The sequence below is a fragment of the Coenobita brevimanus genome, chromosome 64, assembly GCF_032717465.1.
Source record: "Coenobita brevimanus isolate Jiangsu-jjx chromosome 64, ASM3271746v2, whole genome shotgun sequence".
In the NCBI taxonomy this organism is placed as follows: Eukaryota; Metazoa; Arthropoda; class Malacostraca; order Decapoda; family Coenobitidae; genus Coenobita; species Coenobita brevimanus.
Genome location: NC_137017.1, coordinates 482,995 through 555,083, shown reverse-complemented (window position 1 = coordinate 555,083; position 72,089 = coordinate 482,995). Strand labels below are relative to the sequence as shown.

Genomic DNA, 72,089 nt, shown 5'->3' with positions numbered 1-72,089 from the left:
CCAATACACTCCAGTCCCATCCTACCTCTCAACTCTTCCATTGTAAACCCAGCCCCTCCAGGCCTTGGACGCAGGGACGCATTGCACATCCACCTAATCATTGTCATTTCTGTACGTCTGAGCTGGCGAATATCTTCCTCCTTCACTGCCCAGGTCTCACTGCCATACAGCATTACACTCCTAACACATGATGCATACAAAGACCCCTTAGCACATAGGGAGAGCCCTCTCAATGTCAGGAGAGGCAAGAGCTCCCTGAACTTCTTCCAACTACTTCTCACCCTAGCCACAGAGCTAGCTCCAGTCCCACCTCCAGCACACATGTCTCCCAAATAACAAAACTTCCACACACTCAAGAGATTCACCAGCAAGTTCAATCCTTTCATGTCTGACAATCTCCACCTGCTCACCCCGGCACACCGTACACATAAAATCAGCATTATCTCGCAGTCTACCTCTGATACCACTACATCTCTTATGCACCCATTTACCACACACACCGCACAAGATGGAATTACTTCCCACGCCCTTGTGGCAAACTGCACATGGCCACTCTCCCTCGTCTTTGACAGTGCCGCCACCAACCCTAGATATCATCACTTTTGTTTTATCTGCATTTACCCTTAAACCCTTTTGCCCCATACCATCTCTCCACTTCCTAAACCTTTCCTCCACCTCCCTTTCATTCTCTGCAATCAACACCAAATCATCAGCATACAACAACTCCCACGGGAGTCCGTTTCTAAAGTCACGTGAAAGGGCTTCAAGTACCATGATAAACAACATGGGACTCAAGACTGACCCCTGATGCACACCAACATTCATGGAAAACTCATCATATCTCCATTCACTCTCACCTGGGTGTGAGCACCCACATACATGGCCATAACCACCCTAACCAGCCACTCCTCCAACCCAAGCTTTCTCATTGCCCACTTCACCACCTCTCTAGGGACTCTGTCAAAGGCCTTTTCACTGCACAATTCTTCAGAAATGGAACTCAGACCATCAGTATCAGCGGTTGGAAATGGCAGAGGCTGAATTACAGACCTTACAATTTATTATCTCCATTGTAAAAAGAATACATCCCATGAAAAGACTAATTCTACTAAAAACACTGCATATTCCACAAATTACCTGGAACATGTACTTCAGTTTTTAAATATCCATAAAATCATTGACAATACAAAAACTACATTACACTGCCATCACTGTCAAATCCATGGACTGTTGCTCTTGGATAAACACTGAAAACAACACAGCACTATATTTTCCTGAATCTTTAGTTGCTTTTAACCCCTCCAATTTGATGATATACTTTCACAACTTGATGTCTCTTCCTAATTTGAAGAAAATTATTTGACGGTTGCAAGAATAGACTTTAAAATATGTCATCAAATGGAAAAAGTTAACAAATCTTTTAGGGTATCATTCATCATTGATCATGGCACCTACTCAGAATCTACAGCATACTTAATATTTCCAGCATTCTAACACCAATATTACACCCTACAAACATCATTCCAATGGAAGCAAGAACATCATCTGTATTTGTAGATTGTTTTTTTACAGTGCCAAGATTATCAAATGGATGATTTCTAATGATACTCTGAACCACATTTTCTGCATCTGCGTATCTATACATCAATCTATACTTATTTTTAAAACAGATATGCAATTCTGTCCAGAGCATCCATCAAGTTAATTTTCATGATGCATCCCTTAACATAACTTTCCAGTGCAAGAGAAATTGATGCCATTCTTGCATACATATAGACACATTAAACAACTTTCAGATAGTCAGCCACTCACAGTCTTGTTGGTGTTATCCCTTAATTTACTTTATACAGAGCACAACTAGATGGAACCATAACACTAGCATAAAATATATATAATAAATTATACAGGCATTTATTAACATTTTTGTTGTTGGTTATACAGCATATAATAAAAACAAAAATAATTAAGGCACTGTCTTAACTCAAAGGTAATTCATCATGTCATATGAAACTGAGCAAGTTCCAAAAAGTGCTACCTTACTGGTGTCTTTTAGGAAATGTATTTTTCCTTTGCTCAATGAATTACCTCAACAAAAGTATCTCTGGCATTTTTTAAAATCCAATTACTGGTACATTAGCAAATATCTGAGTGGTATCATTTGTAAAGGCTCCAACAAGCTTGCATGCATCAGTCCTGGTCACCTACTGGCGGTTCTCCATGTTGCTCGATCTCTGGCAGCCTCCATGCTCAGTTCTCTATCCCCGAGGTCACACTCGATGACCTCATCCCAGGTCTTTTTCAGCCTGGCCCTCACAACCCAGCCCCTGACATTCACACTTCTTCTCACCTTCCACACCCACCTGCCATCCTCCATCCTCTCGACATGCTCAAATCATCTTAATTTATCCCTCCTCACCACAACACCAATACATTTTTACTGCTGGTTATACAGCATATAAGAAGAAACTTCTACTGAGATAATTCAATGAGTAAAGGAAAAATACAAAATATTCTGAAAGACGTTACTTTCTGAAACTTGCTCAGTTTCATCTGACATGGTAAACTACCTCTGAGTTAAGACTGTATCTTAATTATTTATATTTGGGTCCGGTTAAAATAGTTTTACAACTTGCCAAAAAATAAAATTTAAAATCTGCATGAGTATACTTTACCAGTGTTTTCTCATTTTCACAATGACAAATGGCATATATGCAAGAATGTCACGAATAGTTATGTGACCCCTACATTAAAAGACAAAATACAAGTGGCAGTGATGTACTCGCTCGATAAATATCAACATATAAGAATGATTAAAGCAGGTATGATGGCAGGCCAATTTCCATTACTGAGAGTACATTAAGCCATGATGAAATATTTTAAAATAGTCACCTTTATAATCAAAAGTACAGTATTTCAATATACAGAGCAATACTAAAAATACTGTACAAAATATGCTGATATTTATGAATATCTATCTGCAAAAGTCACTTATGAAGAGAGAAAATGACTTGAAGATTTGTACGTTGGCAGTTATGAACCACGTGTTACAAAAACGTTGTCTAGTAACTACTGTAAAGCTATATGGAACGATGTTGATGACAAGTGCATAATTATTACTGTATATGAAGTAAATAAAAAAAAATTGAAAAAAAATGAAGACAAGTACTACATAATTTAGTTAATCTAAATGATGTCATATCTTGGTTTTATCTGAAGTCATTATTAGATAACATGGGAAACTTGGATGATATAACTGATTGGTACACTAGACAAAAGGAATAAGAATAAACAGCATGCCTCCATTTATGTGATTTTTGAGAAATGAAAGATGCGAAAAAAAGAAATATGCAAAGCAACAAAATATGGAGAATATTAATCCATTTTCCTTAATCTAGTGATGTATTTTCTAGCTTATTCTTTCAACTTTCAGATTACTTATTCAGCTTAGAATAATCTTTCTGAACTGGAGAGGATAGCTATATCCTTCATGAACCTCTTCACTACATGCTATCTTCCATATACTGCATCAAATCATCTGTTCAATACCTTGAATAAAATGTAAATGTAACAGGGTTAAGTAGAGACACACTCCAAAGTTTGACTCTCATGCTCCCTTGACTTCCCATTGCCATAACTCTCTTTTTTTTCAGACATGAGTTAAACCAATGGACTCTTCACTCATTAAACAGTATGTGTATGTATATACAGTAATCCCTTGATTATTCGGACATCCATTATCTAAGAAATTCATTATCCAGACGCTGTGTTCTGGCTGTTCAAAACCTTTATTCATAAATTTTTCCATTTTATTCAGACAAAGTGCTTACGTCCGGGTGTAAATTATGGCCGAGCAAACATTTTCGCTCGGCAAGGCCATTTTTTTCATGTTTTATTCATGTCACTGCAGGGTATGGCCCTGCAGTGGTGACTGCTTGTCTGTAGTTGATGGGTCTGCTTGGCCATGGTAATTGCTTGGCTGTGACTTATAGGTCTGCTTGACCAGACAGAGTAGTATAAAACACCAGGAATAAGTGTTGTACGATGTAATATAGTGGCCTTTTACAATGGCTTTCAAAATTAGGGTATGTACAAAGGGGGGCCAGGGGAGAAGTCCATTATCCAGACGAATCCATTATCCAGAGACGTCTTTGGTTGTATTGCATCAGATAAGCAATGGATTACTGAGTGTGTGTGTGTGTGTGTATATATATATCCAATCCTACATTGCCCCAAGAGGAGCGTAGGAGCCTGGGGCTAGGCAGTTGGTCTCGACATTTAAGATGGGAGTGACCAGCCTCACTCATCCCTGAGTTGCATTACATGAGCAATCAACCCCAACCACCCCTTGGATATAAAACCTCACCGGCTCAATCCGACTGGAGTGCAATAATTACCCACTAAACCACCAGGTGCCAAAATTTGGTTACATAGTTACCACCCAGCGTAGTAAATGGTTTCCTGGTGTACAGGAAACCATTTGGCTTGTCACTCAGTGCAGATTGTATATGTATATATATATATATATATATATATATATATATATATATACAGTATATATATATATATATATATATATATATATATATATATATATATATATATATATATATATATATATATATATATATATATATATATATAGTATATATATATATATATATATATATATATATATATATATATATATATACACCCACTGCAATTGACTTAGGACCTACACACAGAATTGCTATGGGAGAGGTGTCTGTCTTTGCTTTGTTTCCACCTCTACCAAGTGAGTTTTGGGGCAAGAAGTAACTGGCAACTCCTCTGGTGTAGGTGGGAGATGTTGAAACACTCAGCATGTCAGTGCTTTCCCACAAGCGAGAGGGGGAATATATGTTCCCATCGTTCCGAGCTTGCACCTCCCTCTTGTTTTGTATGAATTACTGTTTGCCCTGTTATTTTCCAAGAATCGAGTTGTCATGCCTGGAAAGTACTGCTCAAGAGATGAGAGGGTCCATATCATTTCATGGAGGCAGGATAATGTCCCTATCTACATGATTTGTGAATGTACTGGACGCGCAAAGTCGACCATCATGAAGATTCTTGCTGCAGCATGCCGCCTGCCACCTGATGTCGTGCCAGAGCACAAGCTTGGCGGTGGAAAGAAGAGGATGACATCCAGAGGTACAGATACGCTTCTCACGAGGGAAGTAATTAAGAATTCTCAACTGACAGCAACAGAATTGAAGAGAATGCATCCCCAGCTGTTACAAGAGTTCTCAATTCGAACTATCCAACACTGCTTGCAGATGGTGCTGGGTTTACCAAGCCGCACCGCAGCCAAGAAACCGCTTCTCACTGACAGCATGAAGAAGCAGCGCATTCAGTTTGCCAAGATGTATGCACACTGGACACTGGATGAGTGGAGAAAAGTTATGTTTTCCAATGAAAGCACATTTCAAGTGCTCCAAGTGCGTTCTGCCAAGGTTCGTCACCCACAATCAGTAATAGTATGGGGGTGTTTCTTGGTGAAGTGGAAAGGGGAGGTCTCTACTTTCTTCCTAAGAACCTGATGATGAATGGTGGCCAGTACATTCAAGTTCTGAAAGATCATGCTATTCATGGGTGCGACTTATTAATGCACGATTCAGCTCCATGTCACAAGTCACGAAAGGTGACAAAATGGATTCAGGATAATCGGACTGAGGTTCTCGACTGGCCTGGCAACAGTCCAGATCTAAATCTGATAGAAAACTGCTGGGCAAAGATGAAGAAAATCATGGCACAGAAGAAGACACCCAATCTGGACAACCTCAAGACAAATGCTTGGTGTAAAGAAATGACCTTAGATTACTTTAGAGATCTAAGTGATTCCATACCAAAATGCATCCAACTGGTCCTGAAAAATAAGGGAAATATGATTTCATATTAATGAATGGCATTTCATGAACAAACATTGTGATATACTATGATTTCTGTGTTTTTTAATACCTTGCGGGGGGAGGTCCTAAGGGATTGCTGTATGTATGTATGTAGATATATATATATATATATATATATATATATATATATATATATATATATATATACAGTATATATATTATATATATATACAGTATATATATTATATATATATACAGTATATATATTATATATATATACAGTATATATATTATATATATATACAGTATATATATTATATATATATACAGTATATATATTATATATATATACAGTATATATATTATATATATATACAGTATATATATTATATATATATACAGTATATATATTATATATATATACAGTATATATATTATATATATATACAGTATATATATTTTATATATATATATATATATATATATATATATATATATATACACATAATATGTATCGTAGGGCCCTGCAACTAAAGTTTTTTTTTAGTAGTGATAGGATAGAAACTGTCTTCAGCTTCATAACTAGCGATAAAAACCTTGAAACTAGCAACTCCGTGGAAACGTCGTCTAGTGAGTGAGCCGCGAGGCACATTTTGATTTGTTTTCCTAGCAAGCGACTCTCAGCTGCACCTAGTGGGATAGTCATGTGGCGTGTTTCGATTCACTGTTGTCCTGCCCATCACTAAGCTAGTGCGACCTTGCCCCTTTTTATACCTGGTTACCCCCATTGTTCACTGTTTTTGTTAGCCTCATGGCATCTGTGGCTGGTGGTGGAAACGGTGTGCCACCTGCAAGGCCAGGAACTTCAAATAGTGGTGGTGGAAAGATGGCTGTGAAGAAGGAGCGCAACTACAGAAAAGGCATAGCTCAGAAAAAGTACAGTTTTGAAGACAAGAAGAAAATAATTAAACTCATAGAAGATGGCTTGAAAACATGTGAAATTGTGAGGCAGCTGAATGTTCCAGAATCGAGTGTGAGTAACATAAGAAGAAACAAAGACAAGGTAATGGAAAGTTTGAAAGTGGCAGACAAATACTCCACACGTGCTAGTGGTAGTGGTCATGATAGTTTTCACAGGGCCTTGATAGACATTTGAGCATTAAATGGTGACTTTTTGTTGCTTTGTCCTATTATAATAAATATATAAAAATGTGACTATTTAGTGGATAAAAGTAGAAGACAAAAATGGAAAAATAGTCGAACTTTCTGAATGTTCCAGTCTATTTTTATTTTTTGCTATATAAAGTTTGCCTCAAAACTAGTGGTTTCACAACTAGCAAAGCTTCATCAGTCTCTTAAGATCGCTAGTTGTGAGGCCCTACTGTGTGTATATATATATATATATATATATATATATATTACAATACAATAATTCTATGAACCCTCTCATAATCAGAATAACTAAAGTATCCTATTCCAGTTAATGAAAGACAATTTTATTTGGTTAAGAGTGAGTCAAAGGAGCCTGGGAGCAGTAATACTGTACTCCCAGTAATCCTTTCATCATTGGAACAATTCTTTGTATTATATTCCAACTCATCAACTTTGCCAATAAGGACTTGGAGGGACCTCTGGTCCCTCTGGGGGGGAGGGGGGGAAACTAGTATTCCAATTCTGTTCTTACACACTGATAGGGAATGTAATAAAGTATATGTTTCTAAATTTTCAGGTTATTATGTGCAATCATTTTAGGCACTACAGATATCTAGTTTTGGTGCCATGGCACTAATTTAAAAAAAAATTTACACTGTCATTTTACTCGAAACCGATTTCAGGGTTATGAGATGAAAGGGGACATATTACTGTATGATAAGGTAAATCAGATGCCTCCATTTGACCTACAAATGAACAGCTGACCACAATTCACACCAAAACAAAGCACTGAAACTATGGTTTATGAATCAACTTCCATGATGTGAGAAGCAGTCGAAAACACTGGGCATTCTGGAATGTAACTCACAGTTCTTGAGTTATGCTGAGAATGAATCACAGGAGTATGAGTAAGAAAAAAAAAAAAAAAAAAAAAATCCAGGGAGTAATGCAGGAAAACATGATTTGTAACTGAATATCTAACTAGCCAAATGATGTACAGTACTCACACAATTACCTGCCTTAAAGGCAAGTGAGATGAGTGGTGATATGCTGATGCAGTGACAAAACAGTACCATGTAACAGCCAATCCCATGTTACCCCCTTTGAGGTCTGGAATCCTGAGGCTACGCTACCACAGTCCAGAACATTTAACGGTAGATGACATGCCTACTTCCCTTGATGCCATATATGACTAAAAAAACCTTAGTCACCTCTTAAGAATCAAACCTATCCAAGGCCATCACTCCAACTGGGACATTCCAATCACTAGATCGTCAGTGGTACTGCCATTTAATCAGGAGAATAGTAAATTGTAAGTACCTGTATTAAGCCTAACTGCTGACAGTGTCATTTTTATTAAATTAGGAATGGCTATGCAGGAAAGGGTACAGTCTTCTCTGTTTTTTTCCTCATTTTTGCCAGAGAATCACGTTCTTTCAAATGTATGTCATGAAAAATGGATAGTACAGGAGTTGATGGGCAATCGCTTTCTTAGGTGACACACACAAGCAAATTCATGTGAAAGTGAGTGGCTTAATGTACTTGTATTTACAGCTGTACACACAAATATTAATTCATGTCATTACAGTAAGCAATAAAATAGTGTGCCACGATGTCTGAAACCCAGTAATTTAATCTTCAAAACCCACTAAACTTCCATGAATATTAAGTAACAACTGTCTGCCTAAAAACTGAAGCAATATCACAGTCTGCAACTGTAAATTTAATTTAACAAAAATATTGGAAACTGTTCCAACAATGACATGTACAGTACACTCATAATATGCCATAACAAAGTAAAAAGAGGGCATAAAAACTAGAAGAAATTACAAGATGTGAAATAAGTAAAATAGATGAAATCATCACATATTCATCCTTTCACCGGGAACTGAAAATCACCTGGAGTTGTGGCTTGGCCTTACATAAAGAAAAATTACTTTTAATACATTCACTCAGAAGACATATTTTCTTAGTTTTTCTTAGTTTATTTTTCCTATCTGCGGACAGTTTTATTAAACTACGGAAGGATCTGTACTTGTGATGAAACAAATTAAAGTTATAGCTAACCCTTACAAATAGCAAGAATGAAATGAAATACTATATTTTTGGACTGAAGAAGTTAATGTCTGTAACACTAAAATTACTTCAATATTAAATTAGTTTAAGTGAAATCTACAACTCTCCCTACAGTGACTTTTAAAATTTTCTCAGAGACTTGGGCTATGATGGACAGAAATCTATAAAAAGACAGTGCAATACTGGGGGCATGGCTAGCAAGACATTACCAGGTGAATTCTTAAACCTGAATTTGTACTGTCCATGCAGATCCATCACTAAAGCTAATGAGCTAATATAGTACAGTATACTGCTTCAGACATACACAATGTCATCACTTATCATTAGAGCTACATTCATAAACAGTGCAGCCATGAACCAAACTATGATAAGGAAAAAAGATCTCTCTGACCCCTTCAATCCAGTGATGCCTATTTGTAGTTTATTTTTACTACAATCACATGATTTTATTCAGTTTAAGATGGACCTTTAGTACTAAAAGGGTTAAAGTGGGATAAACTTAACTTCTCTGGTTTGAAACGTCTCTCCTGTGCATTATAAAATCCTCTAAAGACAGCAAGAATAAACTACAAAAGGTGTCACTGAAATGATGGGGTTAAGTGTCCTCTTATAAATTCTTGTGTATTGTGGGAATGATTCAGTCAACATTACCAGTGTTTAGTGTGAAACATTTTCTACTTCCTGTAACCATTTCCAAGATTTATAGTGTCTACTTTTTCACAACCACTGTATCTACTTTTTTACAACCACTAATTTCATGGTTAACCCTACAGCCATGGTGGCTAAGTGGTCAGAGTTGCTGACTGCAAGACTGTTGGCCATTTGAGCCAGGGTTTGAATCATGGTGCAGGAAGCTGGTGTCACCCAATTCAGGAGACCAGCCACCTTTTGTGGGTTGGTAGGTAAGACGAGTACCAGAGTTGCAATGTAATGAAGTAAACTTACTTGAATACTGTACTTAAGTAACTTTGGTGCATATCTATCTATCTATAGCCAGATGCCTTAATCTCGTAAGAGGTGGCCACAAACATATCACCTCCATGTCCCCCTGTCCCCCATCATTTCATTGCCCTCCCCCCTCCAGCTCACACACCTATCTCTCATATATATACTTCTCTACTCCATCCCTCCACCTCATCCTCAGTCTCCCCTCCTCCATCTCACTCACATACACTTTTCTCGACAGTCTCTCGCTCTCCATCCTCTCCACATGGCCAACCCACTTCAATGTATTTCTCTTAACGCTTTCCATCACATCCACACCCAAACCACAATGCTCCTTCACTTCCTCATTTGTCAAGCTGTCTCTTCATGTAACTCCACATGTTCCTCTCAAAATAACTCATTTCCACTGCTCTCACTCTTGACTTGCGTCCTTCCAATATGAGCCAAGTTTCGAGTCCAAATGTTACAGTTGGTATCACAATAATATCATGCAGCGATTTTTTTACTTCCATAGTCACTTCCCTATTTCTTATCACTGCTTTCAAGGAACCAGCAACGTTACTTCTCTGATGGACCCTTTCAAGCACTTCATCCTTTAAATTTGCATCGTTACTCATTACACTATCCAAGTACTTAAATGCACCCACATTTTCCATTTCCTGATCATCCAACCTCACTGTGCACTCAGTGGCTTCATTTCTCTCGAAGTCCACATCTTTACTTCCTACATTCACCTTTAGATTCTGTTTCTTAGTCTCCCAGACTTATTCACCAGGCCTTGCAGTTCCTTTTTGTCTTCATTGAACAATATAGTATCATCTGCAAACAAAAGAACAGGAAGTTTACAAACACTGCCCTCTCTCATTAGGGACATGCCAAAATCCAATGCCCCATCTTGTATCTCTTTTTATAACCCCATCCATATACAGACTGAACAATCATGGAGACATGACACATACCTGTTTCAGTCCAACATTCTGATAGAAAAATTCACTCAATTCACCAACCACATACACTGCAGTCTTAGCGCCCTCATTCATACTCTCACGGCATTCAACAGATTCCCATTTACTCCATATATTCTTAATATTTTCCACACTCCTTGTCTATCCACTCTGTCATATGCTTTCTCCAAATCCATGAAGGCCACATACAACTTCTTTTTCTTCTCTAAAAACTTTTCCACTAAAGACCTTTGGATGAATATCTGATTTACATGACTTTTTCCCTTCCTAAAACCTCCCTGAACATCAACTAATTCCTTGTATTTCTCTAACTCTGTCAATAAATACCCTGCTATATACTTTTCCTATTAAACTAAGAAGACAAATGCCCCTATGACTACCACACACTTCTTTCTCCCCTATTCCTATGTACAGGGAGATAATTATACCTGACTTGCAATCCTCTGGGACTCTACCTTCCTTCAGGCCAATCTGCACATCTTCCATATCCATTCTACTACTATCTCTCCCCCCCCTGCATCAACATTTCATCACACGCTCCATCAATTCCCAGGGCTTTCCTTATACTGACTTAATTGCTTCCACTACTTCCATCCTACTGATCTCTTCCTTCCTTCTCATCTCCTTCCTTCTCCCAGCCACTGATACTATCATCACTTTCATTCTTTATGCTTAAAAAAAACTCAGTGTTCTCTCCACCTGCTCACTTTTTATCCCTTCTCCACACTCAATCTACCATTTTTATCTTTTATTTCCCTACTACTTCCATTATCACCCAGTCTAACTCTTTTTATTACTTTCCACAACATTTTCTTACATTCCGTCCACTTCACACTCGAATTCCTCCCAAATTCCTCATCCACTCTCTTCTCACTCACTCTTACCAATCTTTTCACCTCTCTTTTTCTCTCTACATATACTTGCAACTCTATTTCGTCTCAAAACTTCCTCCATGCCTCTGCTTCCCATCCGTTCACTATAAGCTTGCTTCACTTGCACCACAGCTTGTCTTGCCTTTACCTTCCACAATGCTGTTCCTTGTACCCCTTTTCATCTTCTCTTCACCCCACATGCACAGTATATATACGGTAGTTCCTCCAATATCTGATATAATACAGCCAAAGGCATGTCCGGGAAGTGGGATCGTCAGGATACTGGGACACTGCCTCCTGGACTGGTACTTATAGACCCTAAACCAGCCTAACTCAAAAAACCACCACATAACTCCCTACTGGACATGCATAGCACCTATTTAAGACCCTATTCACACAAATAAGGGACAGAAAGCATGAAATAAATGAAAATAAATCAGATAATGAGATTTAGAGGTGAGTTTGGACAATATTTAGCAGTACCCTGGGTACTTACAACATGTCCGTGGCCATCGCAATGAATAACCTGCCTCCTGTCAGACTCTGACAGCAATAAGGTGCACCTGAAGCACCTGCAGTAATCCAGTGTTGCACTGCACTTAATCCTTTGCACCTTGAATTCTAATTTCTTAACACTGTGCATTCTTTTCTCACTTGTGCTGCACTTGAAACTCATCACTGTTGCACTCTGCACTTAAGCCTTTGTACTCTGAATTCTAATTTCTTAACACTGCACATTCTTTTCTTACTTGCTTTTGCACTTAAAACTCTGTACTGTACAGTAGCACTCTGCACCTAATCCTCTGCACTCTGAATTCTAATTTCTTAACACTGCACCTTACGTTCTTTACACAGCATAACACTGTAAATTCCCGTGTGGTCTAGTGGGGAGTGTTTGCCGTTTATTCACTGTCAGAGTCTGAGAGTTGGTGTTGCAGGTGGCCGAGGGGCGTGTCGTTGGGACATGGTGATGGACTACCCACTGCAGACGACTCTGATGATAGGTACAAACTTATGTCCAGTGGCGACTCCACCATGGTCGAAGTGCTGGGCTGTGGCTCGGAGGTGGAAGGCCTGTCTTGAGGAGACAATGGTGTGGAGCCAGAGCTGGGCACGGCGGGAGTCACAGGCCTGAAGAAACTGTCAATAGCTGATTGACGTAAGGAACGACGATTCTGCCGACTGACGATGCGCTGCCTGAAAGCGCGCACTTCCTCTGCAAGTCCCAGGGGCCTCATCTCCCTGTCGCAGTCTGGGTGTTCTAGGTAGCCAAGAATGAACTCGACACGCTCCCGGAGTGCGCTCAACTTGGGGATGGCTGGAGTAGTGGTGCAGTGAGAGGAGTCCGCATCATAGTTGCTGTCCTCGTCGATATCATCAAGCTGGGTACTTGTACAGGCAACTAAAGATGCGATCTCAATATCAGACATGATCTGATACCCTGGATCACCCTCGTCGTCATCCAACCACTCATGCACTTCGTCCACATCAATGTCGTCGCCAGCAGCCATTCTCAGCCACCAACTCCTTGTCGGACGGATGCGCAGGTGCATTGTCCAGAAGAAGGAGGGCCCTTACCTGGTCGCATGGGATTCCCAGTGTGTTTGTCTGGCAATGGATGACCTCCTTGACAAAGTGCTGGTGAAACCAGTCTTTAAAGATCTTGGCTGTGAACCAAGCCTTTACAGACTGGTACCACACGACAGGAAGGACATCCATCACCCCAGGAAGGCACCGAGGCTGCTCTGCACGGCCAACAATAATGGGCTTGAGCCAGTGCATGCCGTTAGCATTGGCACAACACAAAGCAGATACCCGTTGCTTCGAGGGCTTGCAGCCAGGTACACACTTCTCCGTCTCCTGTGTTAGAGTGTTCGCTGGCAGCGAGTGATAGAGTAGACCAGTTTCGTCAGTGTTGTAGACTTGACCGAGAGTGAGGCCCTCCCTGTCGATCAAGCCCCTCACCTTCTGCTGAAACTCCTCTATTCCCTCCTCGTTGACGTCAAGAGCTTCGCCATGGGCCTTATGTTTGGTAAGTCCACGGCATAACTTGAAACATTGGGGTGTCCGGATACTAAAGAGGTAACGACGTGATTAAGCAGACTATTGATGCAGTCAGCTTCTACAATCGTATGCACACCGACCGAGTAAACCGCCGTAAACAGTTTCTGATCACTCGTTACTTTGACAGACAAGCTGCAGCTGGTCTACAGCAAGAGGATATCTAGTGACAGCAGGATGAAGAAGCTATGGAGGGCCTAGAAAGTGATGTTTGGAGTGCTGCTAGTGAAACAGACTTTGATGGATTTTAGTGTGTGTTCTCCCCCTCCACCTCATCTCTGGTGACGTGTGTCTGTTCTCACATAAGGTACAGTACAATAAATAAAAAAGTCCTACTGCCCTACTGTATTTTTTATAAACATATTGATGCTTTTAGGAGGTTTAAATTAGGGGGTGTAAAAAAAATCTGCACCACAAGGGAGGAAAAGGTGGAATCTGCACCACAAGGGAGGAAAAGGTGGACTTTGGGCAGGGGTGCGGAAGGAAATACGGGTTTTCAAGAGTCCCTGTAATGCGATATTTGTCTAACGGGAGGTCGGTGAGGAAGGAAATACCTGTGTTAGGCGAGGACAGACTGTGTGTGTGTGTGTGTGTGTGTGTGTGTGTGTGTGTGTGTGTGTGTATATATACAGTATATATATACACTCAACCCTCGGTTATCACGGGTTCTGCTATATTGTATCTCGCTATCATGCCTGTATAAAAAACTACCCAAATACCTTTATCATGCACTAAATGCCTGTTATCGTGCACCGCAAATGTTCGAAAATTTTAAAAAGGCCAGGCTCCAGTGCTCCGCCTAGCCAACAAAAGCTTCACTCCGTGATTGGTCGTGTGACGTCAGCGCCAGCCGAGTGCTGATTGGCCGCCCGACCAAGTCTCTTGCCTGCCAAACCATTCAAGTGCGCGCCCTCAGACCGTGAACAGTGATAGTGAGAACAATAACCTTTTTTATGATAGGACCATGGCCAACGTACCCCCTCCCCGTCCCCCTTCCATCACCCAACATAATGCTGTGGCACCTGGCAGGGAAATAAAGAAGAGGAAGAACCTAAGTTATGCAGATATACTGGAAATGTGAAACTTATAGAGAATGGTGAGACCAAGCGAAGTGTGGGGAAGAAACACAACATCAATGAATCAACTGTGAGGGGTATTTATAAGAATCGTGATCATATCATAAAACATGCTCATTTTTATGCTATTATATATAAATATGTGGTACAAAAAAGGTATCTTAGGGGTAAATATTGAGGTCATGGTACCATTTAGAATTATTACCATAAGTTCTTCAATTCAGCTATCACGGTTTCGGCTATAGCGCAGCTATAGCAGGACCAATTGGGAGTGATAGCCGAGGGTTGAGAGTAAATATATATTATAGAAAGAGAGAGAGAGAGAGAGAGATAAGAGCCAAGTCAGACATTAGGTGTGATACTGCCTCTCCCCTTGTTTGTTGAAGCAACTGCTGAGATGAACACTATGAGAAACGAATGGAAAGGCAAAGGGTGGAGTCATCAGTGTATGAGTGGACAGATTTAGATGTACATATCAAAAGGCCACTAATGAATAGATGGATGAGTGTTGGTAACAGGACAGAGACCTGAGGAACACCACTACTGATAGCTCTAAGAGAAGAATGATGGCCGTCTAGAACAGCAGTTACAGAACAACCAAAACGGAAGCTAGAGATGAAGGCGTAGGTAGAAGGACAGAAACTTTAAAATGGCAGTTTGGAAGTTACAGATTTATCCCAGACTCAATCAAAAGCCTTTGAGATGTCAAGTGCAATGGCAAAGCTTTCACCAAAGTCCTGAAAAGAGGATGACAAGGAGTCTGGAAGGTAGGTGAGAAGATTGTCAGTGATGCGTTCCTGGCTGAACCCAAACTGACGATTGGAAAGAATAATGTGATGGGAAAAATGCTTTAAAATTTTTTTGTTATGAAGAGATTCAAAAACTTTTGAAATACAGGATGTTAAGGAAATTGGGCAATAGTCAGAGGGCTAGTAATGGTCATCCTTCTTTGGGACTGGCTGAATGAAAGCAAATTTCCAGCAAGAAGGAAAGGTACAAGTTGACAGGAAGAGGTGAAAGAGTTTACCTAGGCAGGGCATAAGCAAAGAAGTACAGGTCTTGAGGACAACAAGACAGACCATATCAGACACATATGCTTTATTAGTATTGAGGCCAGTGATGGGAGAAAATACATTAATCGAAGAAATTTTAATGTCAGCCATGAGGATGTCAGAGGGGGGAAGTGAAGGAGAAACAGCATTGGAATTGTCTAAGACGGAACTGGAGGAGAGTGTCTGAGTGAAAAGCTCTGTTTTATCAGTAGAAGAAACAGTTACAGAGCCATCACAGTGGAAAAGAGGCGGGAAGGATGTTGAGGTAAAGTTGTTCGAAAGGTTTTTGGCAAGGAGCCATAAGAAGTGGGAATAATTTGAGTTGGAGAGTTCAGATATTTAGAATTAATTAAATTATTTTCAGCAGTGAAGAAAACTTAGCATGATTCCAGGCAGAAACATACGAGATGAGATTCACAGGTGGGTTGGCTCAGGTACCTTTTGTAGGCCTTCTCCTTGTTGTGGACAGCATTAAAACAAGCGTGATTAAACCAAGTGTTTTTGCATTAGTCACAGGATAAGAAAAAGGAATGTAGGCTTCCATGCCTGAGAGAATAACCTCCATAATGCACAAGGTGTACTAAAATACCTCTCAGCCTTGGAAGAAATAATCATTCCGGGCAAAATAAAAGTACTGCCTGAGGGCTTTTCAATCAGCAGCTCCCAAGTGCCAAAGCCACCACTTCTTGGGAGGGTCCACATGCATAACTGGAGCGATAGGACATATTAAGGTGATAAGGTTGTCACTGGAGGAACCCAGCAGAGAGAAAACATTAACTGCATAACCAGTAGGATTAGTTGTAAGGAATAGGTCAATTATGTTGGAACTCTCTCCAAGTTAGTCAGGAATATGGATACAGTGCTGTACATGCTGTTCTAAGTCATTAGGGATGGAAATGATGTAGGCTTGTTCACCAGGTGGATCAGTGAAAAGAAAGAAGAGCCAAGGTGGTGGTGAACACAGATCACCTAGAATGGAGATTTCAGAAAGAGGAGAAATTGATAGGATGTGTTGCATCTTAGAAATAAGATACTCAAAGGATTTTTCATAGTCAGCAGAATTACAGAATAAGTAAATTGCACATATATATTTAGTCAGAGAATGACATGATAGCCAAAGCCAGCTAGTAGAGAATTCAGAAGATTCAAGTTCAGGAACAGAAGAGCAGGATATGTTGTTGTATTCATATACACAACAGCCACTTTTGACTTTAAAAGGAGTATAGGGAAAGTAGGAGAATAGAAAGGAGTATAGAGAAAGTAGGAGGATACAGAGAGTCTCCATTCAGTTGCCCCATACAGATGAGTCTCAATAAGAAAGAAAATGTGAGGTTCAGATGAAGAGAGTTGGTGTTCAACAGGGAGAAAATTTGAGGAAAGGCTGCAAATGTTACAGAAATGAAGAAGAAGTGAGCCATCTCTCCCTGCCGTCACTGGGTGAGGGGTGCATGGTGGGGGCTTTTAATCCCCCCCCCCCAGGGATTTTGAGGCTGGGCATTGAGATACCATTTTCTTGTTTTTAATTCAGAAAAGGAAGTGTGGTGTGTAATATGCATACAGTTTGGTGTTGACAGCTGGAGCAAATTGTGTAGGAGAGTATGCTGGCCTACTCTGTGTCTTATTGAAGCACTGAAAAAGTTCAGCAAAGGGGGATGGTCAGAAGCTAGTCCTGAGGGCTGATGAAATGGCAACTCCAGCTTTCCTTGTCATCAGCTTTCTATCCAACTTGGATAAATGATACTTTAACCTGAGTATCAAAATTAAGAACTTTTAACAACTCTGATTAGTACCTATGTTAACACCCAGGGGTGGCAATTGTGGTAACCTGAATGATGCAGTAGCCCAGGATATTGAGTGGAAAGCCTGCCATTGACTCAAAGACCAAGTTTAGGAGATGAGCACTGAAGCTAAGTGCCTTGTGGCATTTACCCTTATCTTTACCTTTACTAATTTAATGAAGCAAAAAAAATTTCCGCGATCCTCACACCAAACAGACTGAGTCACTCCTGCAACATACAAGAGAGGGACAGGTGAGTTGCAAAAGAGGTGCTATATATGGATCACCCTGTATACTGCAGGGTTGTTTTGTGCAAGAAAATACAGTTTTCAGACATGATAATCACAAACACATCTCCATATGGCATGGATTTGGGGTGTGTGTTGCATAGCAATTTAGGTAACACACTGCAAACTGTAAAAGGAAACCAAATATAACAGTAACTAAGGAGGACACTGTAAGTAATATAAGGTACCCAAGTCTGTACTGTACTTTCTTATATGTCTGCATACCGTACTGCAAGAAGGAAATATGCAATCCCGTACTCTGTTAATAAGTCAGAGCTTACACACTTCACCTCAATAAACAACAAAAGAACAGCATACTGTACTAAGTATGGCATTATGATAATCAGAAGTGACAGTTAGGTATTCAGAATGAAGAAAAGTTTATTAAATTACGACTGAATAAGTTACATTTAAATTTGGTAACAATAATCTTGATATGCAATGCTTTCCTACATTAATCTGCTTAGTAATACTACATTTATATTCAAATGCTTTACTTGCAAGTACTACTTCTTATATTGCACGTTAAATTTAGTGAAGGATTACAAAAAATATTTTCTTCCTTTGTGGGTAAAAAAAAAAACAGCCAATACTATGGATATAATAGGATCATAAAGCCACATTACATAATCACACTGCAGAAACATACCACTACCACATTATATCCATATGTTTACCATCTACTGTATGCTTTTCCAATTACATATCTTGGATGAGTACCTACTGTAAATGCAAAACATAGCTTCTTACCACAGTCACGAGGAAGATGAGGAACACCTGAGTTCTGGCCTCTTTTCCAAATGCAAATGACCTGCAACTTCATAAAGAGAGTAAAGTGGAAGATCAATGACATATTCAAATACAGGTATAAATGTATATGCTTTCCTGTTGTTAATAAATCTCCACACTGAACTCAGCATCAGAATATCTAAATATAATTTCCTGATCATTCCGCACGACTTGTTCTCAGGTTCCAAAATGACAACAGTTATACTGCAAGTGAAGTATCAAGCATTATCTAAAATAATAATTTATGGACAAAAATATATAATCTAAAATATATAAACAAGCTGAATGTATATTACTATGTCACATATTTCTCTTTTACAGCTCCATTTTACACACACTACTTTATATATCTAAAATCAAGGACTAACGTAGTAACATACGAGCACATGGTACCAATACTGAATTATCTTCCTTCTTTGAGTTTGAAAGGCAGTGTGTTTAATGAGCAACTTAATGCAAAATGTAGCTACAGGAAGATAACATTGTTGAGGGTAATTAAAGGGATGGAAATGTAACCTAAAACTAACACTTGGTCAAATCATCTGGTTCATGTACTGTATACAACAAAGTAATCAAGTTACATTCATACTCTCCCAAACCTAAGACATAAATTATCAAGGGGCTGGAGTTTCAACACACAGTCTCTTCTGAGAGGATGATTCAAATTCCAACTTGCGTTTCTCGGTATCAGAGCTCTCATAAGGTTGGTGTTGGAAGGGAGCACTGGCTTTAAGTGGTGTTTGGCTTAATATATCACCATCATCTAAACAAACAATGTCATCATCACTCTTCTCTCCTTCATCACTCAGCAAGTCCTGACAACCAACAATTGGAACATCTGTAAAATAAAGAGGTACCCTAATTAAAATGGGTAAATGCACTAAGTATTCAAGTCACATCATCAAAATAATTATCATCACCAAATTCTTAACTCCTATTTATAAATATGGTTGACTGGATAAAAACAAATGACACCTATGACAATCACATCCACTCCTTCACTATTTACAGGAGAAAGAAATAACTACTGCATTTACCTCCTAAGCACTTTAATGACACCATCCTGGCTCACAAGCTGTTCTAGTACAGTTAACTGCCCAGTGCTCTGCCCTGTCGCCCCCTGTTATATTTATAAACCTTTCAGCATGACAGAAGTATGCAGTTGACTAGATATGCATCACATGGACTTCAGACACACCCCAGCCATGCCACAGATACACATTCCAGGGCACTACTCTGCTCCTGTCATATTTACAGCTATTCTGGCATAATACAGACTCACTAGATGCACACCACATGCACCTCAGACACACCCCAAACAGACACACCACCAATACTGTACTGTACCCCCATCCCTCAACATATGTTCCATAAGGCCTGTATCCCATCATTCAAAATGGTAAAGTGATCAAGTGAGTGACATAGTTAGGGACAGACTCTAGGATTCCTGTTCCCCCTTGGTTGTGTGTGTGTGTGTGGGTGGGGTGAGGTGGAAGCATAAAAAGTAACTTATCAACAGAGTACCCAATGATACAGGCCACACATTAATTTACACATCATCTCTGAATAACTGGCTCCATCTCATGAGAAAAAACTATCTTCACTTTTTAAAAAATTTTCACTTTAACCCTGGAACACGGTCGTGGGAATTTTTACTACTAACACGGTTCTGGGGTGTATTGTACCCCTTTTTGAAAAAAAAAAAATAGTTGTAATCAAAATTTAATAAATCTGTAAACATTACAAGGAAATATAACATCTGTACTTCCAGAATCCATTATATTGTACTTAATAATGAGGTATATTAGGTTCCTTAGGGGCTACTCAAAAAAAATGCCGAAAATCCTTAATTTTGTTTTTTTTTTTACATTTTTTTTTTTTTACTGTAAATGAACGATAATGTTGACTGAAATAAAAGATAATATATATATTTGCTCTAAAAATAGGTTTTACTGTTATTTGCCATTGTAACTTACGTTATTTATTCATTCTTTGGTTATTCTTCTTGGGTACAATTTACCTAACCCCCCCCTACACTGCACCACGTGCGAGGAAGCACCGCGACACTACCTTCCCCTACTAGAGCACACTGAGACATGAAGCTACTGAGAGACCCAAGGGACTGCTCCCTATCACCACGCACTGGTAATGTGATGAAAGTGGTGACGGAATCTTACACCCCATGACCGTGTTTAAGGGTTAAGATATACTTTACTCACCTGTGGGAGTCTTACATCAACTGCGGCCACATTTCCGTGCTTAATTTATCTACCCATTTTGTTCTGAACTTTTGTCAATCCTTTTGTTTCCGCACCTTTCATACGTCACTTTATCACTAAGCATTTATTGTATCTATCCATATTCCTGGCATTCCACACTTCTTCCCACCATCAATCTTATTTGCATGAACCCTCTTCAACACCCTATTCAAATTCATTCTCTCACTTTCTTATTCTATCCAATCAATGCAAACCATAAACCACATTATGGCTCTGAATATATTCCGATGCTTTAGACACATGTCAATTTAGAAGATAACTCAGGAAAAAAAAAAAAAATCTACTGCATAATAAAATAATAATTGTTGGTAGGTGGTGGCAACCATCAACCATTCCCTTGATGTGTTGCCTACTTTTCCTTCCCCTTAAATGTTCTATCTCAGTGTCTACTCTCCTCTCTTCTTACTTCTGCCTTTCCTTCTGGTCAATTTTCATTACTGTTCTTTCCACTCCATGTGGTTCTACACCGAGTGACAAGCCTAATGTTTCCTGTAACTCAGGAAACCATTTACAAGCCTGGGTGGTAACCATACGACCAAATTACAAGATGATGTGGAGTCTGCTATGGTGCCTGTTAACTGGGTGGAGAAACGCAAGTGCAGCATCCATCCAGAAACCAAACCTCCACATTATTTCCTGCACCTCGCTGTGGTGAGGTGCTGCCACCTCCAAGGGAACATCCATTCACTCTATGTGGCTGCCCTGCAAGGGTGGTTGCTTGCCTGTAGTTGATGAGTCTGCTTGGTCAGACAGACTGGGGTAGATCATCATCATCATCAACAACCAAATACTTCTTTTTCCAATGAAATCTTAATTCAATTCAGCTTGGAATCCCAACAAATCAAAACAACTTCATTACAAGCCAAGAGGGAGCACTATGTATAAATCACAATTATCAATTTACCACTCTCTTCTTAATGAGGTAAGGTTGGGGGAAAAAAAAAAAAAAAAGGGCTTGAAAGAAAATGCGGGAGAACAATCAACAGCTAATGGAATGAGCTAAACACTTTCACTTACCACTCAAACCCCTGGAATTCTGGCTCTACCTCATTTGCACCTATTTTGGGGTATTTTCCTCCACAGAGGCATTTCTCATTATCTGTTGCATTGTAAACACATCAACTATCAAGGTAAAAGGAAGTGCTAAACCCCTGTCCTGTGCTCCTTTGTACATGATTAATCCAACCAACTCAACCATGTAATTTCCCTTCCACACCTTACTTTCTTACACATTAATTCATCATATCCATCCACCTTCTTTTTGGTTTGCCTGCCTATCCCCAACCTTCATGCTCTCTCACCTTGATGCAGTCTTACTGGAGCATCCACACCAATACCTCTGTTCAGTAACAAGGTCTTCATAACACTGGCCACTTGCTTTCTCCATGCCACTCAACTTCTCATTTCCTTTGTACATTTACTTCATTTTTCTTAAGTTGTAGGTGGTGGCAACTATCATCTATTCACTTGAAGTAGTGCTGCCTACTTCTTCCAAAGCAACTCTACACAGAGCGACAAGCCTAACAGTTTTCTGTAACCCTGGAAACCATTTACATTTCCGAGTGGTAACCATGTAACCAAATAACAGGGTAATGTGGAGCCTTGTAAGGTGTAACTGTTAACTGGTTGGAGATGTAAATGCTGCATCCACACATGAACCAAACCTCTACACTCTTCTCTTTGCCTTGCTGTGGCAAGGAACTGAACACCACATGGGAAAATCAGTTAACTACATGGGATGGCCATGCAGGCCAATTTCATGTCTGTGACTGATGGGTTAGTTGAACAGACCAAGGTTACTTTACTTCTACTGCTACTACTATTACTACTCTTTGCTATTTTTGCATCAAAGTCCTTAAATGTCTTTGCTAATTTAAGTCCATCCAACACATCACATGGAAAGCTTCATTCTTGCACATGAACCCTAAGTTTTACTTGCATTTACCTTAAAAATATATCACTCACAGACATTTACAGAACTCTGTCACAAAAGCAAACCTCCTGCTCACTATTCAGAAAAACACAGTATCATCAAAATACAGTAAGCAAATTTAGTACTGATGCACCCTCATCAAAGCAAATATATACTATATTGCAAATACCATGTTGAGCGCACCGCTTCTTGTCCAATCAGTGAAGTTAAGCAACGCTGGGACTGGTTATTACATGGATGGGCGACTGTCTGGGAACACCAAATGCTGTTAGCATTGAGTTCTCCTCACCCTACCAATGGGTGGGAAAGGAGGTCTGGATGATGATGATGATGAATAAAGCAATAATGAGGCTTGATTTATGGGAAGGTTGAAAATGGAAAACATAAAAAAATATAATATTTACTAAACATGCATACCTACCAACATTTTTTTTTTTTTTTTTCCACAAATGGGCTCAGCATTGGACATAACTGCAGGAGCTGCAGGCCACCCCATACCTTTTTACTTACAACTCTCATCACTGACCTTTAACTTTGAGGATGCCGGTGGTTGGCTGCTTTTTTTGTACCTGTAAAATCTCATTTTCAATTATTTCTCTCAACTTCTTAAACTCATGCCACACCAAAGTTTCACACCAATTGCTGTTGTTGATACTGCGACCCCATGCTCATCTGAACATGAACCTGGTGAACTGCAGGCTGACGTTACCATCCTGCAGTCCACCATCCTCATTTTTTGGGAAGGAAAAGGGAGGTGAGAGATGTCTGGATGTAAAAAAACACTCTTCAGTGTTTGTCAAGCCAAGAACGTGCAAAATGAGAGACGGATAGGGAAACTACACAAGAATGAGGTGGTTGAAGGGCATGGATTACCAATAAAAGGGTGGAGAGATAAGGTGCAAGAGTAAACAAAGAAGGGTATGTGCTGAGGACAGAAATGCGAGGAGGTCCTTTTGTTGAGGCCATCTCTCACAGCATGCACTCCCAGGCAAACAGACAGATATACTGTCATTCACTATCATCATCTAATCCAGTGTTGCCCCATGAAGAGCAGAGAAGCCCAGGGCTAGGAAAGTTGGTCCTGGCATTTAAGATGAGAGTGACCAGTCTCACTCATCCCTGAGTGGCATTACGTGAGCAATAAACCCCAACCACCCCTTGGATATAAACCTTCACTGGCTCAATCCGATTGGAGCACCTTTATTACCCACTAAACCACCAGGAGCCAAAATTTGGTTATATGGTTACCACCCAGTGTAGTAAATGGTTTCCTGGTGTACAGGAAACTATTTGGCTTGTCACTCAGTGTAGAGTCACCCACAGGCAAAAGGAAGAGGAAAGAATGAAGGAAAGAAAGACACAAGAGGGAGTGTAAAGTCACCCGCAGGCAGAAGAAAGAGGAAAGAATGAAGGAAAGAAAGACAGAAGAGGATGGATGGAAAGAAGGATGGAGGAGAGGAAAGGGCAGACACCTGAGAGCAGCACTACATCAAGTGTGTGAATGGTTACCACCCAGCGTAGTAAATGGTTTCCTGGTGTACAGGAAACCAATTGGCTTGTCACTCAGTGTAGAAGGAAGAGAAAAGAATGAAGGAAAGAAAGACAGAAAAGGAAGGAAGGAAAGAAGGAACAAAGAGAGGAAAGGGCTGTCACCTGAGAGCAGCACTACACTCAGTGAGTGTACGGTGAGCATCTCCACTTACCACTAACAACTGAAGAAATGAAGAGTACATACCCTCTTCTGAGTCAGACTCTTCCTCCTCCTCCTCCTCTTCTACACAGGCACTTGCCAACATGTCTTTCAGGTCATCATCTGTTTCTTCCCCATCATCGATAATTTCACTTTCCTGGACTGTAGAACATACTGTTTCTGATTCCAAAATAACTTCCTCCTCCTCATCATCATCATCATCCTCTTCTAGATATTCATCATCCTCATTATCTATATCATAATTATCCTCTTCCTCCTCAAAATCCTCATTGTCTATATCAAAATTATGTACATTCTCCTCTTTCTCAGCATCAGCCGCCTCTCCAATTTTTTCAGCATGTCCCTCTTGCTTGATCTCACTGCCAACATTATCACTGGCAACTGTTTCGTTTTCACCCTCCACTTTGGCTTCAGTTTTTACTTCAATTTTAACTTTCTCATTTTTTACTTCTTCTTTCACAGGAGAACCCTTTTTTTTCTTTACATTTTTATCAGCTTCTTCTCTTGCCACTGCATCCTTGTCAACAAACTCTTGGAACACCTGGAATGAAGGATGAAAAACAATGCATAATACTGAATATAATCTGGTGCATATAATACAAGCATCAACATGCAAACTGTGATAGATGGGTGTACCTGCTCACCATTCATTCATTCAATGTAGTACTAACATTAAATGACTCCACACTAAGTTACTTGTCTAGGAGTTTACTTCAAGCCAGGAAGCAACTTACTGTACTACACTAGGTGGCAATCATACAACCAACAAATGGAAATCTGGTGATCTAGTGGTTTCAAGTGCTCCAACCAGATTAGGCCCACATGGGTTTATATCCAAGGAATGATAAGGATTTTATGGTTGCACAAAGCCACGTAAGTTGAGCATTTTTTTTTTTTTCTTTAAGTATGGAAGAAGGAACCAAAGGCCAGGAGCCTGCAAACCATTCCTTTCAAGAAAAAAAACAAAAACAATACAAAAGAGAGCCAAATTCAAGATCCGTTATTTTGAGATGCCTGAACACTGCATTTGAAAGACTGGAGACCATAGGAAGTAGGAAATATAGACAGAGGAAGACAGTTCCAGAGTTGACCTGTTGCATAAATGACGGACTGGAAGTAACGGTTAACTCTTGCATTAGAGAGTTGGACAGAAAAGGGATGAGAGTTTGTTGCTAGACGACTACTATGCATCAGTCGTAGAGGTGGAGGGATGAAAGCAGACAGTTCAGAGAAGCAGTGACCATTAATGTAGTGAGAGAACAGAGATAAAGATGCAACAGTGCGGCGAACAGACAGATGTTGAAGGGAGACAGTAAGGGGAGGAGAGCTAATGAGACAAAATGCCTTTGACTCAACCCTGCTGAGAAGAGCTGTATGTGGAGAGCCTCCCCCACACATTAGAGTTGTACTCTACACAGGGGCGAATAAAATCCGTGTATAAAGTCAACAACTGTGCAGGGGTAAAGAAAGTATGGAGTCGATTAGCATACCTAATCTCTTGGACGCAGATTTTACAAGAGATGTAATATGATCTTTTCAAGATAAATTCTGAGAGAATGAAACTCCATGTATGTTTAAGGATGATGCAGGATTCAGTTGGATAATATTAAACATTAGTGGGTACTCCAGTGGAAAATTCTGTCAGGTTGATAGGTGTAAAAACAGCCTTTGATGCATTAAAAACAAGATTACTTTTACCCAAGTCAGAGATATAACCCAAGTCCGACATTAGCTGTGCCATAGCCTCATCCCTTGTTTGCTGAAGCAACTGCTGAGATGGACGTTGTGGGAACCGAATGGAAAGGTGAAAGGTGGAATAATCAGCGTATACGTGGATAGGATTAGACGTACAGCTTACGTCACTGATAAATAAAAAGGAAGAGAGCTGGTGATAGGACAGAGCCCTGAGGAACACCACTACTGATAGATCTAGGAGAACACTGGCTGTCCATAACAGCAGCTATAGAACGACCAGACAGGAAGCTACAGATGGAGGCACAGATAGAAGGATAGAAACCATAAGAGGGCTGTCTGGCAATTTAAGATTTATGCCAGACTTGATCGAAAGCCTTTGGGATGTCAAGTGCAATGGCAAAGCTTTCGCCAAAGTCCCGAAAGGAGGATGGCCAGGAGACTGAGAGGTAGGTGAGAAGATCACCAGTGGAGTGTCCCTGATGAAACTCATACTGATGATCAGAAAGAAGGTTGTGATAGGAAAGACGCTTTACAATTTTTCTGTTAAGAGTAGACTCGAAAACTTTTGAGACACAGGATGTTAAAGCAATTGTTAGAGGGTTGGGAATTGTCACCCTTCTTTGGGACTGGCTGAATGAGAGCAAACTTTCAGCAAGAAGGAAAGGTACAAGTTGACAGACAAAGGCAAAAAAGTTTACCTAGGGAGGGTGTAAGCAAAGAAGCAGAGTTCTTGAAGACAACAGGAGGGACTCATCAGGCCCATATACCTTGTTAGTATCGAGGCCTGTGATGGTAGAAAATACATCAGTTAAAGAAATTTTAATGTCAGTCATGAGGAAATCAGAGGGGAAAGTGATGGAGGAACAGCATCGGAATCACCTACGGTGGAATTGAAGGGAAAAGTCTGAGCGAAGAGATCTGCTTTATCAGCAGAAGACATAGCTACAGAGCCATCAGAGCAGAAAAGAGGGGGGAAGGATGAGGATGTAAAGTTGTTTGAAAAGTTTTTGGCAAGGTGCCAGAAGGAGGGGGAAGAATTCGAGTTGGAGAGTTGAGAACATTTAGTATGGATTAAATTATTTTTAGCACCGCGAAGAACAGACTTAGCACGATTCGGGGCTGAAACATAAAAAATATGTGATTCAGGGGTGGGTTGGCCCCGGTACCTTTTATAGGCCTTCTCCTTGTTGTGGGCAGCATTAGGATAAGCGTGATTAAACCAAGGCTTTTTTTGCATTAGTCAAAGGATATGAGAAAGGGATGTATGCTTCCATGCCCGACAGAATAACCTCCATAATGTGCACAGCACACTCGGATAGCTCCCAGCCATGGACGCCATAATCAATCCAAAGGAAAATCAAAGAAGTACCGCCTAAGGGCCTCCCAATCAGCAGCTCCAAAGTGCACCAACCAACGTTTCTTTGGAGGGTTCACGAGCTGTACTGGAGCGACAGGACAGGTTAAGGTAATAAGGTTGTGATCTGAGGAGCCCAATGGAGAAGAATGATTCACAGTGTAATCAGAAGGATTAGTTGTAAGGAAGAGGTCAAGTATGTTGGAAATCTCTTCAAGGAGGTCAAGGATATGGGTTGGGTGGTGTACAAGCTACACTAGGTCATTAAGGATATAAAAGATATAGGCTTGTTCACCAGGTGCACCGGTGAAAGGAGAGAAGAGCCAAAGGTGGGGTTGAACACTGAAATCTCCTAGCCTGGAGATTTCAGAAAAAGGAGAAACAGATAGGATGTGCTTCAATGCAGAAGATTGTCAAAAAAATTTTCATAGTCAGTAGAAATAAGGGATATGTAAACAGCACAGCTATACTTAGACAGATAATGACAGGAAAGCCAAAGCCAGAGGGTAGAGAATTCAGAAGAATCAAGTTCGGAACACGAGAGCAAGAAAAGTCGTTGCGTACATATACACAACAGCCACCTTTGGCTTTGAAATAAGTATAAAGAAAGTAGGAGGATACAAAAAAGAGTTTGCTATCAGTTGCCTCAGACAGGTGAGTCTCAGTTCAGAAGAGAAGGTGAGGTTTAGAGAAGGAGAGGGGGTGCTCAACAGTGGGAAAGTTAGAGGAAAGGGCAAATGTCGCAGAAATTATGAAGAAGTGAGTCAGACAGTGGTTCCACGCAGCTCGTTGTGTTGTCATCAGGTCACACTCACTTAAATGTCTGGACTTAACACCCTATTCCCACGCCCCAGTGCTCCTGATGGGTCAATACAGAACTGGAGTTTGTTCGTTCGTTGTTGAAGGCTCGAACATGCTTGCATGCGTCGGCCTTGGTCACCTAATGGCGGCTCTCCATGCTGCGCGATCGATTGCAGCCTCCCTGCTCAGTCCCTTAACCCTGAGGTCACACTTGATGACCTCGTCCCACGTCTTTCTCGGTCTACCCCTCACAACCCCACCCCGACATTAACACTTCTTGCCTTCTGCACCCAATTATCATCCCCCATCGTCTCCACATGCCCAGACCATCTCAATCTACCTCTCCTCATCACAACACCAATACTAACCTTCAAAGAGAAGCTGTCAGCTTTGTGAAGGGCACTGTCAGTATGCTAAATATACACTCAAGAGGGGTTTGGCTTCTATCTATTTATCTCTCTATAGCCAAACACCACAATCCCATCTGGGGTGGAATGTTTGTCTATGAGTTAGCTGTTTTACAGGGAGGGTCACTAACCCTCCACCAACCCATCAGCTGACATGTAGGGAACATGTACAGGTTGGTATACGGTTACCACCCAGCATCATAAATGGCTTCCTGGTTTACAGGAAACCATTAGGTTTGTCACTCAATGTAATGCCCTCTGAAAAGGAAAGAGGAGTAATAAAAAGTGATAGGAAATAGTAGAGAAATAGGAAAAGAAAAGGACAGACACAGAAAATGAGTGATAAAGATGGAAGAAGTAGGTGGCACTACATCAAGTAAGTGGATGATGGCTGTAACCCATAGTAAGGGTTTTAGAAAGTCTCCCACTATGCTTGATAAACAAACATGAGTGACTCGGGATGTACAATGATATAAAGAACAGGGAACAGAAAACCATCAGCAATCAATCATTTACAACCATAAAAATCATCAAAATAATATAGAAAACAACCAGAGAGAATAAGAAGTGAATCAGTAAGGTAATTCTACTTCTTACTACAATGTGATCCCCCTATGGATTCCACAGGATGTCCAGATCCATTTCATTCCAATTCACTGATTAGTTAGGAATGCTAAAGTGGTGTGTGGTGTGGCAAGGTTAACAACAAAGAAGAAAGGTACGGCATGGTGGGATGAGGAGGTTATGAAAGCGGTGGAGGAAAAGAAGTGCCTAGGGTGGTTACAGGACAGGGGTTCAGTTGAAATATGAACTGAATATACAGAGAGCAAGAAGCACGTAAAGGGACTAGTGAAGAGGAAAAAAGAGGAGGTAAATGATGATCTAGGAAGAAAAATGATTGCGAACTACTCTGAAAATAGGAGGTTATTCTGGAAAGAGGTGCAGAAATGTAGATATGAATGTGGAAAGAAATGTGATGGTGTGAAGGATGTAGGTGGTAGATTATTAACCCATGAGGATGAAGTAAGGACCAGATGGAAAGAATATTTTGAAAGCCTGATGAATGGGAAAAGAGAGAGCAGAGCAGCTGTAAACATCACTGGTAGTGGATGGGATACATAATAGTGTGATTCGTGAAAGGTGTGAAGTGAAGAAGTCGGTGGTCACCAGAATCGAAGAGAGTGTACTGAGATGGTATGGTCATGTGGAGAGAATGGATAACAACAGAGTGGTGAAAAAGGTATACCTGAGCAAATCTGAAGGAGGGAGGAGGCAAGGTAGGCCAAGAAGAAGGTGGAGAGATATGGTGGATGAGTGTGTGAGGAAGAGAGGTTTGGAAGATGGTGTGGCTACGGAACTGATAAGAGATCGAGCTGGCTATACGAACGTTGTGAGGAGAATGGAAGCATGGCCTATTGGATTGGGCAAATCAGGGCTGTCTGGACAATGCTACTCCTCATCCTGGCCTAGGATGGGAAAGGAGGTCCGGATGATGATGGTGATGATGATGACTACAATGTGAGAGAGTCTGTGACCTTGAGTGGCTGGCTTGGTTGTAAACAAAAGCTAGCCAAACCAACATCAGTGGTATACTACCCCAGTACTTTTGAAATTACCTGAGTATTTTATCCCACTTGCCTAGACCCAGGCTCCTATGCTCCTCATAGGGCAAGGTAGGATTGGATGATGGATGGATGGATATTTACTTGCTGCAAGTGACAATGCTTTGGGTTACAAAAATCTACGACTGATTTAAGTGTTTTAAAAACAGACGAATGTCAACATATGACGATGCATGTTTTGGTTGCCCTTCCACCAGATCAACTCCTGACAATGTGGCCAAGTTCGTGCAACCAACCTCAAAGATCGCAGGAGAACAATCCATGATGTCTGTGACACTGTTATCCTATCATATGGAACTTGCCAATGCATTTTGGCTGGCAACCTTGACAAGAGACAGATTACCATCATGTTTATCCCAACTGATGAGCACAAGCAGCTTTGCATGGTCTGCATGGAGCTCAAGGCAATGGCCAGAAATGACCCTAACTCCCTTTCATATGTCATTACTGGTGATGTAAGCTTCTGCCGGATTCTTCTCGAGTTTCACACAAAACTTGATGCACACAAACTGCTTTCACATCCTCCATTCTTGAGGTCACAAAATTTGTAAACTAACCCAAACACAACAATAAAAAACACACATATGCAGCACACGTACCCACCCTGCACGACGCCACTTGACACACAAACAAACAACAGATATGTGCACTACCACCTAGCATCCATTCACCATGTGACATGCGGTTTCCGCCCTGCTTTCAAATTTCAGGAACTTTTGGGTAGCACCTTGTACATATACGGTACATGACAATCTAATTTTTTAGTACCAGATCTGAGGGTAGGCTTTCACAGTCTAGAATATATACAACACAGATGACTGATCTACATCTTTTGCAGCATTTTACATGAAATAAAAATTTCCAGTCTCCAACCTGGTTCTCTACCACACGACTACTCGGTGTTTATCCATCCATCATCCAATCCTATATCACCCCATAAGGAGCACAAAAGCCCTGGGCTAGGCAAGTTGGTCCTGACATTTAAGATGAGAGTGACCAGTCTCACTCATCCCTGAGTGGCATTACATGAGCAATAAACCCAAACCACCCCTTGGATACAAACCTACACAATCTCAATCTGACTGGAACACTTTAATTTCCCACTAAACCACCAGGCGCCAAAATTTGGTTATATGGTTACCACGCAGCGTAGTAAATCGTTTCCTGGTGTACAGCAAGCCATTTAGCTTGTCAATCAGTGTAGTCACCCACAGGTAGAAGGAAGAGGAAAGGATGAAGGAAAGAAAGACAGAAAAGGGAGTGTAGAGTCACCCGTAGGCAGAAGAAAGAGGAAAGAATGAAGGAATGAAAGACAGAAGAGGAAGGATGGAAGAGAGGAAAGGGCAGACACCCAAAGCAGCAGTACACAGAGTGGATGGTGATTGCCCCCACCTACCACATCCAGTTGGTAATTCCTGTAATTCCACACATTTCTACTACCTTTTCTTTACTTTAGAAAAATACTTAAACCATCTAATCTTCTTACACAAACACCTACCTGAACAAGGTTTTTTCTAAAGCCAATAACAAGGAAAGTTTTCACATAATTTGCAGGATTCACTCAATACAAGTGTGGTAGCAACACAGTTTTACACAGTTTTCTTTACCTTCACATTAACTATTCTACCTTCAGAATACTACCAAGTTCTCCAATTATTTTCTCCCTTGGCATGATCTCTGTAACATCACACTCCATCAACAATATGAGTACAACAAAAAATAATTTTTACCTTCTCTAATTTATCCTTAGCAATGTTTTCATTTTCAATTAACTTTTGATTAAGATCCTCATCCTTGGTGGCAGGATCTTCAACCTCTTCCTCAGCATAGGCGTATATACTGTAGAGGTCATCACTCTCACGACGATCCTTCAGCATCTTCCCCACATCACGGAATAACTCCTGGGCTGTAATAAAAGTTCTGTATCACCATTATACTGTAACAGCATCTTCATCATTGTTAACTCCATTATGATAAGGATCATCATCTGATCTCATTTTCCCATTAAAGATGTCAGTGACATAGGGTCCAGAAAGAAAGATAAAAGAAGTACTAACAGCATACCCAATGAAATGGGCCAGATGCATCCACAAACCATTCTGTCCCCTATAATCCTGGTTCTACCTCAAACATTTAGCCATCTGTATCCTTTTTTTAAGAGGATGTACTATACATTTCCTGATGGCTGGGGGAGGGGGGTCACCTGTACACAGGAGTTTATAATAAAAACAAATTCACAAAACACTCTATGCAGACATTACTAACTTACTTTGCATCATCCTGACTGAAATAACACTGATCTGAAGAAGTTATTTCAATGGCATCAGTAAGGTTCAACTGCACTTCTGTACAAGGTACCCTCCTGCGTTTTTGCTTTAAAAATGTGTTTTAGAGACTGCACTTACTGTACATATGTCACGAGTCGGCTCGTGACATCATTTGGTGGGAAACCGCGAACTCTAGTGGAATCCCAGTGTTATCGTTCAGTTAAACGCTCACCCGGTCGGGAGTGTTTTCAAAACAATTTTTCACTGTCATAAATGATCGTCTTCGTGCGAGACGATAGCACTTCCGCTGAACGATTTATTTTGGGCATGTTTCGCTCATTCTAGTCGTTAGTAATGAGGCCACAGCACTCCCCTCTTTCCCACGATTTAGTCAGTCAAGGTTTGAGCGCCACAGAAGTAGTGTGTGGCAGTGTCCTTCCTACGACGCGGTTCTCACCGCCGCCGTACTCCCACATAGTGTGATTGGTGAGAGACAGCGAGTGCAGTGTCCTTCCAGTAACGACGCCCAGTCATCCGCTCTGTCCACTTTTTGAACAGTATTTCTTTTTGTATTTTCCTAGGTTTAAGAGTTTAGCTTCTGAGTGAGCGAGTGAGTGCGATCTCTTTATTTGAATTCACTTTGAAATGTAACGTAAATTTATTTCTTTGTAATCAATAAATTAACGGTTCTTCTTCTTTGAGTTTAATGTAATGTAAACTCGTGTTTCATTTTTCCATAATTGAGCTTATTTCCCTTATAGCTCCTAGATTGCATAAACGCTTTGCTATTCATAACTGGTACTTAGGCCAGTCTTGTTGTATTAAGCTTAAAATCCATTGTGCCATCTAGGAGTTAACGCATCAGCAAGAACCTGATATCATTAATAGCATTAGTTATTGATTGTCAGGGGTGAAGTCACTTTCTCCAGAGGCCAACAGTACTAATAAACAGCATTTGTGAGTAATTAGTCTCTGCTGTGTACTGTTGAGAAAGTTTATAAATTCTCATTCTTAGAGAATCAGCGAAGCAAGCCAGCATAAAGTAATCATTACTTGATTTTCATAAGACAATTCATTGTCCCTGCTCTTCAGTATTAATGAACATTATCCTTTAATACTGCATTTATCTTAAAAACCCCGTGACAACATATGAGTTTATAATAAATATTAAAAACAAATTCACAAAACACTCTATGCAGACATTACTAATTTACTTTGCATTATCCTGACTGAAACAAAACTGATCTGAAGAAGTTATTTCAATGGCATCTTGTTTACTCCTAAAAAAAAAAAAAAAAAAAAAAAAAAAATCACCATCCAAACCCCTTTTCTCACCTATGGATGGAATGAAGTAGGGTCCAGAGATGAAACACAGATAAGTGAAACTAACACAATAATAATAATAAAAACAGTACTGTAACGTAACTCACCTTGTACTCTGACAGTCTCAGGCCTCAATGGTAAACTACTCTGCTTTGTAACCTTCTTCACCAGGTTTAAGATGTCCACATAGTCAGGGAATTCCTTATTTTTGTTAACCCAGGCACTAATTCTTTTGTTAATCTCAGTCCATCGTGATCCTGCGAGAAGCATGACAATTTTTAGTGATACACCTCTAAGCTGAAACAGTATTCTCTGGTAGCAGTAAAAATTAAAGTCACCACATGGAAGTGAGCAAGTCTAGTATATGTTTGGTTAACCTGTACAAAGCAGAAAAATTAACAATTTTCACCCACTTTCAACTTTTTCCTTCTGAAATGGAAAAGTAATGTAAAATACAATGAACATAACAGAAAACATAATCCTTCATCTGCATACTGATATAATGAACATCACTATAGTTTTTGCCATCTTGCTGCAGTGGTGAGTAAATGTATTACAACTTTCAGTTGCTTTGCAGCAAAAAATAGTACTATTAGGGACCAAAGGGTGTCTGAGACTTTATTGTAGCAGAGCAAACCACCCTTACTATTCACTGGATCAGTTAAGACAGTAGAGCCACCAAGTGTAAAAAAAAAAAAAAAAAAAAGGGGGGGGGGGGTCATCATTATAGAAAAATTTCCAATCTACTGTGAGTGAAATGAAACTCAATAATTTAACCGCAGTAAATAAGGAACGCAACACTCCCTTGAAAGGACCTTTTAAACTTTCCATCCTCGTGATGAATTCATGAGTTAGTACACTGTGGTAGCACACACTTGTGCAAAGAGGCTGTAAACATGATTGGTTTAGGGGATGTGCAGAGACGTAATGCAGTGCCTGGAAATGTGACACTCGCACAGGCGAAGAACGCTGTGATGCAGCTGAAAAATGGGAAAGCAGCTGGAGTTGATGAGAAGTATGCAGAGATGATTAAGTGTAGTGGAGAAAACTGAGTGAAGTGTTTGTTAGAGATATGTAAGAAGGCATGGATGAGTGAAACTGTGCCAGCAGAGTGGAAAAAGGCTGTGATTGTATCCCTGTACAAAAATAAAGGTGAGCGAAGTGAGTGCAAGAATTATTGCACCGTAAGTTTATTAAGTGTTGTAGGGAAGGTATATGGAAGAATTATTATAGAGAAAGTAAGAGAGATATCAGAAGTCCTAATGAGTGATGAACAGAGTGGCTGAAGGAGTGGCAGAGGATGTGTGGATCAAATATTTGCAGTGAGATGGATAGTGGAGAGGGCTTGTGAGAAGGATTATAAGGTGTTTATGACAATTAGGGATCTGGAAAAAGCAAATGACAATGAAGACAGAGAGGGATTGTGGACAGATTTGCGCATGTAAAAACACGAGTGATGGAGAAAGGGATGGTGCTGGTAATGAATGGTGATGGATGGAATATCTCAAATTTGTTTGATGCTGATGATGCATTGCTACTTGCAAGTACCAGACAAGAACTTGGTAGACTAGCGCAGCACTTTGCTGATGTCTGTGAGCATCATGCCTTGACAGTAAATGTAGAAAAGAGTAAAGTGATGGTTACTGAGAGAGAAGGTGCTCCCAGTGTTATGTTCCAGTGAATGAAGAGAGACTGGATTTGGTGAATGAGTTCAAATACCTGAGTACAGTGATAGAAAAGAGAGGAAAATGTGCAAAAGAAGTGGAACGTAGTGTGAGACAAGGAAGGAAAGTAGCAGGTGCTATACAGGCCTTGATAAGAAACAGAGGCTTGAGAGTTGCAGCTGCATGAGGCTTACATGAAGGAGTGTTAGTGCCAACCTTAACATATGGATGTGAGACTAGGTGTGGCATGAAAATGAAAAGTCAAGAGTGACTGCAGTGGAGATGGGACTGCTGAGGAATGTATGTGGAGTAAAGAGAGTGGATAGGATATGAACTAATGTCATTCGTGAAAGATGCAGAGTGAGGAAGTCTGTGGACACCAGAATCGAAGAGAGTGTACTGAGATGGTATGGTCATGTGGAGAGAATGGATAACATTAGAGTGGTGAAAAAGGTATACCTAAGTGATTCTGAAGGAGGCAGGAGGTGAGGTAGGCCATGGAGAAGGTGGAGGGATATCGTCGATGAGTGTGTGAGGAAGAGAGGTATGGAAGTTGGTGAGGCTTGGGAACTGACAAAAGAAGTGCATGATCAAGGATTTGGTACCCCTTTTTAATGTGACAGCGTTCAGACTAACCGGATACATTTATGTGAAGCTACAGAATGTGGCGAAAGTTTTTTGGCATATCAGATAAAGCCAGAATTCCGGAGGCTTGAATGATGAGTGACTGGAAGCGTGGCCCATTGGACTGGGCAAACTTAGGCTGTCTGGACACTGCTACTCCTCACCCTGCCCTAAGGTGGGAAAGGAGGTCCGGATGATGATGGTGATATATATATATATCTATCCATCCATCCATCATCCAATCCCACATCGCCCCACGAGGAGCATAGGAGCCTGGGGCTAAGCAGTTGGTCCCGACATTTAAGATGAGAGTGACAAGCCTCACTCATCCCTGAGTGGCATTATATGAGCAATAAACCCCAATCACCCCTTGGATATAAACCTTCAACGGCTCAATCCGATTGGAGTGCAATAATTACCCACTTAACCACCAGGCGCCAAACTGGGTATCATACAGATAATTATATGTATTACTGTACCACTGTATCATTCAGTCACAGACTGGATGTGCCGAAAACCCGATGTTCCGAAAACGGATAATCAAGCTTTCACTGTACAAGAAAAATGGCAAACTCGCAGTGGGATTAAGAGTAGGCACAAAAGCACTAGTAATGAACTAAAATGTTTTTAAGTTACATTTCTTTATTATACAGTACCTGTATATTTAAATTTCCTTTCAATTGGTCGACCTGTTGCTGATGAACACTGTGCAAGTCTGCAGTAGTAGTCATGAAGCTTGGTGAACTGCTTCTTTAATCTGGAAAATACAAGGTTCAGAGTGGCATTGTGGAATGTGGGTAGTTTGAAGGGTAGAATGGAGAAAGTTCTTGAGATGATGAGTAGGAGGCAGGAGGATGTCAGTTGTGTAAAGGAAGTCAGGAATTGGGGAGGGTCAGCTAGAATGACTGCCAGGGAGGACTGTAGGTATAAGCTATTTTAGCAGGGAAATGTAAATGGATATAGCAGTGTGAGTGTGCTGGTTGGGAAATGGGTGGAATGTGTCATGAATGTAATGAGAGTGAATGAAAGGATTACAGAAGTGGAAACATTAAGTAAACTCATGACTCTGATTATATTGGTGTATGCTCTACAAGATGGCTTGGATGATGTAGATAATGATAGATTCTGGGATGACTTGATATGTGTGGAAAGTGGTATGGGGGATGATGAGATTGTAGTCTTGGGAGGGGACTTCCATGGTTATATGGGTGAGGAGGCTTAAGGAGATGAAGGGGTACATGGGGGATGCGCATATGGTACAAGGAAAGTGGAAGGAGAAATAGCACTTGTATTTGGGGAGGCAATGAACATGATTACATGCAACATGCATTTTGGTGTGCATCAGGGGTCAGTCTTGAGTCCCATGTTGTTTATCATGGTACTTGAAGCCCTTTCACGTGACTTTAGAAACGGACTCCCATGGGAGTTGTATGCTGATGATTTGGTGTTGATTGCAGAGAATGAAAGGGAGGCGGAGGAAAGGTTTAGGAAGTGGAGAGATGGTATGGGGCAAAAGGGTTTAAGGGTAAATGCAGATAAAACAAAAGTGATGATATCTAGGGTTGGTGGCGGTACTGTCAAAGACGAGGGAGAGTGGCCACGTGCAGTTTGCCATAAGGGCGTGGGAAGTAATTCCATCTTGTGCTGTGTGTGTGATAAATGGGTGCATAAGAGATGTAGTGGTATCAGAGGTAGACTGCGAGATAATGCTGATTTTATGTGTACGGCGTGCCAGGGTGAGCAGGTGGAGATTGTCAGACGTGAAAGGATTGAACTTGCTGGTGAATCTCTTGAGTGTGTGGAAGAGTTTTATTATTTGGGAGACATGTTGTGTGCTGGAGGTGGGGCTGGAGCTAGCTCTGTGGCTAGGGTGAGAAGTGGTTAGAAGAAGTTCAGGGAGCTCTTGCCTCTCCTGACATTGAGAGGGCTCTCCCTACGTGCTAAGGGGTCTTTGTATGCAGCATGTGTTAGGAGTGTAATGCTGTAGGGCGGTGAGACCTGGGCAGTGAAGGAGGAAGATATTCGCCGGCTCAGACATACAGAAATGACAATGATTAGGTGGATGTGCAGTGCGTCCCTGCGTCCAAGGCCTGGAGGGGCTGGGTTTACAATGGAAGAGTTGAGAGGTAGGATGGGACTGGAGTGTATTGGTGTTGTGATCAGGAGAGGTTGATTGAGGTGGTTTGGACATGTGGAGAGGATGGGGGATGATAATTGGGTGAGGAAGGTGAGAAGTGTTAATATTGGGGGCGGGGTTATGAGGGGTAGACCGAGAAAGACATGGGACGAGGTCATTAAGTGTGACCTTAGGGTTAAGGGACTGAACAGGGAGGCTGCAATGGATCGTGCAGCGTGGAGAGCCGCCATTAGGTGACCAAGGCCGACACATGCAAGCATGTTGGAGCCTTTAAAAACGAAAACGAAAACGAGAGTAGGTTGATTACATATAAGTCTGGGGGAAATAGTGGCCTGACTGACTATTTTCTGGTCAGGGCTGACAGGAGGTTGGTGAGCAATGTTAAGTTACAGGGAGCAAAGAGTGTGTGCAGCAACTAAAATTACTGATATGTGAAGTGGTGCTTAAGGAGTGGGTGGTAGAAAGAACCTATGCACCCATGGGGAAAACATGGAAGCTGAAAATCAAGCAGTATGGGATGTCTTCTACTGTGAGATGAGCAGATCTGTGCCTGAACAGGGAACTGTTGGCATGCAGAGATTGTCAGACATGAAAGGACTGATCATGCTGGTGAGTCTCTTGAGTAAGAGGAAGAGTTTTGTTATCTGGAAGATATGTTATGGGCTGGATGTGGGGCTAGAGGTCTGCAGCTAGAGTGAGGAGTGGTTGGAAGAAGTTCAGGGATCTGCTGCCTTCATGTTATGGGATCTTTGCAGGCAGCATGTGTTACAAGTGTAATGCCATATATTGGTTAGGTCTGGGCGGCAGAGAAGGATGTTATTGTGCATCCTTGAATGTAAGGCCTGGAGGGGCTAGGTTTATGATAGAAGAGTTGAGAAGAAGGATGGGACTGGAGTGTATTGGTGTGGTGATGAGGGGTACACTGAGATGGTTTGGGTATATGGAGAGGACGGAGGATGACAAATAAGAGCATAAAGTGAGAAGTGTGAATGCTGGGGGTAGGGCTGTAAAAGGCAGACCAAAAAAGATCTGGGGTGTGGTCACACAGTGTGACATCAAGGATAAGGGACTGAACAGGGAGGCGGAGAGAAACTGGGCAGCATGAAGAACAGCCATTACTTGACCAAGGTTGATGCATGTAAGCATGTTAGACACTTAAAAAATGATACAAAATGAAACAAAATGAATAATAATAACAGCAACAACAACAATAACAACAGCAACAATAATAATACAGTATTATTAATACCGCAATCCTCAGTTTATCCAATGCTGCATTACCGAACATACATCATTACTTGACAATACAAAAAATCTGGCTGAATTACAGAAATATCCATTTCATACTGCATTAACTGATACCACGCATGGAAACTGAATTTTTAAAACTGCCTGTCACTCTCTGCAACACTCCCATGCCATCGATGATGCCTGCCAAAACAAAGACCAATGTCAGCTCCATCTCAGCCAGAGAGAGTAAGCTGTCTGGTGCTGGTGTGTGTTAAGTTCGTCACAGAGCTTGTGGCCTTTCTTGCTGTACTACAGCTTTTGTAGGGGCTTATGCTGCTTGCCTCCATACCGTGTGCATGCCTGTAGCTCCTTCTGTGGAAATAACAAAAATCTAACATATATATGCATGCATTTGGCACTAGCCTGTCTCCTTTGTGTTACGTAACTTAGGTACCCAGTCAACTGCTGTTAGTTCTACTCATTTCCATCTGTGCATCTCACTCTCACTCTTAATAGGTAAACTCTTAAATTATCTGTCGTCACAATATCCAGCCCAGCGTAATATCCAGCGCTTTTTGCTCACCTATATTGAAGCAATATCCAGCAAAATCATGCAGTAATCCCCCATTTATCTGGACGTCCATTATCCAAATGATCCATAACCTGGACACTGTTATTTGGCCGTATTAAATCATTATACATACATTTTTCCATTTTATCCAGAGAAAATGTTTGTGTCCAAGTGAAAATTATGGTCACACAAACATTTCTGTCTGCCCAGGAGGGACCAGCCCGGTGGCACAGTGCTGTCTGGCTCAGTAGTTCGCCCAGCATCAACTAGAGATCCCCTCGGTCATTCCTAGTTCTCACGCGTCGACTGTGTAATGAGCAGCACCTCTCATATAATAGTTATGGCAGCGCACATGGTGGTTTTTGTGGTTGTTCCTTACCTGCTTCAGGCCTTGCTATTCCTTGCATGCCTCTTTCTAAGGTGTGTGATGATGGCCAGGGAAAAGGAGGAGGGTATTGATGACTCTGGAGATATATGCAGGAGATCCTGGGTAAGGCTGATGCAGGAGGGTCAATTTTATTCTAGTTTACCAGGATTTTATTCCACTTTACCACTGTTTCGTGTGCCCACTGAATTTTTCTTGTGTGGCCATTTTTTTCATGTCACTAAAGGATATGGTCCTTAAGTGGTGATTGTCTCTCTGTGGTTGATGGGTCTGCTTGACCATGGTAATTGCTTGGCTGTGGCTGATAGGTCTGCTTGAACAGACAGTAGCGTAAAACAACAGGAACAAGTGTTGTACGATGTACTGTAGTGGCCTTTTACATTGGCTTTCAAAGTTAGGCTGGGCTATGTACGAAGGGGAGCCAAGGGAGAAGTCCGTTATCCAGACAGATCCATTTTCCAGACACGCCTTTGGCTCTATTACATCAGATATATGGGAGATTACTGTATCCGGCTCATAAACAGTAGCAATCGGCCCTCTGGCTCAGACAAAGGCAGACCCCGCAACATGCCAGCCAATCACAATGCAATGCAGGAGTAGCTCACCTGGCACACTGACCCTACCATCGCTCTCTCAATTTCTCCTGTGGGTGCCGTACAGTGAGGACTTATCTGTGCATTCTGCTCTTGTGGCCCACGCGGTGGCTAACCCCCAGTGTTGTAACTTAGTCTGTGGCAACCCATACCTCACACACTGTTGTAGTGCTGCAACTAACCTAGTGGCCCCTTAGTACTCTGTGCCCTAGTGCTCTGACTACTGTATAGTGAGGATGTATCTGTGCATATCTATCTTCCATCGATGCCAACACTAGGTGAGTATAGTATGATACTGTATTACTGTACTATACATACTTCATCAATACTGTATTGTACTTTATGCTAAATTTTAATCTTCACTCAAGGGCAATGTTGCAGGAAAGTTTTTAGGATAGAGGGTCGATGTGTATAGTAACACATTACCTGGCACGACGCAGAATGGATAGCCAACTAGGGGTGTTATGCAATATCCGGCGTACTGGTACATCATTCGATTGCAAGGTTCATAATTTTGCAAGGTTCATAATTTGCAATTTTCAATTTTCGCGCGTGATTTTTCGTACATATACACAGGACACCTTCCTCTATTCCTCTACAAGATGCCAAGCAGGGACAATGCCTTACACCGCATAACCCCCCCCCCCTGCGCGCCATTGTCTCGGCAATTCACCTGTTACCAGTGACCTGGCCAATAAAGACATTCAGGGCCAGAGCGATTCCCCAATCGATGACAATGTGGAGGACAAAGTTTACATAGCATTAGAGGAAGAAACAGTCAGAAATGATGATCAGGTAATGTCGCCAAAAAAGATCAGGTATAGTGATGAGTTAGTGAGTGAAACAATGCTTATAATGCCTATATTACTGTTTGAAAACCAATATACTCTCGTACTACATATAAATTCGTACCAAGTAAATAAATAAATACTGTTTATGAGTGGTGTGAAATAGTTACCCTCCCACAGAACTCGTTTTCTTTGGTGCCAGCCTGTTAGAAAACCCAGTAAGGTAAGGAGGTACTGCTACCTGGATCGAGTATTTTAAACCTCAGGTGAGCGATTTCTCTATGAATTTTCGATGTTTCTCACCGAAAGCAGAGGTTTTAGCAAAAAAAAAAAAAAAAAAAAAAAAAAAAAAACTCGAGATTAGGGGGTGTCGGAGGTGCAAAATAGCTTGGGACGTGATGGGTTAAAGACAAGAACTCCTGTATGGGAGTAGGTGCCAACAACAACCACAACATTGCCTTACGCATGATTTGTCTTGGTTGAAGTCTGGCCACGAGAGCATCGAAAAATGCGATTTTGGCATCGAAAAGTGAGATAGGCGGACCACATGAAAATGCTTCGAAATTTGAATCGTCGAAATCTAAACTATCAAAATTCAAGATTTCACTGTATATTACTTTACTGATCCAATTCACATACACCTGCCAGAGAGACTTAATCTCTCGGCTATCACATTAAAAAGTGGATGCCAAATCCATGCAATGTACTTTTCTGAATATACTGTAGTTTATACAACCAATTTCATTTCCTTGCTACACAATCACATAAAAAGATGATTTATGGTAGACTATTAATTCATTCATGTTTAACTACCCATGCACCACTTACCTCTCCTCAACTAAATACGCCGAGTTATCATCATCATCTAAATCCACTTCTGCGTTCTCCAGTTCTTTGATTTTGTCTGATATTTGCTGAAAAAAAGAAAGAAAAAATTAACGTAAAGACAATGCATTTCCCATGATATAAAATGCACTTGTTCCCCCACCCAACCAAGTCTCCTCTGGTATTAGAAGGACGGTCCAATGGCAGGCAGAGGTTTAGCCTGTTGTATCTTACATACTGTGTGCCTGAATATGTGTGTTTTTTTTTTTCCCATTGTTTAGTATCTACAATTAAATCTTTTCCTGTGGAATTCTTCAGATGCAGCACTGTTCTTTTAATCATTCAATAATACAGGTTTCAAAACAACTAAAAATAAAATCACAGTCAGTGACTGCTTGGTTGTATTATTCAGCAAATGGAAAGATCTTGGTCAGCTCATGAGTTGCCTCACTTCGACGGAGTTTGTTGTGGCTGAAGATCAAGGTCACCATGCAGCCTGGCAGCCTTCACCTACATCTTGTCAGTGAAAAAGATCGCAAGAGAATGTTTCTTGACGTTGTCTCTGAAGATGTGGGATATGACTTTTGAAGACTTTGCTCTAAATGATCTTCACTCAATGCTAAATCAAGGATAAACGCCAGATAAATTGATGTAAGCTATAGGGTGACTGCAAGACTGACAGGGTGAAACAAAATGGCAGCTATGTTGCTTTTTTCATAAGAATATAAAAACATCTTTCTGTGTTACCTGAATTTTACTAAGTACAGTAATCACTCAACTTTCCTGGCGCTCTGTATGCAGACATGCTCCACATACAGAGGTTAGGTTTTGGATCTATTATTTCCATATCTGGATTTATTTGCCCATATCGGAAGATAAAAGTCTTCACGCATGGGTAACAGACCGTACCCAAGCTGAGCTAAAATGGCTGGATCTCTACCGAATGGACAAAGTCCCACGGCCACCCAGTTCACTTGGATGCTACCGGCAGCTCTTGGGTAATGGATCGTATCTCACAGGCTAAGCAAAAATGGCTGTCTGGATGCCTACTGAATGGTCAAAGTCCCTCGGCCACCCACATCACTTGGATGTTGACAGCAACGTGCAAGTAATACAGAATAATACATACCACAAACCTCAAGCTGACTGAAAATGCCTATCCGGCTCCTCATTGAATGGTCAAAGTTCCCCGGCTGGCTGGATCAATGGGAATGTACTGGTCTTGTGCAAGTAACACAGAGCCTAACCCACCAGCAAAGCAAAAGCACCCATCCATCTCCTCAATGAACGGTCAAAGTCCCCCAGCAGCACTTGTTTCTCCCCCCCCCTCCCCACCCCTCTTCTGTTCCCTCCCATACTCACCACTGCCAGGCTTATCTCCCTCACCGTCCCTGTACTCTCCCACCCTAGCGTCACTTGCCTGTCCTCCCATCCTCCCTGCATTGCCACCAGTGAGTTTTTTAGTTTTGGGCATTTTACTAGAATACCACCGGTCATACACCATGACAAAGCTCATGAAATTCTGCATCTAGACATATGCTTAGCTCTTGCACAGGGCTTACAAAATTTGCACTAGGATGTTGGGAAGTCACTTGAAGGTGTTTTTTTACTCTTGAACAATTTCAATCTCACGGCATTTCTGCACTTTTACTCATCAGTTTTGTGTGTATTTATCAGCTTATCTTATAGTATAAATGGCAGCAAAGATGATGGCATACAATTTGTACATATATGACTAATTGCTGGGGACATATTTGGCCTTGGGAAGTTTTTCTTTGTGCCACGGAAACAGCCATCACTCTGTTGTTGTCCCCGACACTGTGAACGGAGGGTTAAAAATACAGCAAACCGTCGTCTTCATTGATTTTTTTGTAAACTTTCTGTTGTTTATGCACTGCTTTCCTAGTGTCTAGAATTATACTGGATATTCTCATGTGTGTTTTGATGTTTAAGTACAGCTGAAAGACCGGAGAATACTGGCAAAATTAGGTGGGGTATTGTACATTACAGGCAGGTTATTTGTGGATTTTTGTTGTTTATGCATTGTTTTCTTGGAGTCTAGCATTACACTGCATATTCCCTTGTGTGTTTTGACGTCCAAATACAGCTGAAAGACTGGAGAACACTGCCAAAATTAGGAGGGGTACTGTACATAATGAGGCTGGGTAGTAGAGGATATGGCTCTGTATCCAGATTATGCCAGCCAGTATCCAGACATGTCTTTGGATCTATTAAGTCATATAATAGAGGGTTTACTGTATAAACCTTGGTTACATTATACTGTGTTATGCACTATACAGTTTATAGTCAAAACTGGGTGAAGCAATTAGGCTAAAAGATAAATAACAGGGGATACTGATGAAAGTTGGATGGAACAAGACTAAAGTACATGTAACCATAATATCCAGGCAGCTTTGAGACCAAGGCAGTTGCTGTAAAAAGTTGTAGCTACAATGATCTCTTGGTTATCACACCTAATTTGTAGTGTGCCTAGTGCGTGATGAAGAAACTGTGCAATAACGAACACACAGAACCTACAGGATTTACCATAAGTACCGTAGTACTGGGCAACCCACTTGTAAACCCAAATTTTCCCAATTACAACAACTTAGTCCTACTAAATACACACATACAATCATAATAACAGTATATATATATATATATATATATATATATATATATATGATGTAGTATCAGAAACATACATAGGCATGGCTAGGTTAATAGAAAATGATGAAAAAGGCAAAATAAGGAAGAAAAACATACCATAAAGAAGCAGGAGGCGGGCTTGAAGTAACGGGTTCTCAGGCTATGGGGTGGACAGTCAGTGGTCTCCACCACCTGGGATTACCTCCCACCTCTGAATCCCTCAAAGCCATCAGAAACCACAGAGTTTGTGCCATTATTGTTGGGAGAAACCAGCTGAGGTGTGCAATAACAATGTTTTTTAGGGGGGGGGGGAATCGATAACAGCAGGAGTGCAGATATTCGCCTAGCAGTGTCTGGGGTATGGTTGTGAGAAGCCAACTCAAAAAGACCTAAGATGAGGTCATACAGTGTGACCTTAGAGATATGGGACTGAACAGAGAGGCTGCCTGAGAATGAAGTGTAGTTAGCCACCAATAGGTGACCAAGGCTGACACCTGTACGCATGCTGGAGTCTTTTTAAAAATATGAACAAATGAATGAACAAAGCAGGAAAGGCTGAGTCTTAATGCTTAGCATTTGCCTTTAAATTTTTAGTATGATCTGCTCTGCCTTTTCTTACCTTCATTTTCTGGTCCACTTTCCTGAGCCTGGCATTTCTTCTTCTCTCCTCCTCAGTTTCTTCTGGCAGTGGTGAGCCATTCTCACCCTCAGTTAATGCATCACCGTTGGAACGTATTTTCTGAAAACACAATGAATAACAAACAGATCCTTTTTTTTTAAACAATAATTTAAAAAAAAAATCACAATAAATACTGGTAAGAAAGTCTCTATTACAAATAACAAGTAAGGCTGGTACTCTAGTGATCTTTTATTATTTTATGTGAAATTAATATATCGGATACATTTACGTGAAGCTACAGAATGTGGAGAAGGTTTTTTAGCGTATCACATGCAGCCAGCATTCCGGGATCTGGAATGATGACTGAATGGAAGCATGGCCCATTGGACTGTGAAAATTTGCGCTATCTGGACGCTGCTACCCCTCACCTAGCCCTAGGGTGGGAAAGGAGGTCTGGATGATGATGATGATGAATCTAACAACATTTCAGTGCTTCCTGACACTGGCTGTTGTTGTTGCAGCCCTTTTTCATCTAGTCATCCTGCTGGAAAAAAGGCACCAGAACCAGACTTTACATGGCCTTTTGTGAAAATGAAATTTATGGTTTGTGCTGGGTAAAATCATTAGCCATAAAATGAGTAAGATTAAGTTTGCAGTCTAAGGTCAGGTGCTGCAACAATGACAGAATATGACATGAGTTCTGTATCAGGAATTATCGGTGCATGTACTGTATTGGTTCAGGAAAGTGTAAAGGCCTCAGAAAAATTTTATAAATATATTTAAACTGAACTTCTTATGGGAAAAATTAGTTTGGGTCCAGGGTCTCCGAACCTAACTACCTAAAATCATGATTTTTTGCCCACACCCCCTGTAAACTTTATGAACTATAATTGTAGTTAAGTAACTGTAGTTCTGCATTGTATTGCCATACTGTCAGCAAGTGTATATCGCTTCATCAGCAAGTGTATATTTGGTATACAGTATTTGTGTCCTTTCCTGTATTGCCATTTCTCCTTTGGATGCGTCCATGTTTTGACGGGGAATTATCTGATGGCAAATTGACTTGACGGTGAACTGTCTCGGAACCATACCTTTGTATGCTTCACATATGATTAAATGCTGCTGATTTTCATTCTCTTCTTGACACATGGCACATATTAGGTTAGGCTCATACTTTTTCTTATAATTTTCCTTCACGTCTAGCATTTTGGTTTGCATCAAAAATATTATCTTTGTTTGTTTTGGTTAGAGTTTGGCCCTGAGAGCATCGAAAAATGCAATTTTGCACAGTAAAGTGAGGTAGGTGGACCACTCCAAAACGCACTGAAATTCGAGTCGTCAAATTCTAAACTGTCGAAATTCAAAATTCCACTGTATACATATATGTACAGTATATATTCAGAGGGAGCCAACCGTTTTCAGTTTTGCCTTTTCCTGCTAGGAGGAGTCAGCAGCACCCTTTGTGCGTCAGTGTGGCCCTGGTCATGTCTGCAAGCGGATGTGCTGTTGAGCTACGCTTACTATTGTAACATGGTGTGTAGGTGGTTTGGCGGTTTTGCAAAGGCGGACTATGGCGCAGCAATGTCTAGTCGATGTTGATCGTTTATTTCGATAGGGATTGTTCACAAGGAATTCGTCCCACCCGGTCAATCTGTCAGCAGAGAGTTTAACTGTGAAGTTTTGCAGCGTCTGAAGGAGAATATTCGCTGCAAATGCCCAGAACAATGGAAGAAAAAGGACTGGGTGCTGCATCATGACAACGCCCCTGGTCACACATCAGTTGTTGTCGAGCAGTTCCTGGCTTCCAATAACACAGCAGTCATTCCCCACCCACCCTATTCGCCTGACCTTGCCCCCTGCGACTTTTCCTGTTTTCCAAGCTGAAATTACGACTCAAAGGGCATCGATTTGACTTGTTTGAGAAGATCCAGACAGAATCGCAGGAGGTGTTCAAGATCATCATGACTAAAGCCTTCCAGAGATGCATGGACTCGTGGAAAAAAACGCTGGGACCACTGTATACATGCCCAAGGGGACTACTTCGAAGGCGACAGTGAGAACTAGAAGGTAACGTAACTCATTTTCTTACAATAATCAAATTACTAGAACTTTTGGGTAGCACCTCATATATATATATATATATATATATATATATATATATATATATGTGTGTGTGTGTATCTATATATATATATATATATATATTGTGTATATATATATCTATATATATATATATATATATATATCTATATCTATCTCTCTCTCTCTATATATATATATATACACTCAACCCTTGGCCATCACGGGTTCAGCTATAGTGTATCTCGCTATCACGCCTATATAAAAAACTACCCAAATACCTTTATCACGCACTAAATGCCTGCTATCACGCACCACAAATGTTCGAAAATTTAAAAAAGGCCAGGCTCCAGTGCTCCACCCGGCCAACAAAAGCTTCACTCTGTGATTGGTCGTGTGACATCAGCGCCAGCCGAGCACTGATTGGCCACCTGACCGAGTCTCCTGCCTGCCAAACCATTCAAGTGCGCACCCTCAGACCGTGAACAGTGATAGCGAGAACAATAACCTTTTTTATGATATGACCATGGCCAACGTACCCCCTCCCCGTCCCCCTACCATCACCCAACATAATGCTGCGGCACCTGGCAGGGAAATAAAGAAGAGGAAGAACCTATGTTACGCAGATAAACTGGAAATGTGAAACTTATAGAGAATGGTGAGACCAAGCGAAGTGTGGGGAAGAAACATAACATCAATGAATCAACTGTGAGGGGTATTTATAAGAATCGTGATCACATCATAAAACATGCTCATTTTTAGACTATTATATATTAATATGTGGTACACAAAAGGTATCTTAGGGGTAAATATTGAGGTCATGGACCAATTAGAATTATTACCATAAGTTCTTCAATTCAGCTATCACGGTTTCGGCTATAGCGCAGCCATAGCGGGACCAATTGGGAGTGATAGCCGAGGGTTGAGTGTATATATATATATATATATATATATATACACAATAAACCCTCAATAAAATGAACCAACTGGGGGCCACTCATTACAGGATTAAGACGTCTGGAAATAGATACTCATTTGGATACCAAACCTAATGTTTGCAGAGGTATTACATTATCACTGTACAAGAGATAGAATTCAATAGTCAATACATAAGTTATATACTGTATTATAAAGTTTAGCTAACAACCTGAAAGCAATATATATCATCATCATCATCATCATCATCATCATCCGGACCTCCTTTCCCACCCTAGGGCAGGATCTCAAATTACTGGATCAAAACTACACAATTTAAAAATAACCTCTTCAGTGAATAACTTATCACCAGCAAACAGTAACAAACATTTTACAGTCTTCAACTACCAATCACTCAAAAACAGTATGGTGAAATAACATAAACTTTTAATGGACTAAGAGTACTCTCTGTAATGTACAGTAATGTACTTCACATAGAGAAAAATAATAAATATAATAATAATAATGATAATAATAATCTGTCTGTCTATTGCCAGGTGCCTTAATCCCGTAAGGGGTGGCCACAAACAAATCGCCTTCATCTCGCCGTCCCCCACCATTTCACTGCCCTGCTCCCAGCTCACATGCCCCTCACTCATATACTTCTCCACTCCATCCCTCCATCTCACCCTTGGCCTCCCCTTCCCTCTCCCCTCCTCCACCTCACGTACATACATTCTCCTCATCAGTCTCTCATTCTCCATCCTCTGCACATGGCCAAACCACCTCAGTGTGTTTTTCCTAACACTTCCTATCACATCCACATTCACACCACAATGCTTCTTCACTTCCTCATTTGTCAGTCTGTCTATCCATGTGACTCCACATGCTCTTCTCAAATAACTCATTTCCACTGCTCTCACTCTTGACTTGTGTCCCTCCAACAAGGTCCAAGTTTCACTTCCATACATTAGAGCTGGTATCACAATACAGTACATAACTTTTTCACTTCCATGCTCACTTCCTTGTTTCTTATCACTGCTTTCAAGAACCAGCAATCTTTCTTCTTTGTTGTACCCTTTTAAGCACTTCACCCTCTAAACTTCCATTCTTACTCATCACACTATTCAAGTACTTAATAAAGGAAACTATCTGAGTGAGAAATAAATACTGTACTGTACACAAAAATACAAATAATTTTCTTGCATGTTATAGCACTTACCTCCAAGTTCTCCTCCTCCTGGACCTACACTCCCAAGGTATTGCATGCAGTAAGAATGCAACATTTTTAGATATATGGTACTATGCAGGACATGAGTGTATATGGGAGGGGAGGGGGAAGTCATGCCACTCTTACAAAATACAGTACTGTGCTACATCCTGAATACTGTTCCCATGCCAACAGTATAACATGATTATGATAACATTCAGTAGGCCGAATGAGACATGAAAACCTGAAACAAACAGAGTTTTCATTTTTAACGTTTTCCAAGATAATGGATATACTAAGGATGCTATTCTGGCTGCCAAAACACAATTACATCTGGAAGAGAGATGCCTATGGAATGTAATGATATTAAAGTACAGTAAATGCAGTATCATTATGAACTCTACCATCCGAACTCTAATCCTAATCAAAGTTGAAGTGTGGTGAGATCCAGACACAAAGTATGAGCACAGGAGAACAATCAAATGCCATGTCCAATGAAATGGGTCAGAAAATCATTTATACATCATCTGGGCCTCTGAATTTCTGCATCAACATTATCAGGAAAATCAAATGAATATTTTTCTTTATGCACTAGTCTTACTACAATTATGTAATATGAGTCAATCTCTTGGGGGGGGGGGATGCTGATCCTTGTCCTACATATTGATGATCCATTTCCATCTCTTGTGAATTCTTTTGTTTCCTCAACTTCCATACTTTACTTTCTTGTAGTCATTTACCTACCATGGCTCCTATTTTGTTATGTCTTTTATGCTCATGTATGCATTTATGCATCACATCAATCATGTACTGAGGGGCAAAAAAATTACTTTAAAACATATACTAGATGACAAAACTGAAGGCAACTTTGGGACTTCTTTGACACAGTCTACAAAATGGTTTCTTATAAAATCTGTCAGGCAGCTCTGGATGGGTGACATATTATCCATATAAAACAACACACTGCATCACTGATTAAAACCCTCTCAAGCTCCTACGTGCCACCATGGTTTAACCCGCCCTCTACCACAGCCATTAATAAACGGCCATGCCCTTTGCCGCAGGAGTGCCAGACCCATTCATAAACGGCCTAAGATTTAAAAAATCGCCAAAAATCGAAATATCGAGAGAGGCTGGAAATATTTACCAGGTATTATGTTTTGAATGTGGCGCACCATGGGAAACCACTATGAGTCACCCAGAGTGAGCACCATGCATGCGCACTGCCCCTGCATCAGGTTAACTTTTACCACGTATAAAAATAATCAGCAAAATCGAAAAATTGAGAGGCTGGAAATATTTACCAGGCATTAAGTCTTGAATGTGGCGTATCATGGAAGACCGCTATGAGTCACCAAGAGTGCATACCACACACGCACACTGCCCCTGCATCAGGTCAACTTTGACCCCGAACTATAAAATAATTCAGCAACAATCGTAATACTGATAGAGGCTGGAAATATTTACCAGGCATTCAGCTCTGATTGTGGCACGTCACAGGAGACCACTACAAGGCGGGTCATAAGAGTCATCTTGTGCACGTCCCACACTGCCGCCCTTAGGTCACTTCAGTTCACCTTTGACCGCGGGTGACAGAGCACCATGGCACATCGCGGCTATTCTGAGAACAAAACGACGACATTCTCTTCGGTCTTCCCCATGACGGGGGCTCCAACTCCAATACTGATGACGATGTGGCCAACAAAGACTACGTCCAGCCCCATGACATGTTGTCAAGTAGTGATGAAGAGGTACCACTGCCTAGGAAAGTGAGGTACACTACCTTTGTGTCAGCCAGTGTGGTACCGCGCCACCCACCCAAACCACCAACACTCACCCACGATGCCAGTGATCCAGAGGACGAAGGTGATTTAGCTTCACCTTCGAGATGGCCATTGTGGATGGAGTCACCACATTCTAAGAAAAACAGGGGCCGCATGAGTGAGAAAGGGCAGCCAATGAAGAAGGAAAAACTTGGGAGAGTAGCTGTGGCTTTATTCATGGAGCCCGCCGCGGGGTAAGGGGTCACACGTGGTTCACCACCATGTGGCACAACTCGCCCCCTTTCACCACTGCCGCACACTTCACGCCATGCCGCCCCACATCCCCACACCTCACGGCAGGCCTCCCCACCTCCCCAGGATGCCTCCCCACAGCCTCAAACAGTGGAGAAAGGCAAGGGGAAGGGCAGAGGCAAAGGGAAAGGCAAGGCGGTTGCCGCACAAGGGAGTGTTTGTTGATGTGGGGTGTCTTTCCCAACAGCCTCACCGCCCTACTGATGATGACAGAGGATCTAACAGCAATGAGGGAGGCGACGAGGGAGAGGAGGAAGTAATGTGGCAGTGGGAAGATGGGAGCTCCTTTGTTCCCCATATTTATCCCTTCACGGGTGCAGACAGGTCGGGCTGTACCGTGGAGGAGCTGACCCAGTCCTCCTCCCACCGTGACTTCTTCAGGCACTTCTTCGATATAACCCTGGTTATCAACATCGTCCTCCAGACCAACCTCTATACCAGTTTTCTGCATCGTGGCTTGGTATGGATACCCCACAGCCAACTCTTTGACACTGACTTAACTCCAGACGAGTTTTACACTTTCCTGGGTTTAGTGTTGCTGATGAAGGCCAAGCTGGAAGCCTATTGGGCCACAGACCCGTTGCTATTGACACCCTTCTTTCGGGAGAGTGATGTCCAGAAATAGGTTTCAAAACTTCTTTGCCTGCCTGCATTTCTTCGATGTCCTCAATCCAGCCACCAGGAACAGCACTGACAGGGTGAAGAGAATCCGCATGGTGTTTGACAACCTAAAGGAGAAATTCCGCAACTCCTTCTACCCCTACCGAGACCTCGTTATCAATGAGAGTCTCGTGTTGTGGAGGGGGAATATCTCATTCAAACAGTACATCCCCAGCAAGTGCCACCGGTTCAGCTTCAAGTTGTTCATCATGTGTGACTGCAAGACTGGTTATGTATAGGACACTGTTTTATACACTGGTGACCAGACCGACCTGGTCGAGGACAGGACCATTGGTCTTTGAGGGGAGGTCATCAAGACCACAGTGGACCGGTACTTACACTGGGGGTACTTACTGCATCTGGGCAATTGGTACACGAGCCCTATCCTCACCCGGTATCTGTACCGTCACGAAACTGGCATCCATGGCACGGTCAAGGCCAACAGGAAGTTCATGGTCAGGGCTGTCGCAGAGCTGGGGAGGAAGCTGGAGAGGAAGGAGGTTGTTTTTAACCAGGCAAACAACATCCTCGCCATCGCATGCTACCATAACAGGGAAGTAAACCTCCTTTTGACAGTACACTGCCCACTCGTCCACAGGACCAAGTCTATCGACCATTGGCACGAGAGGAAAGTCCATGTCTGGAAGCCAGAGGCAGTCTTGGACTACAACATCAACATGCGGCAGGTGGACCAGTCCGATGCCATGATCTCCAGCATTAAGTGTGAGAGAGCGACAATGAAGTGGTACAAGAAGCTGTTCTTCCACCTTCTCAACACCACCATCCTCAATGCACACTTCCTACAAGGCCATGTCACAGGAATTGAAGAAAGCTTCCAATAATTCATCATCGAGCGGTGCTAGGAGTTGTTCACCTACTACGCCCAAGACTGCAGCAGTAGGGTCGCCTGAGCCCCTAGGGACCAACCACTCCACCTGATGCAGCGCCATTTCCCCAAGATCATGCCAGGTGCGAAGAAACTGCAGCAGAAGTATTATGTGTGCCAGGACAGCATAACCAGGCCCCATACACAGAGAAAGGACTCTCAGTACATGTGCCAGAAGTGTAACATGGGATTATACCTAATCCCATGTTTCGAAGAGTACCACGCACTCCTTAACTTTTAGACAACAATGTGTGTGCAAAAGAGACACTATGAGTATATATAAAGTGCAAAAAAGGATGCCTAATTTCATATAAGTGCATAATCTGGAGACTGTGTTAGTATATGTCAGTGATGTAGCAAAAAACTATGCCTAAATAATGTGGTTTGTGTGATATAAACACCTTATAAGTTACCATATGTGTGCGATAGATGCCATACACATGTGGTTAGTGTGAAAATAGACACAAATGTGTGTATATAGTCCTAATTCAAAGACAGTGTTAGTATATAAGTATGTGACGTAGCAACAAAAGACTCTTGCCCGAAAGACACCTCATACATTACAATATATGTGAGAAAGAGACACCATACATATGTGGTTAGTGTGAAAACAGACGCCAGTCTGTGTACACAGTCTTAATTCAAAAGCAGTTTAGTATATAAGTGGTGTAGCGACAAAAGACTCGTGTGAAACAGATGCCCCATAAATTAAGATATGTGTGCAAAAGGGATGCCAAACATATGTGGCTAGTGTGAAAATGGATGCCAGTGTGTGTACATAGTCATAATTCAATGAGTGTTAGCAGATAAGTGTGCTTCAATGCGATAACAGATGCAAACAATGTGTGCCATTCGCTAGAAAAATGCCTCTCACTCGCATGTCTGTGTGTCACTCGTGGTCCTCGCACATCTCTATGACTAAGAACAGTGGCCACATCCTCCTAGGACACACTGGGAGCATCACCAGGGCATATACTTCAGTATACCATGGCCAAACACCAAAGAGAAGTGCCTGGCCCCCTATAGAGAAAAGGTCTACGGGGTGTACTCCCGTACTTCACCAGATAGGCACAGTCATGAAGGAAGCCCAAAATTGACCATCTTGGCTTCTATGAATACCAATTTGGGTGTTTCTAAAAGTTCTGCATCAAAACTAACCTATCTAGGGGGAAAAAAAAAAAAAAAAAAGAAAATCGATCGGCACTGGGGGTGTCAGAGGTGTTAAAGCTGCCAGCAGAGGGTGGGGGGGGGTTCATATCATCATCTGGCATTTGCTGGAATAGATGACTTAAATCATTCTGACCATGAAAGGGTTAACACTTTTTGTTCCCTTTACTAAAATGGAACTCTGATTTTACCTGGAATGTTTCTGATGACTAAATGCAACACAACACCTGAAAGGGTTTTAAAAGTATTCCTCAGCTAATGACTAATTATATATACAGGTAGGTTGTGAATATAATGTAGGTTAAATAAATAAAAACAGCTTCAGCACTACAATGAGAATAAGGTTACCTTTTCCCCATATGGAAGATCTCTATAGCGCTTCAGACAATCTAGGATGTCTTTTATAACAACATAGATGTTGTCAACAGACAGCTTGTGAGTTGATGTCTCCATCATGCCAATAAATTTCCTGAAAATCAAGGAAAAAGCAATTACTCTTCTTGCTCACTTCTACATACTGTATTAAATGCATCAGAATAATTTTTAAAATCTAAAGGACTTGGAAAGGCAGGGTACTGTATTCATGAAAAAAAAAAACAAATGAGTAGAGCTAAATTATGTCAATCAAGAGTAACACGCAATAACTATCCCAGGCTATTTAAATATAGCCCATAAAATCTAAATTGCAGTAGTCCCTCTTTATCCGGATGCTCAGTATTCAGACATGTTCATTATACAGATGCTGGACCTTGGTTCTATTAAACCATTATCCGAAATGACTTGCTATTATCTGGACATAAAAGTCCCTCAAAACTTCGGCTGGCCAGCCTTTCAGACTCCTGGTCATCCTCCTTTTGGGACTCTGGCAAAAGCTTTGCCATTGCACTTGACATCTCAAAGGCTTTCGATCAAGTCTGGCATAAATCTTTAATTTCCAAACTGCCCTCTTACAGTTTCTATCCTTCTATCTGTGCCTTCATCGCTAGCTTCCTTTCTGGTCGTTCCATAGCTGCTGTTGTAGACGGCCATCGTTCTTCTCCTAGATCTATCAACAGTGGTGTTCCTCAGGGCTCTGTCCTATCACCAACTCTTCCTTTTATTCATCAATGACCTTCTATGCTGTACATCTAACCCCATCCACTCATACGCTGATGACTCCACCCTTCACCTTTCAATTCGGTTCCCACAACGTCCATCTCAGCAGTTACTTCAACAAACAAGGGATGAGGCTATGGCACACCTAATGTCTGACTTGGCTCGTATCTCTGACTGGGGTAAAAATAATCTTGTTGTTTTTAATGCATCTAAGACTCAGTTCTTACACCTATCAACCTGTCAAAATCTTCCACAGGTATACCCACTAATGTTTAATAATATTCAGCTTAATCCTGCATCACCCTTGAACATGCTTGAGGTTTCATTTACTCGGGACTTATCTTGGAAAGATCATATTACATCTCTTGTAAAATCTGCTTCCAAGAGATTGGGTATGCTAAGCCGACTCCGTTCTTTCTTTACCCCTGCACAATTGTTGACTCTATACAGGGGTTTTATCCACCCCTGTGTGGAGTACAACTCTCATGTGTGGGGAGGCTCCCCACATACAGCTCTTCTCAATAGGATAGAGTCAAAGGCTTTTCGTCTCATTAACTCTCCTCCTCTTACTGACTCCCTTCAACCTCTATCTCTTCGCCGCACTGTTGCATCTTTATCGCTTTTCTATCGCTACTTTAATGGTCACTGCTCCTCTGAACTGTCTGCATGCATTCCTCCACCTCTACGACAGGCACGTAGCACCCATCTAGCAGGAAACTCTCATCCCTTTTCCGTCCAACTCTCTAATGCAAGAGTTAACCGTTACTCCCAGTCCTTCATTTATGCAACAGGTCAACTCTGGAACTGTCTCCCTCTGTCTGTGTTTCCTGCTGCCTATGATCTCCAGTCTTTGAAACGCAGTGTGTCCAGGCATCTCGAAATTAATGGATCTTGAATTTGGCTCTCTCTTGTTTTTGTTTTTCTCTTGGAGGGAACTGTTATTGCAGGCTCATAGCCTTTGGTTCCTTCCTCGCATAAAAAAAAAAAAATAAAAATAAAAAATAAATAAATAAATAAAGCAAGAAATATGTGAAAAGGAACCAGAGAATAAGGAATTTGAAGTCGTTATGGAATATATTTGGCAGTGTACAGGATTCTTACAGCACATCTGTGGCCACCTCCTCTAAGGCTCTGGTAGTGGTAAAATTGCTCTTGGAGCACGTACAGTAATCCAGTGTTGTGCTACACTTCATTCTTTGCACTGTGAGTTATAATTGCATAACACTGCACATTCTGTTCTTCACTGCGCCACGCCAGTGTAAACCGCAAGTTTCAACCGCCATTTTGCACTCCACATTTAATCCTTTGCACTCTAAATTCTAATTTCTTAACACTGCACAACACTGTAAATTCCCATGTGGTCTAGTGGTGAGGTATTGCAGTTTATTCACTGTTTATTCACAAAAACGAGCATGTGCGGCATCCACTGCGATGAACATCCACCCTCTACGGTGGTTAGGCAGTAACTGGGGAGTGGAAGAGGAAGGAAGGGGTGAAAGGGTGCTGTTCCGCGCCGTGTGGCGCCATGCAGCAATTTCAAATTACGAGTGGGAAAAAAATTAGGATTTGGGGGGGATTTACTTCTTTTTTTGGTCATTTTTCGGTTCCAAAAGTCCAGGCCCACAATGTCTGGTAAGTGGGGAGTCCGGAAAGTGGGAGTCCGGATAGTACAGGGATTACTGTATATACACACACACACACACACACACACACACACACACACACTCACATATATATATATATACATGTATGTCAAGTGGGGTTGGTGGAGGATTAGTGCCCCTCCCTGTAAAACAATTAACTCTAAGCCCTTGGCCACCCCGTTTGGGATACATGGCATCTGGCAATGAATAAATATAAATATAGATATATATATATATATATATATATATATATATATATATATATATATAAATATATAAATATAGATATATATATATATATATATATATATATATATATATATATATCCATCTATCTATCTATATAGATAGACAGATAGATAGATAGATATATACTGCAGACAGATATAAATATCTATATCTATCTATCTACCTATCTCTATATATATACACATACATTATACAGTACCCTCGCATCCAACACGCGTTAGTCCAGCATGATTCGGGTCCAGCACGGAGAGCAATTAATTAGTATTATTTAATACGATTTAATTACTGCAACACGAGTGTGTTAGCATAACATGCACAGAGCTCCAAGAAGTGGGCGAAATCCGCAGAGTTCATTCTAGCACGATCACCCCAGGTCCAACACGGTCACACTGGACATTCCCATGATGATGACAGCCAATGAAAAACTTCTGATCAAGTAGCCTTCCCCACCCGCTATCGTGACGTGATCGTGATGCTGCCCAATTAAAATCGCTTCTGGTGTCACGTGATGTTTTGTTTACATTTCTCCTGCCACAGCGCCACTCAGTCGCATAATTGCATTGGAAGGTGCTTTTTTCTTGCTGCATTTTCTGCCCTTGTTACTGCATTTTACCCTGCTCATGATGCCTAGGAAGCCTTCTGAGAACCCCAAGAAGTGTCGGCAGCTCCCTCAGGCCACCAAGCTAGAAAGCATCGAGAGGAAGAAGAAAGGGGAGAGGAAAGTTGACATTGCCAAGGCCTACGACATGAATGAAGCCAACGTGATCATAATAAAAAACTTAAGAAAAGATCCTGGCAGCCGAAGGCTATCACACGGCACTTCATACCAGGTTTGCCGAGGATACGAAGGTAAACTGGAACAGTAACATGGTAAAATTGCCAACGATACCATGGGCATTTGGAATTCATCTGGATGGATTCCTGCCGAGCATATGACCGGGAAAACAGTGTGACCAAAACCCAGGCGACTCGACAGAGAATGTATCGTACTACAACATTGAACATTTAGCCTGACACTGAATACAAATTAATATTTTAGAATAAATATAAATCATTTTGAAACCCTTCTCATCGGCGTGCGTACCAGTTTATAAACAAAGTTGCTTCTCCTTATTCTCTACCGAGTCAGCGACAGCGATCACTTTCCAAAGTCACGAGACGGGGCTCTGGCAACAGTGTGAGAAGCATGCACTTTGCCGAGGATTACAGTGCTAGGACAGGCAGAAGCAGGACCTTCCATGGCTGTGGACGAAGATAGTGATTCTGAGTGTGATTTCGAAGGATTTATGAGGGAGGTTTGATTTAGAAGGATTTATGAGGGAGGTTGAGGAGGAGCAACAGCCATTACCCGCTAGTGACGCCAGCAGCCATCTTCCGGGGACCCAGTAGGACTAACTACAGCCTTGGATACCACCTTCCATTCCCAGCAAGCCCACCAACACTATCCTAAAAGGTTAGTTATCATTCATAGCACTGTACCATTTATTATAATTACAATAGTACCAATATATGTATAGGTATATGGTAGGTATTTAGGGTGACTTTTCCGAGGGTTGCTGACATAATTCATTTTTCCCCATAAGCTCTATTGTTAGTCCAACACGTTTTTGGTCCAACACGTGACCCATGCATGACAATATTACCGTGCTGGACGCGAGGGTACTGTATATAAAACCTGACCCAGTAAGAAAACCTTAAGATTCGCACACATACTGTACTATGCACTAAGCCATGTCAATTTCATACTAAATGATTCTGAACATTTTACAGTGTGTTTTAAGCAATCTTAAAAACAATGTTTGGAATAAAGAAAAAGATAAAAGGAACACAGAAATATTTAAAATGTTACCAAACAATGATGAGTGTTGAAAACCTCAGGATTAGTACACATATAGTACATTCAGACAACAATTTTCACCACTTTTGAACTTATGGGTATACATAACATTTTGTGTTCCATAAGCTGTGAAGTGATGATCAACTACTGAGAAAAACTGTATATGAAACCACTGAATTACACACCAGAAATACTGATTCTGGAAGCCTCTTCTCAAGTACAGTAATTTTTCTGATTCTTCCAAATGGCTGTGACATGCATTAGCAGAACTGGCATACAAAGTTTGAACATACGCTTAATTTGAGATTTTATAGACACATTAGTATCAAACATATCTAGCTAGAGTCCAATACAGCACATCTCCATTTTCCACTGGGGTTATATTATAGACAGTGGACCAGATATTGATTTTTTGGATAACAGGATGATGATGATTATAACACGGGTTCAATGGGGTTATGGTATGTTTGATGTCAAGCGGGGGAAGGAACTACCCCCTACATTAGCGTAATAAGACATGGAGTAGAAGTAAGGCAGTTAATAAAGTCCCAGGTATAACCTAAGTGGTGACAAGGCTCAGATGAACTGTCATCATGGGTCCTCACCCCCCACACCCTCTTGGCAGAGATTTCATTGTAGGTTCCCTCCTCCCACATAATTCACAGCAGTAAGTTTTGGGCAATACCAAAATCGTCCCACCAAGTGCTAAATGCAGCAAAAACATCACAATATTCACTGAATGTGGTAGGGGATGAAGATTTTGATTGGGTCTTAGTAATACCAAACACCATTTTTATTTTTAATGTATCTAACTCTGGGTATAACCTTAACAGTTCATTTCTGAAAGTCTGGTAGTACTATATGTGCCGCACTCCTTCATGTCACCATTTTGGAACTGATACCTACTGCCCACGTTAAATACATGATAGGGCTGCCTCATTCAAGACTGGCGTAATGGTATTACTGGCACGAGTGCTCTTATGGCATGTTAGTAAGTCACGTGAGAGAATAGTTATGTTATAATGAAATATGAACAATCAAACTGTTCCATGCATCAGCCTAGGACGGAACTCACACCCTTTTGGAGAGCTGTCACCTTTTCTAAACACTCAGCCATACTCCCCTTTCTGTTTGCATTTTTTTACAAAACCTGTTTACTACACACCAACAACACACTTTCAGATAAGCATTTACAGATGCCAGTGACAGTTAAAGGGAAAATGGTAAATGCAGAATTAATCAGACAAATAATAAAAACTCAAGAGAACAGTGGTGGTGACCATCATCCTCTCACTTGAGGTAGTGCTACCTACTTCTTCCTTCACCTTCATTATTCTTTTTCTATGTCTACCCTCTTCTCTTTCTATTTCTCCCTCCTTTCCTGTCACAATTTATTACTCACTTCTCCTTTTCAGGTGGCTTTACACTGAGTGACAAGCTGACTGAATTCCTGTAATCCTGGAAACCATTTACAACGCTGGATGGCAATCATATAACCAACTCATATATGTTTCTTACGTGTCAACAAGTGGGTTGGTGCAAGTTTAGTGCCCCTTCCCATGCCATACAACAACTAACTCTATGATAAATGGCCATCCTTTACAGGATTATGGCATCTGGCTATAGACAAACAAATAGAAGAGAACAGTACCTTGAATGTGTATACGTGGAGTGTGCCAAGTAGTAATACTTCCATAACTTATCTCGTATTTTGTAATCGTCTTTGCTGCTTTTGATATCTTCCCATCTGCTGATGAACTGAAATAAAAAATAACAGATTATATACATTATACCCACAGAAGACTATATCAGGAGCCCTGTTAATGTCTTGCTGAAGACCTGGCATTTGACAGATTACAGGCAAGATGATGTTCAATATAAACATCCATCCATCCATCATCCAATCCTATGGAAAGGTGAAGGGTGGAGTCATCAGCGTATGAGTGGATGGGGTTAGATGTACAGCTTAGAAGGTCATTGATGAATAAAAGGAAGAGAGTTGGTGATAGGACAGAGCCCTGAGGAACACCACTGTTGATAGATCTAGGAGAAGAACGATGGCCGTCTCCAACAGCGGCTATAGAACGACCAGAAAGAAAGCTATAAATGAAGGAACAGATAGAAGGATAGAAACCGTAAGAGGGCAGTTTAGAAATTAAAGATTTATGCCAGACTCGATCGAAAGCCTTTGAGATGTCAAGTGCAATGGCAAAGCTTACGCCAAAGTCCCGAAAGAAGGTTGAGCAGGAGTCTGAAAGGTAGGTGAGAAGATCACCACTGGAACGTCCCTGACAGAACCCATACTGATGACCAGAAAGAAGGTTGTGATAGGAAAGACGCTTTAAAACTTTTCTATTTAGAAATGACTCGAAAACTTTTGAGACACAGGATGTTAAAGCAATTGGACGATAGTCAAAGGGTTAAGAATGGTCACCCTTCTTTGGGACTGGCTGAATGAGAGCAAACTTCCAGCAAGAAGGAAAAGTTCAAGTTGACAGACAAAGGCGAAAGAGTTTACCTAGGCAGGGTGTAAGCACTGAAGCACAGTTCTTGAGGACAACAGGAGGGACTCCATCAGGCCCATATGCCTTGTTAGTATTGAGGCCAGTGATGGCAGAAAATATATCAACTGAAGAAATTTTAATGTCAGCCATGAGGAAGTTTGAAGGGGGAAGTGATGGAGGAACAGCACTGGAATCGTCTAAGGTGGAATCGGAGGAGAATGTCTGAGCAAAGAGATCTGCTTTATCAGTAGAAGGAATAATTACAGAGCCATCAGAACAGAAAAGAGGAGGGAAGGATGATGAGGTATAGTTGTTAGAAAAGTTTTTGGCAAGGTGCCAGAAGGAGCGGGAAGAGTTCGAGTTGGAGAGTTGAGAGCATTTAGTAAGGATGAAATTATTTTTAGCAGGGCGAAGAACAGACTTAGCACGATTCCGGGCAGAAATATAAACAAGATGTGATTCAGGGGTGGGTTGGCTCTGGTACTTTTTATAGGCCCTCTCCTTGCTGCAGACAGCATTAGAACAAGTGTGATTAAACCAAGGCTTTCTTGCATTAGTCAAAATTTCTCTTCTTAGTGTAACAGGCAAAGTATATGGTAGGATACTTATTGACAAAGTTAGGGAAATGACAGAGTAATTAGTTGGAGAAGAACAGGGAGGTTTTAAGAAGGGAAGAGGTTGCACAGATCATATATTCATCCTTAGGTCTTTAGTGGGAAAGTTTCTAGAGAAAGGAATGAAGTTGTATGTGGCCCTCATGGATTGAAGAAAGCATATGACAAGAGTGGATAGACAGGGAATGTGGAAAATACTAAGAATATATGGAGTAAATGAGTTGCTGAATGCCGTGAAGAGCATGTACCGTATGAGGGTGCTAAGGCTGCAGTGCAGGTGGATAGTGAACTGAGTGAATTTTTCTATGACTCTAAACTGAGTGACAAGCCGAATTGTTTCCTGTACACCAGGAAACCATTTACTACGCTGGGTGGTAACCATACAACCAAATTATGGCGCCTGGTGGTTTAGTGGGTAATTGCAGCGCTCCAATCGGATTAAGTGGGTGAAGGTTTATATCCATTGGGAGGTTGGGGTTATTGTTCATGTAATGCCACTGAGGGATGAGTGAGGCTGGTCACTCTCCTCTTAAATGTCAGGACCAACTTGCCTAGTCCCAGACTCCTACACTCATCATGGGGCAACACAGGATTAGATGATGGATGGAATGTTAGATTGAAACAAGGATGTGTCACGTCTCCATGGCTATTCACTCTGTATATGGATGAGGTTATACAAAGAGATACAAGGTAGAGCTGTGGATGTTGGACCATCCCTAATGAGAAAGGACAGCATCTGGAAACTTCCTGCACTGTTGTTTGCAGATGATACTGTACAGTATTCTGAAGACGAAGGGAAACTGCAAGGCTTGGTGAATGCGTTACGAAGCGTGTGTAAGAAACAGAATCTAATGGTGAAAGTAGGGAAGTGTAAAGTTATGGTCTTCAAGAGAAATAAAGTCACTGAGTGTACAATGAGGCTGGATGATAAGGAAATGGAAAATGTGGGTGCATGTAAGTACTTGGGTAATGTGAGAGTAATGAAGGAAGTTTGGAGAATGAAGTGCTTGAGAGGGTACAACAGGAAAGAAAGGTTGCTGGTTCTTTGAGAGCAGTGATAAGAAATAAGGAAGTAAAACAAGCAGCTGCATGATAGTATTGTGATACCAACTCTAACGTATGGAAGTGAACCTTGGACCTTGCTGGAAGGACACAAATCAAGACTGAGTTGTGGAAATGAGTTATCTGAAAGGGGCATGTGGAGCTGCGTGGAGAGACAGACTGACAAATGAGGAAGTGAAGGAGAGTGTGGTGTGGATGTGGATGTGATAGAAACCGTTAGGAGAAATACACTGAGGTGGTTTGGCCATGTGGAGAGAATGAAGAGTGAGAAACTAACAAGGAAAGTGTATGTGAGTGAAGTAGAGGGAGGGGGAGGGGAAAGCCAAAGATGAGATGGAGAGATGGAGTGAAGAGGTATATGAGAGAGGTGGGTGTGAGCTGGGGGGAAGGTAGTGAAATGGCGGGGGACAGGGCAATATGGAGACAATTTGTTTGTGGCCATCCCTTATGGGATTAAGACATCTGGCAGTAAACAGAAAGATAGGTTAATTTTTTATATTCATTTACAGTATTTGTTTAATTATCTAAATTTGTCAACAGATTTAAAAAAAAAAAAAAAAAAAAAAAAAAAAAGCAAGCTTAAACAGAAATAATGAAATTGGCCCATATTAAAGCAAATATATTTCTAAAATCCTTGCAAAGTTTTTAAACTAAAAAACCTGGTTCAGGCGGGTATGTGGGCTGCTACTCGGGATGCTACCATACCCATGACAGCCCTGGAACAATGACATTCACTGATCATGTGGCCTGCACTGCACCATGAAACCACCATAAATTGGTAAAGAAGTAGGCATGGTACGAAAAGGAGTGAAGAGACGGAGCTGAAATAATGATGGGAAGGAGTGAGGTTGGAGCAGTAAAGTACACCCTATGAAAATGTGTGTTATAAGATAACTGGTTAGAATGCAGTAAAGGTAGCTATAGTTCAAAATATCTTCTAAGGACAAGGACATGGGTGGGACGAGATGGAATTGCAGTGGGGGGGGGGGGCATGATCATACTTTGTCAAAATGGGTCCTGATGGATTTAATGGCAGTGTGTAGATTCAAACTGTTCTCCAAATATAACACAGGCATGATAAGCTCATGGTGCTCTTGTTAGCCTTGTGCAACAAATACTAGAAGAGTATACAGTAAACTATATCATTCTTACCTGACAAATATAACTGAACGACACAGCAAGACCAAACAGGTGAAATCAAGTTGTTTGACTTACATTTTCTACCACCCTTATGCTTGTTTCACTGTCTGCATCTTTATCTGGTGCATCTTGTTTACTTGTACTGTCAGAGGAGTCACTGTTATCTTTTTTATTTGATGATACTTTTTTGCCTTCATTACTGGCACCACTACTCCTTTCCTGGTTTCCTTTGCTTGTGAAGAAATCTGGTAAAGATGACTGAACGGTAGTTCGAATTATCTTGCGGATTTCAGTTCTAGAACTTGAGACAGGGACTTTTGGTTTTTTGGCAGTATCATTTCTAACCTCTACTATCTCAAGATCATCATCAGGTTCACTGTTCTTACGCTTACCCGCACCATTGAATTTAGGAAGCTTGGCTACCTGCAAGTAAATGTAATATATTAGTTATGATAATAAATAATTTCAATTCCTGTACTGAACTGAATTCCTCCATATTCTGACTTAATAACAACAACCTACTGGTTAAAACTGCTCTGAAATTAAAGCTACTTACTTTGGCTTCTCTAAATCTTTGATGTTAAAACCCCAAGAGCATTATGAGAAGAAGCCAAATGCTACCTCAATTTTTATGGTCTTAACTCACTCTATCATCTTTTTTACTTTTACTTTTTTTTTTTCTGTTAATTCCTCAGTAACCTATTTTTTTTTTCTTATTAAAGTTCCACTGTACTGTGAAAGCTGATTTGCTGGTTCTCCATAATTTACAGTAGCTACCAGTTGCACTAGCAAGTAAAAAATTGATAAAGAGAGACCTCGCTTTAACAGACCTATTTACAGTATCTTGAACTTCGGATATACCTGTACAGTCATCCCTTAACATCCACGGTTTTAACATACAGTAACTTCTCAAATAACGTGAAGGTTATGTTCCTGGAGAGGTCGCGTTATCTAAAAACGGATTATTTAAACATAATTTTCCCATAAGAAACAATGGTAATACTGGTGGTTACATTCCTGGACTCTGGGAAAGTCTACCCATCTGGGAAGTTATGCTACTCTAAACTTAAAAGCAACAATATTAATTTGAATGAAAATCCATGTAAAAAACAAAAACAGTACCGTATATTTGGGGAGAAGTAAACAACATTTGAGCCCTAGCTGGGCCGAAGCATTGTTTACTTTTCCCCAAATACATACAGTACTGTTTTCGTTTTTTACGTGGATTTTCTTTCAATTTTGCTTCTTTCACAGCATTGTGAAGGTTCCTCAACGTTATTAATGCATTAGTAGGTCATAGAAACAGTACAGTAAAAGCAACATTTTCATTACGGTAAGTAGGTCACAGACAATAACAACACACAGCATCACTTCATCTATGCATCGTTCGTCGCCTGCTACTGTCCCTCCTAACCCCGCTCCCCCACCTCCTCGCCCTGCTGTCCCTCCTCACTCTGCTGTCCTGATATGTAAAGACTTAATTTACCATAATGAAACAGATACTATATATATATATATATATATATATACTGTACAGTAAATCCCTCCAATATCCGATGTAATAGAGCCAAAGGCATGTCTGGATAGTAATCCTGTCTGGATACTGGGCCCCAGCCTCTTGGACTTGTACTTATGGACCCTAACTCAGAAAAACACCTAAACAACTCCCTCTGGACATGCATTGCACCTATTTAAGACCCAAATCACACCAATAAGGGACATAAAAGACTGAAATAAATGCAAAAGAACCATAAAATGAGGTTTTAGAGGTGAGTTTATACAATATTAAACATTCTGGGTACTTACAACAAGTCCCTGGCTCCTGGACTGGTTTGAACTGCCAGTTTGCAGTCCACAGTTAATCCTTTGCACTCTAAATTTTAATTTCGTAACAATGCACAACACTGTAAATTCCCGTGTGTTCTAGTGGCGAGGTATTGCATTTTCTTCACTGTTTATTCACAAAACACGAGCACCTGTGGCTTGCATTGCTATAAGCATCTGCTCTCGATCGGAGTTAGGCTGTGACTGTTGATAATGGCGGGGTAACAGAGTTGCCAGATCACAACGGCCACATTACCAAACTCCTCAATTTTCATTTCCATTTTTAACTTTCATTACCACATTCGTGAAGCTAGCATCTATTCTTCACTAACTATATACACAAGTGGAAATACATGTAATCACTCTTCTTATAATTAACAGCATGTTGATTATCAACACGCTATATAGGCTACCAAATTAATCAGAGACAGCAAACAATCCACCATCTCCATCCTGTGTATCCTCATACATGTGAAAAATCCGTTTGGTATTGTATTATTCTGATTCAATACCAAACGAATTTTTCATTACCAAACTGGCCTACATTTGGTAATGAAAAATACCAAATGGCAACCCTGACAGGGGAGGGGGGGGGAAGGAAGGAAGGGGTGAAGGGACCATGGTGTAACAGTTGTTCGGCGCCATGCGGCAATTTCAAATTATGGGTGGGGAAAAAACTCAGATTTTCTCAAATTTTTTTGCAGTTTTGACCCATTTTGGGAATATTGGATCCCGGGACGAAAATGTCCAGTTAATGGGGATATCCGGAAAATAGGCGTCCGGATATTACAAGGATTACTGTGTATATATATATATATATATATATATATATAGACAGTACACTGATCCTATGTCTTGTATGGCAAGTTCCAATCAGATGTCTTAAAAATGAACTACTGAATGTATAATTTGGCTTTTCCCCCAATTAGTCCATTATAACAAGGTCTCACTGTACAAGTATTTTAAAATGTTGCTATCTTGTGACTATGGTACTACTGTATTTCTCCCTCAGCTATCTGACTACCAGAAGGTTATGGCCCTACCAGGTGAGGAAACCAGGTGTGTAAACACTGGGGAGCTGCCATTTTTAATTTTATGACGTACAAAATGCTATGGTATATACTGTGTATGCTAGGAACAGTGATATTTATAGCTAAACTGATTTACCATCTGATTCTCTCTGTTTGCAAAACTCAGCTGATTCTGTCATGACTGCCTGCTCCCTCCTCCAGCCAATAGGAGCACATTACGGATGGAACTGGTCTAAAATCCATTCTCGTGAGCAACAAGTAGGTCCAGAAAACTCTGACTGGTCCTGATTGGTCTAAAAAGGCCTCACAAAAATGAGGTTTAAGTCACAGATATTCCAAGAATCTATTGGCAGAGACATCTGATCCTGTGACTGCAATTCCTGGTACATAACCTTGCTATAATATCCACACACATCTTGTACATATATACAGTACTTAGCCATTTACCAGGTCTACTTGAATATGGTAACAAAGTTATGCACCAGCACTATCTCTCCTCCATCTTATACCACAGTTTAAGTACTAGGCCTACACAAATGGGAAGGAAAAAATAACCTGACAAAGAGGAGAGAGAAAATGAACCACTGGCTTGTCTATGTGAAAACATAAACTTCATATGAAATAACTCAGAGTGGTTATCAGTATATATGGCTTTATTATCCTATAACACATTCTGGTAATATGCATGAAAAAAGCGAGGCATCTGACGCTAATTGTAGTACAAAACACTATAAGATGACTGGAAACCAAAGAAAGACTACCCTAACTTCGTTCAATGGCAACTTACCATATTGCGCTTTCTCACATATTTATACTCGTTTAAACCTCAAGCATTACATAAAGGGAAGGCAGACACATCCAGAATCTTGCTAACGTACTAAGAGATCCAAATACACAACCTACGGTAATTTTTACAATAATTGTAGCTTTGACAGAATATGCAAGTTCCCTTCCCTTCACAGTTATATACCTGATAGCATTACCCTGACCACCAAGATTCATGCGTCTACTCAGAAATATGTATAATTATCAACGTGCTGTTAGCCTTACTGGTTTCTGACCACTCTGGTGTACAAACTAACCTCGAAATCGTCATTAGACGAGTCCGAAGCCAACTCTATCACATCGCTTGCCGCCATTACTGTGTTTGTAAATACGGAGCAGGATGAACCGTCGGCGTGCGTCCCTTGTTTCTGGCTGGGTTCCTGCTTAATTTGATCACATGAGGCTAGTAATTATATAAATTATTTCCTAGTAAGACAAATATAGTTTTAATGATCAGGAGTGCTTCTGGATTAGCTTTGATATTTAGATGATATAGTTAACGTGCAAAAACACCCTATATTTTGTTTTGGCATATCGCTGATGTAAGAGCATCAACTCTACTGATAGAGCCACGGTATATCGCAAATTTGGTTATCAGGACTGTAATGCAGTAGCGAATACAATCACAATATGATACTAGCTACGAACTCCTTAAGTATATAATGTAATTAATAAACATTTAGCTGTTATTTGGCAACTGCTCTAACTCAGTGTACTCCTATTTACTATGGCATTTTGTTTATAATATTTATGTCATAAGTGGGTAACATTTAATGCTACACTGAAGGGCTACTGATACATCAGTTCTTCCGAGCAAGCACTGCTTATTCATGCAGTATGTGTAGTATGATGTGTTCACGGTGTGTACGTTTTCTATGAGGCAGGTCGCTCTTGTGCTCTTGTGTTACCCAGGATGCTCAGCGTTTAGTTTACTCCGAGCTGGCAGTGAGTGAGGGGGTTGTGGCGCAGTTAAGGTTGCTATTTACGTGACGTTTCTTCTACCACAGTTATCTTGGATTTTAGCAGAACTCTGGATTTACACTTCGAGATCAAACATGAATTGGGGAACAGAGCTTTGGGTAGGTACTTAAAGTCTGTCTTTTTGTATGCGAGTGTTCGTGAGGTTCCTTAGAGCTGCAGGGAGGTGTCTGTGGCCCAGCCCAGCATAGTCCAGGGTTGACTCTTTAACGTTTAAATCCCAGCACTGGAGCGGTTGCATCAGTTACTGTAAACATAATACAACATTTAATTACATGTGTTTCGTATTTATTCAGGAGGCAGATCTGATTGATTATGGCTTTTTAAATGTGGTAGATGGAAAAGTATATAATTATGAACGTTATGATTATGTGTCTGAGAGAGAGAGAGAGAGAGAGAGAGAGAGAGAGAGAGGTCAGTAACAGCTTTCAGTTAAGTATTATGATTTATCGTATACATAAGCTCGTTACCAGGCAGACGGTCATGAACACTAAGTGACAGTGACTTACAGAGGAGTAACTGATAACTTAGCCAACTTAGCCTACATCATTTGTTCTCAAAAAGTTAATAAGTATTACTGGAGTGTCAGCTTTACATGGAACTTTAATTATTAAATGATTGAGTAATGGAGCTTCCACACAGTTATTTTTCATCATTTGAACATTAAAAATAAACGCAGACATTATCCTAGGAAATAAGTGTAGCAGCGTAGGTGAGACGAATTGTTAATTTACCAGTAAGTTACTCTAGCAGCCCAGTGGATGAAAATAAAGAAAAAAAGGATAATAGCAAGTGGCCGGTTTGTCAGTGCTTGGTAGCCCCTACAAGAGTGTGACTTGACTACGAGAAATAGTAACGAAGAAGGATCTGTTAATAGCCTGTAATTGTGCCACGCCCAATTGGTGCATATGTACCAGCTTACACCAGCACCACACACAAGCGCACACCTTGGACTTCAGTAAAGAAACCGCGCACATCTTTGACCATTTAAAACAAACACACACACACACAAACATACTTGTATACGGTCTCACATTCTTTTTTTCTTTATTACTTTGTGGTATCGTACCTTAGTTATGAATGAAGTTTAGTCATATCACCGATCTGTAAGTAAACAGTGATTCATATAAGATAGTTTAATTCATCGCATGTCACCCTTGATCGGATGAGCTAGCCCACTGCTGTTTTATTTGCTACTAGTTGATCTTATAAGAAAAAATAGCTGTGTGTTTTTAGCACCCGTACAATATTTGCACCTCAAAAGAACACAAGAAAAGAGGATATTTCAGTAGGCTGGCTTGTCCATAAAAGGAAATAGTGTATGAGTGACGAGACTGCGAGATTAAGACAAGGATATAAATTGAGCTCGAGTGTTCGTGACGTAGCTACCGGTATAATATCTTGCACGTCAGATGAACATGTAGGTGTATTATATTTCTTTATTAATTAGGCTATTTCTCGCATAGTCACCGAAGTTGCCGTCATCGTTGTTTCTCACAGTCGTATTTTTCAGTCTAGTACCGTAACTCATTTTTATAGGGGCTGCCTAGCATGGCCCAATCGGTCTGCAGGAGTTACTCTTTTTTGTTAGGCTCCTTTCTAGCATTTTTTTTTTTGGGGGGGAGGGGGGGCTAGGGGCATCCACAATAGCTTAGTCAGGTCAATTGTATGTTGTGATCGGCATTTTGTGTTACTCTTACCACAGACTGTAGTAACCTTCACTGATTTTCGTAGGAAACATTGGTTACCTCTCCTAGTGGTAACGTCAGCGTCTTTAACAGTGACTCAAGGAATAGGGCAGTGTCTCGCCTCTGAGTCACACGCACAATACTCCGCGCACACAGCATACACGCATAACGGCCTTCACACACACACATACACACACACAGCATTGCCATC

The 72,089-nt window shown here is 41.0% G+C and overlaps 1 protein-coding gene across 1 annotated transcript; it reads right to left on the bottom strand.

The window, feature by feature from the left end:
• Positions 1-19,228: 19,228 nt before the first annotated feature.
• LOC145404603 (uncharacterized) lies at positions 19,229-69,526 on the bottom strand. The gene is made up of 11 exons (XM_080276121.1): positions 69,470-69,526; positions 65,608-65,955; positions 61,864-61,970; positions 55,737-55,857; positions 46,397-46,516; positions 43,132-43,217; positions 37,256-37,356; positions 34,419-34,568; positions 32,452-32,627; positions 24,867-25,383; positions 19,229-19,757 (listed from the first exon to the last, which is right to left on the bottom strand). The coding sequence occupies exons 1-11, from the start codon at positions 69,524-69,526 to the stop codon at positions 19,534-19,536; spliced, it is 2,007 nt and encodes a 668-aa protein (XP_080132247.1). The 3' UTR covers positions 19,229-19,533.
• Between the last annotated feature and the right edge of the window lie 2,563 nt (positions 69,527-72,089).

What these genes read in the sequence shown, in the direction of transcription:
- LOC145404603 (XM_080276121.1), bottom strand. Translation starts at nt 69,526, where the DNA reads ATGGCGGCAAGCGATGTGATAGAGTTGGCTTCGGACTCGTCTAATGAC. An exon ending in CGTCTAATGACGATTTCGAG is followed by an intron (nt 65,956 to 69,469) that starts GTTAGTTTGTAC and finishes ATTTACTTGCAG; the next exon opens with GTAGCCAAGCTTCCTAAATT. An exon ending in CTAAGGATAAATTAGAGAAG is followed by an intron (nt 25,384 to 32,451) that starts GTAAAAATTATT and finishes CCTTCATTCCAG; the next exon opens with GTGTTCCAAGAGTTTGTTGA.